Source organism: Lolium rigidum, chromosome 3 (genome assembly GCF_022539505.1).
Source record: "Lolium rigidum isolate FL_2022 chromosome 3, APGP_CSIRO_Lrig_0.1, whole genome shotgun sequence".
In the NCBI taxonomy this organism is placed as follows: domain Eukaryota; kingdom Viridiplantae; phylum Streptophyta; class Magnoliopsida; order Poales; family Poaceae; genus Lolium; species Lolium rigidum.
Window position 1 is genome coordinate 108902642 of NC_061510.1, and position 64946 is coordinate 108967587.

The 64946-nt window shown below is 45.1% G+C and overlaps 4 protein-coding genes and 1 pseudogene across 4 annotated transcripts; 2 read left to right on the forward strand and 3 right to left on the reverse strand.

Annotated features, from left to right (window-relative positions):
- The first annotated feature begins 37716 nt into the window (after window positions 1-37716).
- LOC124697974 (protein MODIFIER OF SNC1 11-like) lies at window positions 37717-40655 on the forward strand. Its single transcript, XM_047230502.1, has 6 exons — window positions 37717-37967; window positions 39673-39735; window positions 39828-39965; window positions 40057-40114; window positions 40255-40307; window positions 40404-40655. Exons 1-5 carry the CDS (start codon window positions 37732-37734, stop codon window positions 40282-40284), a joined length of 525 nt encoding a protein of 174 aa, XP_047086458.1. The 5' UTR covers window positions 37717-37731; the 3' UTR covers window positions 40285-40307; window positions 40404-40655.
- Window positions 40656-41077: 422 nt separating this feature from the next.
- On the reverse strand, window positions 41078-43806 carry LOC124697975. The gene is made up of 4 exons (XM_047230503.1): window positions 43550-43806; window positions 43203-43332; window positions 42578-43071; window positions 41078-41622 (listed from the first exon to the last, which is right to left on the reverse strand). Exons 1-4 carry the CDS (start codon window positions 43573-43575, stop codon window positions 41238-41240), a joined length of 1035 nt encoding a protein of 344 aa, XP_047086459.1. The 5' UTR covers window positions 43576-43806; the 3' UTR covers window positions 41078-41237.
- Window positions 43807-48583: 4777 nt separating this feature from the next.
- LOC124695329 lies at window positions 48584-50310 on the reverse strand (annotated as a pseudogene).
- A 2330-nt stretch (window positions 50311-52640) lies between these two features.
- On the reverse strand, window positions 52641-55864 carry LOC124697976 (pentatricopeptide repeat-containing protein At2g37310-like). Its single transcript, XM_047230504.1, has one exon. The coding sequence runs from the start codon at window positions 55862-55864 to the stop codon at window positions 54074-54076; it is 1791 nt and encodes a 596-aa protein (XP_047086460.1). The 3' UTR covers window positions 52641-54073.
- A 3233-nt stretch (window positions 55865-59097) lies between these two features.
- Window positions 59098-59753, forward strand: LOC124698577. The gene is made up of 2 exons (XM_047231062.1): window positions 59098-59401; window positions 59485-59753. Exons 1-2 carry the CDS (start codon window positions 59204-59206, stop codon window positions 59647-59649), a joined length of 363 nt encoding a protein of 120 aa, XP_047087018.1. The 5' UTR covers window positions 59098-59203; the 3' UTR covers window positions 59650-59753.
- Window positions 59754-64946: the final 5193 nt, after the last annotated feature.

Consider the following 64946-nt stretch of genomic DNA (forward strand, 5'->3'; position numbering starts at 1 on the left):
GTAGCGATGTGTACCACCCGAAAGCCGATCCCGTGAGGGACTCGCGAGAAGAACCTCACGCGCAACTCATCTCGACGCCGAGATCGTGCCCGACTGTGCCAAATATCGGCTCACATGCTCGATGGAGCTGGACCCGTCCGATCCACCGAACTTTGTGAAGTCGGGGAGCCGATATTTAGGTGGCAGCGGGATCGGTTCGTAGCTGTTGGGGTACGGCTTGGTGTAGCCGAACGCCTTCCTTTTCGGCATCATGCCGAACCGATCTTTCAGAATTGCACAAATCTGATCCGCCGAGATGGCTGAAGGTGTCGAACCCTCGAAGATTCGCCGGGTGGCATACTTGACCAGCCATGCTTGTTTTTCCGGTTCTAAGCCAACCTGCAGGAGCTGGGCTGCGGAGGTTTGTCGGGGCGGCGTACTTAGCCAGCCACGGCCGCTTCTCGGATCGGCTCTCGACGTTCCTCCTCGCCGTTCCGCAGGCCGCCGTATTGCAGCCTGGTTCGAGAGCGCCAAGGCGTTGTCGTCCGGCACGTATGCGCACGCGTATCCGTGCGGGACCTCCTTAGGTGGCTCAGGCAGGAATTGGTAGTCACTAGGATCACCACCAATCTTGTAGACGACGTATGCCGATGAGTTCGGCAGTTCCGGTGCTGCCCATGCGAACGGCTGGGGCTGGAGCGGCATCTCTCCTTTGAAAGTCCCCAGAGCCGGTCCCGACGGGGAGTACCGGTGACTCATGATTTCCTGAACGACGCGCGGAGCGACGCGCTCCAAGGTGTTCACCGGGCTCTCGGAGTGGCGGTGCGGCGAATGAGCCACCATGTAGTTGATCTCCCGCCGCAGCCGACCTGGTGCGTTCTTCCGACGGGGCGGACAGGTCCACTCCATCGAGCGCGCTTCAGGTGTGAAACCCTTCCACCCGACGCCATGGGAGCGGGTTCGGTGGAAGGAGCCGATGAGTTCGGCTTCGAGGGTTGCCTTGATCTCGTCATGCTTCTTCTTGAGCTCATCGAAGCGGATCCGCGTACGTGACCGGAGTGTCTTCCGCCATCTTGGATGTAGATGGCGATGTCGTGGATGTCGTCGATCGTCCCACCGGGCGTGCCGAGAATGTGTTGACGTCGAAACCCACCGGCGGGTAGAGACGGGCAACACCGTAGAGCCGGGAACAACTAGGGCTGCGGCTGGCCCTAGTCCCTCCGAGCGACGGCCCGCAAAGCCTTACGGTCGCACGCACCGATGTTTATCACAGGGCGTGCCACACTGACCTATACTCGGTCGGGAAGGTGTGGATGATGCCTCGCTTAGTTTCCTGCAGTGGTCGTTGACCGCCAAAACCCACCGGCGGGCAGCGGCCTTGTCAACACCGTAGAGCCGGGAAGAGCCTAGAGCTGCGGCTGGCCGAGACCCCTCCGAGCGACGGCCCGCAATGCTCTTCCGGTCACACGCGGCGATGCGAAGTGCAAGGGCGTGCCACCCGACCTATACCCGGTCGGGAAGGTGATGAGGATGCCTCGCTTAGTTTCTGCAGGGCATACATGTAAACGTTAAATACGAGCCTCGATCGGCTCTCAGGTTATCCCGTGAATCGGCTCAAAGAGCCGATCCACCCATGATCCGTACGGGGTGCACGAATACTTGGTGGTCCTCGCTTGATCAAGATGAAGCTAATGAGATCTACGACGATTTAGGGTTTTCACCGCATAATCGGATCATCCTACTCCAGGTTGGGCCTCGCGGCCACGCACGGTGCTCGTAAGCCGATCCTAAACAAGGCCTAAAAACCAACATGAAGTTGATCCTCGGAACATCCCGTTTAGGACCTGCGAACGCCACCCTACGTGCCACCGGATCCTCCCCTTTGTAAGGCCTAACTATTGCAGATATTAAACTAATCCTTGTAGAACAAGGAGCAATCGTAACGGATCAGATCTACTAAATAATGATCAAGCGGGTGCCGCCCCACACCCGAGACAGGCGTGAGGGCGGCTAGATATGCAAGGGTTGCACTACGTAAGCATGCTTAAACGAAGAACAATGCTAACCCTAACACATCTAATGATAACTACGTTGCTCGCCATCAAAAGCGCTTCAAGTACGAGCAACGCATGAACAACGTGGGCTTGTGCTGCCTAGATCGCAAGATGCGATCTAGGCAGCATGTCGCTTACCTGATAGAAACCCTCGAGACGAAGGAGTTGGCGATGCGCCGAGATTGGTTTGTTTTGGGGTTGAACGTGAGTTGTTGTTTATTCCATAAACCCTAGGTACATATTTATAGTCCAGGGGACTTTCTATCAGGTAAGATTCTATCTCTAAACTAAAATGCGATCTAATATGTTACGTATACACGGGCAATTAAGCCCAACTTGGTATAAAAGGCCGATTCATGTAATTCTCCACGTATATTTCCTTAAGCCCATCTTGATCGCGGCCCACCTCCGACTTGGTCAAATCTTGGTGATAACACATGCCCCCCGGTTTTGGAATTGGTAATTCCAAAATCACTCGCTTTCCTTCGTCGGGTCATGTCGTGGCAGTAACCGTCGCTGAGTATCCCTCATGATGATGCCTTGCCTTCTCAACTTCTCCGCGTGACTCGGCGGTTTTTTTTCTTTTTTAGGCACCACTTCCTCGGAAACTGCTGTGGCATTGAATTTCCACTATATCCTCCTTCGATTTAACCGCTCTGAACAGTTCTTCTTTGTATCTCCTCCGCACTAGCACTCCAAAAACCCTCCCAGCCACCATGTCTTCCGTTTCAGCTGAACTAGCCCCACAGATTGGAAATCCTGGATTTGGTGGAGGCTTGATAATCATCGCACAACTAGAGTCGATGGCTACGCATCGGCTGTTTCTTGATTCTGAAGTCGATGTCTGCTGCATCGGCTGTGCTCGAAAATTTTCGAATTTTCACTTTTTATCTATTTTTTTGTTTTTTACGGCCGACCTGTGCATCGGCCCCCATATTCCAATACCCATCAACAGAAGATGAGATGCTTCCGTTGCATATCCTCGTATTTTTATCTACCTGGGTGCCCCCCGAGCCGATTCTGTCAAGAGAATTGATGGTATCGGCTCATGTTGGATAACATGTTGAACCCGAGCGTGAATGGTGGGTGAGGATAATTTTGGCCGATTGCTGGAATCGGCCTCCACGTTGCTTGCTCGTTGAAGGTTTTGTAAGTTCCCTTCATAAGTTTTTTGGGGCCGATCACAAGGATCAGCCTCTCTCGGTTTGCTCATTGGTTTGATCTTGCTACTTGGTCGGCTGGATAAAACCAACCCGACCTCCGACTTGATGCGCTTGTCGTCGTCCACCTTGAGTGCTCCGTAGAGTCGTGGAGCGCTACGCTCCGTCGGCAAGACGAGTACCATGTTTGTGCCAGCCGATGTCTCATCATCGGCTTTCCTCCGTTTGGGGCGCCACTCCATTTTCCGTGGACGACCTTCTTCATCCAGGGTTCGCCGAACCTTTGCGTGCCAGATCAGGCCGTGCCTTCCTTAGCGTATGCGGTACAACCTCTCGGCTTCCTCCAGGCCGCGCAATCGCTGAACCCTGCGCTTTTGGGAACGGCTGAGTCCGTCAGGGCACCACCTCGGCCGGTGGTACCTGTCTTCTTCCACTTCTCCCTCGTCTTCTGAATCCTCCAGATCTGCCCAACGAGGTGACTCAGCGCGTTTGCTTTGTGGCGGGAGAGGTCCTAGGCGCTCGAACACAGACACGTTGGCTGCCTCCTTCTTCTTCTTGTTGCATTCTGGGCAATTGCCGATTGTGGGCAATCGGCTCATTCCCGAATCCCAGCAGATGTACCGAAGAAGGGCAGTCCCGATGTCCGGCGTTGTCATCTTGCTCCCTTGATGCTTCCGTGGCACAGCGCTCGTGCTCCTCCTCATCGCGATCCTGCCGACGATATCTTCTGGCTTCTCTAGCCAGACGATCTCCTCTATCATCGCAATTGGACCGTCGGCGTTGGTCATACTGACTCACGTATTTGTTGAGGAGGTGATCAGAGAGGGGTCGCTGATATCTTATATTCTTCACCTCTCCCTCTGTGACATAGCGCTTGCCATCATGACGGAGCCGATCGCGTGGAGCGGCCTCCTCTGTATCCTTGCTATGAGAGCAGCTGCCCTCATCTCCATCTTTGCCGAGTGGTTCCCGGGTCCTACCATGTTGATGTCGAACGAGGGACCCGGCTGGCAACCTTCGAGGTAGGTAATTTCTACCATATTAACGGCGGGGAAGGGTTGGGTGTCGACCTTCATGGCGTACTGGTTGAAAATTAGCCGCCCCTTCTCTATCGCCGCTTGGATGTGCTGACGCCACACCCGGCAGTCGTTGGTGGCATGGGAAAGCGAGTTGTGGAATTTGCGATACGGCTTTCCGTTTAGCTCTTTCGCCGTGGGGAACTTGAGACCTTCGAGAACCGTCAAGCTGTTTCTCCTTGAGCAGGAGGTCGAAGATTTGTTCGGTCTTGGTTACGTCAAAATCAAATCCCACGGGCGGCCCCGGTGGCTTTACCCATTTGCGAGGCTACGGGGTTCCTCCCCGAGTCCACTCAGCCACTGCTATTTCTTGGTCTCCCGCGAGCACTTCATCTTCCTCTCGTATCGACCATAACTACCGCACGCTTGAACTTGTCTTGGTACAGGTCGGGGTGGCGCTGTTCATATGCTGATAGTTTCGAACCATGTGCGCCGGCGAGGGATAATCCGCTTGGGAGGCCATGTCCTTGAGCTGTGTTGCAAGGCCTGCTACCGCCAACTCGACTGCTTCCTTTTCAGTTATACGAACCGAATAACATCGGTTCCTAAGATTCCTGAAGCGCTGGATGTATTCTGTCACCGTTTCCCCGCGCTTCTGACGTAGTTGTGCTAGATCGGCAATGCCAGACTCGGAAGCTTCGGATGGTATTGCATATGGAACTGTTCTTCCAATTGCTTCCAAGACTCGGATGGAGTTTGCTGGCAAAGAGGTGTACCATCCAAAAGCCGATCCCGTGAGGGACTGTGAAAAGAGCCTCACGCGTAGCTGATCCGACACTGAAGCCGGTCCTAATTGAGCCAAATATCGGCTGACGTGCTCGATGGAGCTGGAGCCATCCGATCCACCGAATTTGGAGAAGTCGGGGAGCCGATATTTAGGTGGCAGCGGGATCATCTCGTAATCGTCGGGGTACGGCTTGGAATAGCCGACTCGCCCTTCTTTTCGGCATCATGCCGAACTGGTCTCTCGGTATGGTACCGATCTGATCCACTGTGCTGGCCGTAGGAGTTGCACTCGGAGATTCGCCGGGGTGGCGTACTTGGCCTGCCATGTTTGCTTTTCCAGCTCGAGCCATCGCGGAGAGCTGGGCTCGGGAGTTTCGTCGGTGTGGCGTATTTAGTTAGCCACGTCTGCTCTGTCGCCGACGTTCCTCCTGTCTTCGCCGGAGTCCCCGATGTTATGGCCTGGTTAGTGAGTGCCCAGTCACCACAATCCGGCACATACATGCACGCGTATCCATGAGGGATCTCCTTAGGCGCCTTCATTAAGAACTGGTAGTCACTAGGGTCGCCACCAATCTCGTAGACGAGGAATGCCGGTGTAGTCGGCACTTCAGCAGAGTGCTGCCAACGCATATGGCAGCGGTGGACGGGACCGGAATGGCAACTCTCCTTGATGAGTCCCGAGAGCTGGTCCCGACGGCGAGTACCGGTGGCTCATGATCTCCTGGATCACGCGCGAGCGACACGCTCCAACACGTTGACCAAGTTCTCGAGTGGCGGTGTAGCGAGTGAGCCACCGGTAGTTGATCTCTCGCCGCGGACCCTGGTGCGTTCCTCCGACGGGGTAGAGAGGTCTATCCCATCGAGCGCACCTTGCGGTGAGAATCCCTTCCATCCGATGCCATGGGAACGGGTTCTTCGAAAAGAGCCGATGAGGTCGGCTTCGAGGGTGGCCTTGATCTCGTTGTATTGCTTCTTGAGGTCGTCGGGCGGATCCCCGTAGGTGACCGGCGTGCCGTCCGCCATCTCAGATGTAGATGGCGATGTGGTTGATGTAGACGATTGTCCCACCAGGCGTGCCGAATGTGTTGACCGCCAAAACCCACCGGCGGGCAGCGGCCTTGTCAACACCGTAGAGCCGGGAAGAGCCTAGAGCTGCGGCTGGCCGAGACCCCTCCGAGCGACGGCCCGCAATGCTCTTCCGGTCACACGCGGCGATGCGAAGTGCAAGGGCGTGCCACCTGACCTATACCGGTCGGGAAGGTGATGAGGATGCCTCGCTTAGTTTCTGCGGGGCATACATGTAAACGTTAAATACGAGCCTCGATCGGCTCTCGGGTTATCCCGTGAATCGGCTCAAAGAGCCGATCCACCCATGATCCGTACGGGGTGCACGAATACTTGGTGGTCCTGCTTGATCAAGATGAAGCTAATGAGATCTACGACGATTTAGGGTTTTCACCGCATAATCGGATCATCCTACTCCGGGTTGGGCCTCGCGGCCACGCACGGTGCTCGTAAGCCGATCCTAAACAAGGCCTAAAAACCAACATGAAGTTGATCCTCGGAACATCCCGTTTAGGACCTGCGAACGCCACCCTACGTGCCACTGGATCCTCCCCCCCTTTGTAAGGCCTAACTATTGCAGATATTAAACTAATCCTTGTAGAACAAGGAGCAATCGTAACGGATCAGATCTACTAAATAATGATCAAGCGGGGTGCCGCCCCACACCTGAGACAGGCGTGAGGGCGGCTAGATATGCAAGGGTTGCACTACGTAAGCATGCTTAAACGAAGAACAATGCTAACCCTAACACATCTAATGATAACTACGTTGCTCGCCATCAAAAGCGCTTCGATACGAGCAACGCATGAACAACGTGGGGCTTGTGCTTGCCTAGATCGCAAGATGCGATCTAGGCGACATGTCGCTTACCCGATAGAAACCCTCGAGACGAAGGAGTTGGCGATGCGCCGAGATTGGTTTGTTTTGGGGTTGAACGTGAGTTGTTGTTTATTCCATAAACCCTAGGTACATATTTATAGTCCAGGGGACTTTCTATCAGGTAAGATTCTATCTCTAAACTAAAATGCGATCTAATATGTTACAGATACACGGGCAATTAAGCCCAACTTGGTATAAAAGGCCGATTCATGTAATTCTCCACGTATATTTCCTTAAGCCCATCTTGACTGCGGCCCACCTCCGACTTGGTCAAATCTTGGTGATAACAAGGGCACACACGTAAACGTTAAATACGAGCCTCGATCGGCTCTCAGGTTATCCTGTGAATCGGCTCAAAGAGCCGATCCACCCATGATTCAGACGAGGTGTCCGAATATATGGTGGTCCTGCTTGATCAAGGTAAAGCTGATGAGATCTACGACGATGTGGGGTTTTCACCGCATAATCGGATCGTCCTACTCCAGGTTGGGCCTCGCGGCCACGCACAGGTGATCGTAAGCCGATCCTAAACAAGGCCTAAAAACCAACACGAGGTTGATCCTCGGAACATCCTGCTTAGGGCCAACGAACGACACCCTACGTGCCGCTGGATCCTCCCCCCCCTTCGTAAGGCCTAACTATTGCAGATATTAAACTAATCCTTGTAGAACAAGGAGCAATCGTAACAGATCAGATCTACCAAACTATGATCAAGCGGGGTGCCGCCCCTACGCCTAAGATAGGCGTAAGGGCGGCTAGACATGCAAGGGTTGCATTACGAAAGCATGCAGCATGAAGAACAATGCTAACCCTAACATGTCTAAGATAACTACGTTGCTCGCCATCAAAAAGGCTTGAGTACGAGCAACGCGTGAACAACGTAGGCAGGCTTGTGCTGCCTAGATCGCAAGATGCGATCTAGGCGAGCATGATGCTTACCGGTAGAAACCCTCGAGACGAAGGGGTTGGCGATGCGCCGAGATTTGTTTGTGGTTGAACGTTGGTTGTTGTTTATTCCATAAACCCTAGGTACATATTTATAGTCCAGCGGACTTTCTAATGTGGGCGTGCACTAAACCATGCACGAGTAAGATTCTATCTCTAAACTAAGATGCGATCTAATATGTTATAGATACACAGGCAATTAAGCCCAACTTGGTATAAAAGGCCGATCCACATACTTCTTCTATATATATATTTCTTCCCGTCCATCTTGATCGCGGCCCACCTCTGACTCGGTCAAATTCTGGTGATAACAGAGGGGCACCAGGGCGCCCTCCCCATAGGCCGGCGCGCCCAGGGGCCTGCCCGCGTGGCCCTGTGGTGTGGGGGCCCTGGGCCTCCTCTCCGTCTCCCCTTCGGTGTTCTGGTCCGTCTCGGTGAATTAAGATGTTTGGTCTTTGTTTCGTCGAATTCCGAGAATATTGCCCGAACAGCCTTTCTGGAACCAAAAACAGCAGAAAACAGGAACTGGCACTTCGGCATCTTGTTAATAGGTTAGTTCCGGAAAATGCATCAAAACGATATAAAGTATGAATAAAACATGTAGGTATTGTCATAAAACTAGCATGGAACATAAGAAATTATAGATACGTTGGAGACGTATCAAGCATCCCCAAGCTTAGTTCCTACTCGCCCTCGAGTAGGTAAACGATAACAAAGATAATTTCTGAAGTGACATGCTATCATAATCTTGATCAATACTATTGTAAAGCATATGAGATGAATGCAGCGATTCGAAGCAATGGTGAAGACAATGAGTAAACAACTGAATCATATAGCAAAGACTGTTCATGAAAAATACTTTCAAGACAAGCATCAATAAGACTTGCATAAGAGTTACTCATAAAGCAATAAATTCTTAGTAGAAAGCTTTGAAACAACACAAAGGAAGATATAAGTTTCAGCAGTTGCTTTCAACTTCAACATATATATCTCATGGATAATTGTCAACACAAAGTAATATAACAAGTGCAATAGGTAAACATGTAAGAATCAATGCACACAGTTTACACAAGTGTTGGCTTCTGAGATAGAAAGAAGTAGGTAAACTGACTCAACAATAAAGTAGAAGATAGGCCCTTCGCAGAGGGAAGCATGGATTACTATTTTTGTGCTAGAGCTTTTCATTTTGAAAAGATAGAAACAATTTTGTAAGGGTAGTAATAAATCATATGTGTTATGTATAAGATATCCTATAAGTTGCAAGCCTCATGCATAGTATACCAATAGTGCTCGCACATTTTCCTAATTAGCTTGGATTAACATGGATTATCATTGCATAGCATATGTTTCAACCAAGTGTCACAAAGGGGTACCTCTATGCCGCTCGTACAAAGGTCTAAGGAGAAAGTTCGCATTGGATTTCTCGCTTTTGATTATTCTCAACTTAGACATCCATACCGGGACAACATAGACAACAGATAATGGACTCCTCTTTAATGCATAAGCATTCAACAACAGATAAAATTCTCATAAGAGATTGAGGATTAATTTTCCAAACTGAAACTTCCACCATGGATCATGGCTTTAGTTAGCGGCCCAATGTTCTTCTCTAACAATATGCATACTCAAACCATTTGATCATGAAAATCGCCCTTACTTCAGACAAGACGAACATGCATAGCAACTCACATGATATTCAACAAAGGTAATAGTTGATGGCATCCCCAGAAGCATGGTTACCGCTCAACAAGCAACTTATAAAGAAATAAGATACATAAGTACATATTCTTCACCACAATAGTTTTTAAGGCTATTTTCCCATGAGCTATATATTGCAAAGACAAAGGATAGAATATTAAAGGTAGCACTCAAGTAATTTACTTTGGAATGGCAGAGAAATACCATGTAGTAGGTAGGTATGGTGGACACAAATGGCATAGTTTTTGGCTCAAGGATTTGGATGCACGAGAAGTAATCCCTCTCAATTCAAGGCTAGGCTAGCAAGGTTGTTTGAAGCAAACTCAAGTATAAAACGGTGCAGCAAGACTCACATATGAACATATTGTAAGCATTATAAGACTTTACATCGTCTTCTTGTTGTTCAAACACCTTAACCAGAAAATATCTAGACTCTAGAGACCAATCATGCAAACCAAATTTTAACAAGCTCTATGTAGTTTTTCATTAATAGGTGCAAAGTACATGATGCAAGAGCTTAAACATGATCTATATGAGCACAACAATTGCCAAGTATCAAATTATTCAAGACATTATACCAATTACCACATGCAGCATTTTCTGTTTCCAACCATATAACAATGAACGAAGTAGTTCAACCTTCGCCATGAACATTAAGAATAAAGCTAAGAACATATGTGTTCATACGAAACAGCGGAGCGTGTCTCTCTCCCAAACAAAGAATGCTAGGATCCGATTTTATTCAAACAAAACAAAAATAAAAACAAACAGACGCTCCAAGTAAAGCACACAAGATGTGACGGAATAAAAATATAGTTTCACTAGAGGTGACCTGATAAGTTGTCGATGAAGAAGGGATGCCTTGGGCATCCCCAAGCTTAGATGCTTGAGTCTTCTTAAAATATGCAGGGATGAACCACGGGGGCATCCCCAAGCTTAGACTTTTCACTCTTCTTGATCATATTGTATCATCCTCCTCTCTTGATCCTTGAAAACTTCCTCCACACCAAACTCAAAACAAACTCATTAGAGGGAGGGTTAGTGCATAATCAAAAATTCACATGTTCAGAGGTAACACAATCATTCTTAACACTTCTGGACATTGCACAAAGCTACTGAAAGTTAATGAAACAAAGAAATCCATCAAACATAGCAAAACAGGCAATGCGAAATAAAAGGCAGAATCTGTCAAAACAGAACAGTCCATAAAGACGAATTTTTCTGGGGAACTTAACTTGTTCAGATGAAAAAGCTCAAATTGAATGAAAGTTGCGTACATATCTGAGGATCACGCACGTAAATTTGCAGAATTTTCTGAGTTACCTATAGACGGGGCTGCTAAATTTCGTGACAGTAAGAAATCTGTTTCTGCGCAGTAATCCAAATCTAGTATCAACCTTACTATCAAAGACTTTACTTGGCACAAAAATGCAATAATATAAAGATAAGGAGAGGTTGCTACAGTAGTAACAACTTCCAAGACACAACAAAACAGTAGCAAAATAAACACATGGGTTATCTCCCAAGAAGTTCTTTCTTTATAGCCATTAAGATGGGCTCAGTAATTTTAATGATGCTCACATAAGGATGAGAGTTGAAGCAAAGAGAGCATCAAGAAGCAAATTCAAAACGCATTTAAACCTAACCCACTTCCTATGAAAAGGAATCTTGTACACAAATAAATTCATGAAGAGCAAAGTGACAAGCATAGGAAGATAAAACAAGAGTAACTTCAAGATTCTCAACACAAAGAGGGAAAACTTAATATTATTAAGATGCATATAACCATGTTTCCCTCTCTCATAATAACTTTCAGTAGCATCATGAACAAACTCAACAATATAACTATCACATGAAACATTCTTATCATGAGCTACATGCATAAAATTATTACTCTCCACATAAGCATAATCAATTTTATTAGTAATAGTGGGAGTAAAACTACCATAACCATCATTGTAATCATCATAAATTGCAGGCATGGTATAATCATAATAACCTTTATCCTCCATAGTAGGTGGCACCAAAATACTACTATCATTATAATCATCATAAATAGGAGGTAAAGTATCATCAAAGTAAATTTTCTCCTCAAAACTTGGGGGACTAAAAATATCATGCTCATCAAAACCAGCTTCCCCAAGCTTAGAATTTTCCATAGCATTAGCAACAATGGTGTTCAAAGCATTCATACTAATAACATTCCCATTAGCATGCATATAAAGGTCCATGGGTTTTTTAATTCTCTCTTCAAACACATCATGTCCTAATTCAAGATAAAGTTCATAAAGATCTCTCATTTTTTGGTTGTTTTCCATTAAGCCTAACAAGTGAAAACAAGAAACTAAAAGATATAATTGCAGGATCTAAAGGAAATATCTTCGAGCACTCACACACCGGCAACAGTGCTAGGAAATAGCTTAGTAGTCGGAGGATGTGAATACCTTTTACCTTACCTCCCCGGCAACGGCGCCGTGAAAATAGCTTGATGTCTACGCACGCTTCTATTCCTGTAGACAGTGTTGGAACTCCAAGAGCAGAGGTTTGTAGAACAGCAGCAAGTTTCCCTTAAGTGAATCACCCAAGGTTTATCGAACTCAGGGAGGTAGAGGTCAAAGATATTCCTCTCAAGCAACCCTGCAATTAAGATACAAGAAGTCTCTTGTGTCCCCAACACACCTAATACACTTGTCAGATGTATAGGCGCACTAGTTCGGCGAAGAGATATTAAAACGCAGATGATATAGATGTTGGTAGATGGTAATTGCGATATGAAGTAAATATTGCAGCAAGTAAACATGCAGTAGAACAGTAAGTAAGCGGTGTTTGCAGTATTGGAAACAAGGCCTAGGGATCCAACTTTCACTAGTGGACACTCTCAACATTGATCACATAATAAATAACTTCTCCTCACTTGTGCTACATATCCTCTTGTTTGATAACAAACACCATTCATTGTGTAGGGCTACAAGAGCTCCCTCAAGCCGGAGTTAACAAGCGCCACAACATTCGGTGTTCATATTTAAGTAACCTTTAGAGCATAGTAATAGTTAACTTCACAATCTACAAGAGATCACGATCATAACCTACGCCAAGTACTACATGATGCACACACTGTCCACATTACATCATGAAGGAGGAATAGACTACTTTAATAACATCACTAGAGTAGCACATAGATTAATAGTGATACAAAGCTCATCATATGGATCTCAATTATGCAAGGCAATTCATGAGATCATTGTATTGGGGTACATGAGAGAGAGATTAACCACATAGCTACCGGTAGAGCCCTCAGCCCCGGGGGAGAACTACTCCCTCCTCATCATGGGAGACAGCGATGGCGATGGAGATGGCGGTGGTGTCGATGGAGATGACTCCGGGGGCAATTCCCCGTCCCGGCGGCGTGCCGGAACAGAGACTTCTGTCCCCCGAAACGGAGTTTCGCGATGGCGGCGGCGTCCCTGGAGTCTTTCTGGAGTTTCGTCAATCGGTATCGCGTTTTTAGGTCGAAAGGGCTTATATAAGAGAAGAGGCGGCGCAGGAGGGGCACCAGGGCGCCCTCCCCATAGGCCGGCGCGCCTAGGGGCCTGCCCGCGCGACCCTATGGTGTGGGGGCCCTGGGCCTCCTCTCCATCTCCCCTTCGGTGTTCTGGTCCGTCTCGGTGAATTAAGATGTTTGGTCTTTGTTTCGTCGAATTCCGAGAATATTGCCCGAACAGCCTTTCTGGAACCAAAAACAGCAGAAAACAGGAACTGGCACTTCGGCATCTTGTTAATATGTTAGTTCCGGAAAATGCATCAAAACGATATAAAGTATGAATAAAACATGTAGGTATTGTCATAAAACTAGCATGGAACATAATAAATTATAGATACGTTGGAGACGTATCAGCAATGTTTCTACTTCTACTACAAAGTGTGCAAAACTGTCTGAAACTGTTTGTGATAAAAGGGCTGAAATTTTTTAAAGTGTTGGGGACAATGGTCCCATTGCTTTAGATCATAATGGTTTTGATTTTGATAATTGTCATATTTCTGAAGTTATTAAGTTTTTGCAAAAACTTGCTAGAAGTCCTAATGCTAGTGCTATAAACTTGGCCTTTACAAAACATATTACAAATGCTCTCATTAAAGCTAGGGAAGAGGAATTAAAACTTGAAGCTTCTATCCCTAGGAAGTTGGAAGATGGTTGGGAGCCCATCATTAAGATTAAGGTCAATGATTTTGATTGTAATGCTTTATGTGATCTTGGTGCAAGTATTTCTGTTATGCCTAAGAAACTTTATGATATGCTTGACTTGCCACCTTTAGAATATTGTTATTTGGATGTTAATCTTGCTGATAATACTATAAAGAAACCTTTGGGGAGAATTTATAATGTTCACATTACGGTTAACAATAACCTTGTCCCCGTTGATTTTGTTGTTTTGGATGTTGAATGCAATGCATCTTGTCCTATTGTTTTGGGAAGACCCTTTCTTCGAACCGTTGGTGCTATTATTGATATGAAAGAAGGAAATATTAAGTATCAATTCCCTCTTAAGAAAGGTATGGAACACTTCCCTAGAAAGAGAATGAATATGACTTTTGATTCTATTGTTAGAACAAATTATGATGTTGATGCTTCTTCTCTTGATAATACTTGATTTGCACTTTCTGCGCCTAGCTGAAAGGCGTTAAAGAAAAGCGCTTATGGGAGACAACCCATTATTTTATTTCTGCAATTTTTGTTTTATATTTGAGTCAAGGTTCTTGTTACTACTGTAGCAATACCTTTGTATCTTTATTTTATTGCATTGTTGTGCCAAGTAAAGTCTTTGATAGAAAAGTTGATACTAGATTTGGATTTCTGCGCAGAAACAGATTTTTAGCTGTCACGAATTTGAGTTGATCTCTCTGTAGGAAACTTGTAAAATGCTGAAAAAATTCATGTGTGATCCTCAGATATGTGCGCAACTTTCGTTAAACTGGAGCTTTTCCATCTGAGCATGTTAAGTGCCTCGAAAAAATTCGTCTTTACAGACTGTTCTGTTTTGATAGATTCTGCCTTTTATTTCGCATTGCCTCTTTTACTGTGTTTGAGTGGATTTCTTTGCTCCATTAAATTTCAGCAGCCTTGGGTAATGTCCTGGAGTGTTGGGAATGATTGTGTCCTTGCTGAACATGTGAATTTTTGATTATGCACTAACCCTCTAATGAGATTGTTTTGAGTTTGGTGTGAAGGAAGTTTTCAAGGATCAAGAGAGGAGAATGATATAATATGATCAAGAAGAGTGAAAAGTCTAAGCTTGGGGATGCCCCCGTGGTTCATCCCTGCATATTTCAAGAAGACTCAAGCATCTAAGCTTGGGGATGCCCAAGGCATCCCCTTCTTCATCAACAACTTATCTGGTCACCTCTAGTGAAACTATATTTTAATTCCGTCACATCTTATGTACTTTATTTGGAGCGTCTGTTTGCTTTTATTTTTTGTTTATGTTTGAATAAAATCGGATCCTAGCAATCCTTGTGTTGGAGAGAGACACGCTCCGCTTTTTCATTTGAACACTTGTGTTCTTCGTTTTATTTTTCATATTCATGGCGAAAGCTGAAAGCCGCATCATTTATACTTATTGCTATTTGGTTGGAAACAGAAAATGCTTCATATTGTCTTCAATAATTTGATACTTGGCAATTGTTTTGAGATCTCAAGTAGATCATGTTTAAGCTCTTGCATCATGTAGTTTAAATCTATTAGTGGAGAACTACTGTAGAGCTTGTTAAAGTTTGGATTGCATGATTGGTCTCTCTAAGGTCTAGATATTTTCTGGTAAAAGTGTTTGAACAACAAGGAAGACAGTGTAGAGTCTTATAATGCTTGCAATATGTTCTTATGTAAGTTTTGTTGTACCGGTTTATACTTGTGTTTGCTTCAAACAACCTTGCTAGCCAAAGCCTTGTACTGAGAGGGAATGCTTGTCGTGCATCCAAAACCTTGAGCCAAAACCTATGCCATTTGTGTCCACCATAACTACCTATTATGTGGTATTTTTCTACCATTCCAAAGTAAATTGCTTGCGTGCTACCTTTAAAAAAAATGATTCCTTGTCTTTGCAATACATAGCTCATGGGAAAGTAGCCTAAAAACTATTGTGGTAATGAATATGTCGCTTATGTATCTTAGTTCTTATAAGTTGCCTGTTGAGCGGTAACCATGTTTCTGGGGACGCCATCAACCTGTCACACCTTTGTTGAATATCATGTGAGTTGCTATGCATGTTCGTCTTGTCTGAAGTAAGGGAGATTTCTCATGAGTTAAATGGTTTGAGTATGCATATTGTTAGAGAAGAACATTGGGCCGCCAACCAAAGCCATGTATCATGGTGGAAGTTTCAGCTTGGACATTAATCCTCAAAATCTCTTATGAGAATATTATCTGTTGTTGAATGCTTAAAGCATAAAAGAGGAGTCCATTATCTGTTTTCTATGTTGTCCCGGTATGGATGTCCTCAAGTTGAGATCTATCAAAATAGAGAAATCAAATGCGATTTATCTCCTTGGACCTTTGTACATGTGGCATAGAGGTACCTCTTTGTGATACTTGGTTGAAACATATGTAATGCAATGATAATCCATGGAAATCCGAGCTAATTAGGACAAGATGCGGGCACTATTAGTATTCGATGCATGAGGCTTGCAACTTATAGGAAGTTTTATGCATAACACATATGAATTATTACTACCGTTGACACAATTGTTTCCATGTTTTCAAAATAAAAAGCTCTAGCACATGGGCCTTTCTTTTACTTTATATTGAGTCAGTTTACCTACTTCTTTCTATCTTAGAAGCAAACACTTGTGTCAACTGTGTGCACTGATTCTTACATGTTTACTTATTGCACTTATTATATTACTTTGTGTTGACAATTATCCATGAGATATGCATGTTGAAAGTTGAAAGCAATTGCTGAAACTTAAATCTTCCTTTGTGTTGCTTCAAAACCTCTTATTAAGAATCTATTGTTTTATGAGTTAACTCTTATGCAAGACTTTTTGATGCTTGTCTTGAAAGTACTATTCATGAAAAGTTTTTGCTATATGATTCAGTTGTTTAGTCATTATCTTTTTGTTATCAAACTATAGACCATTGCTTTTGGTCACTTCATTCATCTCATATGCTTTACAAATAGTATTGATCAAAATTATGTTGGTAGCATGTCACTTAAGAAATTATTCTTTTTATCGTTTACCTACTCGAGGGCGAGTAGGAACTAAGCTTGGGGATGCTTGATACGTCTCCAACATATCTATAATTTCTTATGTTCCATGCTTGTTTTATGACAATACCTACATGTTTTAGTCATACTTTATATCATTTTTATGCATTTTCCGGGACTAACCTATTAACAAGATGCCGCAGTGCCAGTTCCAGTTTTCTGTTGTTTTTGATTTCAGAAAAGTTAGTTTACGGATATTCTCGAAATTGGACGAAACAAAAGCTCATGGTCTTATTTTCCACGGAGTCTTCTAGAACACCGAAGAGGAGACGAAGAGGGGCCACGAGGCAGCCACACCATAGGAGGGCGCGGCCCCACCCCTGACCGCGCCGCCATATGGGGTGGGCCCCTCGGGCGTCCCCCGACTCTGCCCCTTTGCCTATATAATCCTTCCGTCGCGAAAACCCTATCACCGAGAGCCACGATACGAGAATAGTTCCAGAGACATCGTCGCCGTCAACCCTACCTCGGGGGGGTTCAGAAGATCGCCTCGGGCACCCTGCCGGAGAGGAGAATCATCACCGGAGGGCTCTACATCACCATGCCCGCCTCCGGACTGATGCGTGAGTAGTTCATCCTTGGACTACGGGTCCATAGCAGTAGCTAGATGGTTGTCTTCTCCTCTTGTGCTATCATGTTTAGATCTTGTGAGCTGCCTATCATGATCAAGATCATCTATTTGTAATGCTACATGTTGTGTTTGTTGGGATCCGATGAATATGGAATACTATGTCAAGTTGATTATTGATCTATCATATATGTGTTGTTTATGATCTTGCATGCTCTCCGTTGCTAGTAGAGGCTCCGGCCAAGTTGATACTTGTGACTCCAAGAGGGAGTATTTATGCTAGATAGTGGGTTCATGTCTCCATTGAATGCGGGGAGTGACAAGCAACCCCTAAGGTTGTGGATGTCGTTGTTGCCACTAGGGATAAAACATCAATGCTTTATCTAAGGATATTTGTATTGTTTACATTACACACAGTACTTAATGCAATTGTCCGTTGTTTGCAACTTAATACTGGAAGGGGTGCGGATGCTAACCTGAAGGTGGACTTTTTAGGCATAGATGCATGTTGGATGGCGGTCTATGTTCTTTGTCGTAATGCCCTAAGTAAATCTCATAGTAGTCATCATGATATGTATATGCTTCTCTATTTGTCAATTGCCCAACCGTAATTTGTTCACCCAACATGCTATTTATCTTATTGGAGAGACACCACTAGTGAACTGTGGACCCCGGTCCATTCTTTTACATCTGAAATACAACCTACTGCAATCATTGTTCTCTTTTGTTTTCCGCAAGCAAACATAATTCTCCACACCATACGTTTAATCCTTTGTTTTCAGCAAGCCGGTGAGATTAACAACCTCACTGTTAAGTTGGGGCAAAGTAGTTTGATTGTGCTGTGTAGGTTCCACGTTGGCGCCGGAATCACTGGTGTTGCGCCGCACTACACTCCTTCACCAACAACCTTCACGTGGCCTTCATCTCCTACTAGTTCGATAAACCTTGGTTTCTTACTGAGGGAAAACTTGTTGTTGTGCTCATCATACCTTCCTCTTGGGGTTCCCAACGGACGTGTGCTTTACCGTCACAAGGAGCTACCACTGGCGCTGTTACACCCCAGGGATTTCTAACTCCCACACGCCAGCACACCTCTGCTGAGATTTAGGGGAAAAGAGAGGCCTGCAACCACCGGATTATTGGAGAAGACGATGCAGCTCCCAGCTTCTCCTCCCTCCAGCCATCGGAGCAGAGGAAGAAGCAGCAGCAGCCCTAGGTTGGCCCGGATCTGGCGGTGGAGATCCCGGCCATCGCCTCCACTACGGGGTAGACGCCCAGACGGTGGAATACGCCACAAAACCAACAACTACCCTAAGATCTACCCCTAAACTACCCCGACATCTACCTAGACCGACTCCAGCCAGCTATTCTGGCGGAGTGGTCGTCGGCGGCCCGACCAAGTAGGAAGAAGAAGCAAGCTACTGTAGACGCTTGAGAGGAGATGGGGGAATGAGCGGTATCGATATCTACAATACTAAATGTAGATCATATTAAAATATACTAGATGTGATGAGGACATCCCTACCTCACTACCACCTCCATCATTACAAGTTGAAGACGATCTTGCTGTGAAGCTCAAGTCCAATGAAGTTAGGATTGGACCAATGACACGAGCTCGTGCGAAGCTACTTAAACAACATGTGAACTTGTTCCTAAGTGATACTTTGATCGATGAGAACTTTATACTGCCTAAGTCCTATTACTTATGTATGATCAGGTATGAAGAATGAGCAAGCTAGCATCGCACGAGGAGGAGAGTAGCAGCTGGACAAGAAGCTGGACATGAAGACATCCCATGGACGCGCGAGGGAGGAGCGGGAGGCATGCACGAGAGGAGGAGATGTTCAGGCCGGTGCCCAGTCCGGTCAACCGGCCGTGACGCCGGGCCACCCGGTCCCAGGCCCGGTCCGACCGGCTCCCACGCCGGACCAGCCCGGTCCAAACCGGCTCCCACGCCTGTGCCAGCCGGGGCGTGTCCAGTAGCCTGGACGCTCCGCCGGGTCGCCATCCGGTCTCTAGCCCGGTCCAGACCGGACCGGCCGGTCCCAGGCCCGGTCGACCGGCCCCCAGGCCGGCCGAGTCCGAGTCTGTCTCGACCAGATCTATTCTGGGTCGGTTATTTTCGTACTTTTTCAACCTGAGGTCGTCCTGAACCCCTATATAAGTGCCTAGGACGCCCGCAAAGTAGCTTTAGACAACGTTTAAGATAAACCCTAGTTCATAGTTGATTGCTTTGCAACTCTATTGAATCTCTACACCCGATTGCATTGATTTGGTGTGGAACCTCTGAAAGTCTTGTGTGATCTGCTGTTCCATTGAGAATTAGAAGGTTGCAACTTACCGCTTCGTGGTCGGCGGCTACGTGCGCAAGTGTGTGGAGTTGCGAATATCTTGCAGGGTTGAGAGCTGTTGCATTGGCGACAGGGACCAATCGAGATATCTCGTTGCGTCATACAAGTTATCATCCACTACATCGTTGTGTTCCTCCACTGTGTTCATCCCGTGATCATCATCACCACCGTTGCTTACTGAGAATATCGGACCACCCCTTATCAAGATGTTAATATTTTTTTTGTACAAACTTAATCAAAGTTCACACTGTTTGACTTCCAAAAAAACCTTATAAGCACTATATCTTGCTAAAGAGGGAGTATTTCACAATTACCATTTTTATTTATATTTGTAAGAAAAATCATTATTAACAAGCACGTCAAAATTTTGGTGCGGCGTGTCCTTTGCTAAAATCCTGGGTCTGCCACTGCGGACCAGTAAGGTTGGCGTCACTTCTTCGTCGTCCTCGGTGTTTCCTATTTTGCGAAACTTGTTCTGCACATTCGAGTTCTCTGTTGTGGCTTCCCTTGTGGTGCTTAGAGAATCTCCTGCGGGCCGATCCAAATCGGCGACCCAAACCATCTGTTTTTATTCGTTCGGGTCGGTCCGCGGACTAGATGCGTCTCGCGGTCCGGCTGGCTCGGACAGAGCGCCCAGCAGCACCACCCCGCCACCACCCATTCGATTTGGGCTGGTGCATTTTGACGATGTGGAACACGGGCAGAAACTGAAAATTTCATTCAAAATTCGTTATATCTACATGTTTGAATGAAAGCAACTAAAAACCCTACTGGCCCTCTGTTGGCGGTCGCGATGGCCCAGCTTCACCGTCGTTCTCCGCGGTGGTCGACTACGCAGAGGCGGCCCGCTGGATCAACGCGAACTGCCGCCTCATGGTATACTTGGCGTTGAGGGTGAGCCACGCATCTTCGCGGCGGCGTTCCTCGGCCAGCGTCCGAGCGTTTAGCTCAAGGATCCTATGTCCCTCGGCCTCCATGAGGAGCCGGCCAGCCTCCTCGGTAGCCAACCGCTCGCGGGAGACCACCACGGCGCGACGGAGAAGCTGTTGGTCCACCTGCTCTAGGATGCGGGTGGCATTCCTCTTGTTGTGCGCCAACCGATAAGACTCCAGTATCGCCACCTGTTACGGGTCGATGACTGGCTCCTGCTGCTCCTCTTCGGCTTCCTGTTTCGCATCGATATCTTGCGGCGCGTTCAGGAGGACGGACTCCGATATGTCGGCTTCGTTGAGGCCTGCGTCGAAGATGTCCGACGGGCTCCAACTTTGCACCGGCTGCGGAGGCGGAGACGGAGGGAGAGGGGGAGGTGGAGGCATCGTGCACCTGTTGTGGCCCAACATGGAGTAGGTGGTGGCAATATGTCTAAAATATTACCACACACGTACATTTTGTTGCAATACCTGCTTTATATAGCAACAAAAAAAGTTTATCTCAACGAAACTAAATGGTTGCAATATGTTTTGAATATTGCCACGAGCTAGCATTTTATTGCACTAACTACCCTCTATTGCAATGAAAGTCTAGGTTCCCGCAACACAGTAAAATTGTGGCAATACATGACCCCCTATTACCACAAAAGGGATTTCCACGGTAATATTGTGATTTATTGCAACAAAAAAGGGCTGTTGCCATAAAATTCGTTGCAATAAAATGTAATCTTTGTAGTGAGACCGACAGTTAGTTGCAGTCTCAACGGACATCAAAATAGGACAATGGTTCGACCGTGAGAAAGCAATGTGCCTCAAACGTTGATCTGGAAACATGAGAGACCATGCTGTAGAAGCAACAGCACGGTCAAGTCCGACTCTGACATTGCGATCCCCCTTCTGCTTGTTATCAAAAGTCCAGGGGTTACCCACAAAGCCGATGTCATACAGGTCACAGTGAGATAGAACTTCTCTGAAATCCATCATAAGTCTCTCGGAGCGAGGAGTGCGCGAGAAGTGTTTCTCCTGCCACATAGCTTCATTAAAGTCGCCCATCATAAGCCAGTGTTTATTGGACTTGTCTTTGATCTGTCGCAGTTTAGTCCACATAAGATGACGATCCACTGGTTTCGGTTCACCGTACACAAATGTAGCTCTCCACATGTAATCATAAGGGCCATCGCTAACATGAACGTCAATATGGCGTTTACTGAAAGATAGAAGATCAACAATAACATCTTCTGTCGAATATAGGGAAATATCGCCTCCCTTACCATCCCCAGAAACCTGATAGCAGTGTTTCATACCAATCCTATATCGCAGATTCTCCACTCTTTCCTTACTCTGCCTTGTCTCACAAATAAAAACAAGGCTGGGCTTGTAGGTCTGCACTAGGCAGACGAGTTCTTGAACGGTCGCAGCTTGCCCGACGCCATGGCCGTTCCATCCTAGGGTCGTCACTGGGCCCGGCGGTCCTCCCCGAGAGAGGCCGCCGATTTTGCCAATTCATTTTTAGAGATATCAGTCTTTCGTTGCTTAGTGCGATCACGGGGATTGACATAGCCTGGGGGTGGAGGTGGAGTAGTTTGGTTATCCCCCGAGTTAGAGCCAGGGACAATGGTTTCCGAGCTAGCCTCCTCCGAAGCCCCCATGTCCAGTTGCCTCCTAACTGCTGCATTTTCGTGAGCATCCTTATATTCATCCATAGGAGCCGTTTTTTCAGGGCTTGTAGCCGAATCCTCCAAATCATTAGTGTTGTCTAAAGCAGCGTCTTGAGACGAGCGCTTTTTTACCGAGGTATTAAAACCCCCACGGCCAGGAAAACCCCCACGGCTAGGCTCGCGGGGAGTAAAGCGCCGCTGATCCATGTTTTGAAGATTACTTCTCCGAGTAGCTAGCATCCAGCTTCCATATTGGAGATCCTTGGCCTCCCATGCCCCATCTCCGCACTCCTCATAGTCATGGCCAAGCAGGCCACAACGTTTACAGAAATATGGAATTTTTTCGTACTTAACCGGGAGCCTCTTCCTTCCTTCTCCTTCAATTATGAGCGAGACAAAACGCATCAGGGGTTTACCAACATCAATTAAAACCCGCAGTCGCACATAATTCCCTTAACAAAAACAGCTTTGGATTCATCTGAACCTCCTTAGTCTTGCCAATCCTGCGGGCAAGATCATCTAGAACATTAGTTTTTCGATAAAGCTCTAGAATACCATGAATTTGCACCCATATGTGTAAGCGATTGAAGATTATTTTCTCAGGATCCTCCTTGCCATCGTAACCCTCAATCAACACGGCCCAGCCACGGAAGGTCCATGGCCCTTGGTGGACAACTTTTTTCCAATCTCCAAGGCAATGCATCTGAAAGATGAACAAATTTTCCCCTGCCTCCCTGCAGGTTGGATCCTTGGAGAGATTCCAAATCGCTCTCATCTTGCCAAACAAAGCTTCTGAACTAAACGAGCGAGTAGTGTGCACTTTACCGATCGCCAACCATCGAGCATCCTTCTGGAATTCCTTCACAGCGTCAACCGCGATCACAACATCATCCAACTCATCTTCCCGGAGCTCAAGGTGAACCAGCATGTCGTCTAACTCACGTTCCTTCCCCGTCATCGCTGGCGGCGAGGAGGAAGCCAGCAGATCCGTCATCACCGAAAACCCTAGACGTTCCGTCCAAGGAAACCCACAAGAGGCGGGGGAGCGCAGGTACACAGGTTGGCGGACGTGGAGGGTGAGAGGGAGGCGCGAGGGATTGGTGGAGAACAACGTCGATCTCACGGAGGCGATAGAAAATCGCCCGCCGGAGCACTAAACCCTAACGAGAGGGTGAGAGGAAGGCGCATATCCTAGAATACAGCCAGAGCCAGCACATGAAAATATTCATCGGTACTAATGGACCAAAAAGCTCAAATGTTCATCGGTACAACTAGACAATATTGAAATTCGAACCCTTGACTCCAAAAGCTTGTCCATACGACATGTGCAAACTACAAATGCACCCAAAAGATCACACAATAAAGTAAATTTGGGTTACGAAATTATAAGATGGTACCCCTCAGTAACACCGTTGCCTCTCGTTCCCCCTTGCGGTTGCCGCCCGCGGGCTGCGCGGCACCAGGCGAGTCGTGATGCCCGGGAGGCTGGCCGTCGTTCCCAGAAGCCATCTTCGGAGCTTCGGGCGGCGCCGGTTCGTGGCCTCGCTGGCTCGTCGGAACCAGAATGGCACTCGAGTTCAGAGAACGAGGGTTTCACAGAGAGAGGAAGACCAGCCGATTGGGGATTTTTTGGAATCGATCTTTTTTGTTTGTTCACTCGATCAACTAGCGTAATTTTTTTTTTTGATAATACGGTGACCTTTTTATTCCTCCATAATGTTCATGGGAATACAAAACCCATCAGGAGGCTGTAGAAGCCATACCTGACGTCCAATATCCATGGAAACACCACTACGGGCCACCTTATGTGCTTCAGATTTGAAACTCTACTTTCATGCTTAAAAGAAATACTACGAAAATGAAGTGACTTTAAATTTATTTCCTGGACGACCATGCCGTAGCTCCCAGCAAACGGACGCCTCATATTATTGATGACTTCTAAGCAGTCTGAAGCCACCACCAGATTTTGTAGCTGTAAATCCTCCGCTAGAGCAAGGGCCTCCCTGCATGCTAGCGCCTCGAGACTCGCTGGATCTGAAATTCCTTGAATGGCTAGGACCGATGCTCCTAGGAACGAGCCGTCTGCCCCTCTACACACTGCTCCCAGAGCACCTCCATTGCTTGTCTTTGACAGTGCAGCATCAACATTGATTTTAGCATGTCCAGGCGGTGGAGGTATCCACCGTGGCTGATTTGGTTTGCTTCTCGCCATATCCCTAGAACCTCTGGTATTCGTAATCGAGAGATCACGCAGATAACTTTCTATGAACATATGAGTTGACAAAGGGCTTTGAAACTCATTATCGTAAATAACTTTCCTCCTGGCAAACCAGATAGCCCACATTGTAACTGCGATCTTTGCAAAATCATCTCTTGACAAAGACTCCATAAGCATAAACAGCCATTGCTTTGCCGAAGGCTCCTCAGATCGGAAAACATGTTCCGCACTCTCTTCATCTGCTAGGGCCCAAACACACCTTGCCAGCGTACAATTTATAAGTGAGTGTCTCAACGAGTCTGCCTCCCCACATATAGAGCATACATCTGATTCAGCCATGTGACGATGATGACGAACATCACCCGTCGGTAGCGACTGTTGGGCAAGGCGCCATAGGAAAACTCGAAGCTTCGAGGGAACTTGAACCTTCCATAATCGCTGCCACAACCTCCCTTCTCTCACCGTATAAGACCCAGCTGATCGGCCCTCAAGCCAATCCTCGCGGCGCTTTTTAGTCTGTACAAGCATTCGATAGACTGACCTAACCGAGAGGATGCCACTCCTCTCGTAGTGCCAAGCCCATATATCATCCATACGCCGGGTGCTCAGTGGAATAGAGCGAATCGCCTCGATGTCCATTGGGAGAAAAAACTCCTCCAGGAGCTCTGTTTTCCACGATGCGGATGTCCAATCGATGAACGCTGCAACATGTAGTGGAGGGTCTTCTTTATGACATACCAAGGGCCGAAGCATATAGTCACGAGGCAACCAGTTCTGGTTCCAAGCATGTGTATTCTCCCCTGTACCGATTCGCCTTATGAGACCCTGTTTCATAGCGTAAATGACTAGGACCAGGATAAACCTTGGACAGTTGGGCTGGCGTGGTGAATAACTCGGTGGGCTACCCTGGGCAATGCACTCAAACTAGTCGATTTGTCTTTCTCTCAAAAAAAAATCTAGTCGATTTGTCTAAAAAAAACTCAATTTAGGTGATACTGTCCCTATATGAATCGTTATTCTTCAGCTGCCCGTGGAAGAGAAGTCTGGGCAACCGCCCACGCAACAGGGACGGTAGGTCCGTCGTATAAGTGTATGACTGGTACAAGGAGAAGTTGTACACATCGTAGAACCAATACTCCTATCGATTATCGCACTTATACGTGTACTATGTAGCTTAGAAGAACGCATAAATAGGTGTTCGACGAAACAACGGCCACTCGAAATCTTAAGAGCGTACTCTAGGCTTACAGAGCGAAGCAAGAAAACTAAGCAAAACTACTCCACTCTTACAAATTAAAGCTAGAACTTACAGATGCAAGCATAAACTTAGCAAAAGTACTATACAAGTACATATCGAAAAAACAAACTAAGACAAACAATTTTAGGTCTTACAGATCCAAACAAGAAGTAAGCAAAACTATAAGATCGAACCAAGAACTCTCTATCTGTACAGATACCAGCAACCTTACTGTATATGTAAGCTAGGGTTGGGAGGTACTCACAGTCATCCGGCAGTCGGACCCAGTGGAGGAACACGACGACATGTTGACCAGGCGTAAGAGGATGAACTGCCGAGGCGGAGGTCCACCATCTTGAGAAGAGACCGGCTCTTACCTTGGTGGCCAACGAACATCTATGGATGGAGAGATCGAAAGGGGGAAAATGGTGGCGCGGCTTTGGACGGTGAGGTAAAGAGGTGTAAATGGGGGGGGGGGGGGGGGGGTTCAGCGGGAGGTGAGAGAATTTCTCCCACAATTTTCTCCGGTGCGCGCGGGCTCCCGCCATCGCTCCCTCGCATCAGCGCAGCGCATTTTTGCCCAACAAACACGAGACAGGGCTGCATCGCAAGAAACGATGGAATCAAGCGTCCTCCTATGTAAATATTTTCGGATGCTTTAGGGCTCGTTTGGTAGCCTGTGAGCTCCTTGGCTCGCATCGGGCCAGCAATTTTCGATCCGTTTGGATGCCTGGGCCGAGCCGCGTTCTTGCATGAACCGGGTTTTAAAGCACCCCGGGACAGGCCCTAGAGGAACGCCTGGTTCGACAGTTTCTCCAGACAGACCCGTTCTCGAGCTTCCTTGGCTCCACTGATGCAACGCCTGCACGTACTCTGGGTTAAGCTCACTCTCTCTTACACTACTTCTAACACCCTACCTTCTAATAAAGGCAAGATACCTGTGTATAGTGCTATTCCCGGGATCACTGATAGCACACACATTACAAAATATAGTAATCATTGCAATAGTATCAAATTACTACATCGTTGATCCAGAGGGTACAATAAAACCTTACAAATTGCATAGTCACATGGACTAGCTAAGAATAAACACAGCGGAAAGTAAATCAGCAATGAGCCTTCATCATCTTCATGTGCCACAAGCAGTCATGTTGGAATGTAGACTCGAGATCCTACCACGTACTTCTCCTCATAAAATCCTGCACGTTTGAATATGCAGCCCCACGAATGGAGGTCAGTACAATGATGTACTGGCAAATGACACTTATATGGTGGCAGTTTTGGGCATGACTATCTACATGATATTTGGCAAGTGGAGTTTAGGCAAATTTGCATAAAGCCAATTTTATCCTACATTTTATTTAAAACAAAACATTTTACAAAACTCATAATGATATCATAAACAGTATCATGGTTACATCTCCCATGTACTATCCGACATTTGCTACTCCAATTTTAACTTATTCATAAAAGGTGATGAGATTCTTCCGTACATTCCCTGCCTAGAAAGCTCAAATTGTCCGTAACCGGGGACACGGCTAAGATCTTAGGTTTACTCTCGAGAGGTTGTGCACTTTCACCTTACGACCCACCCTTCCCAAGAGAAGAAATGAGACAAGACCTTTCAGAGGGAGGCTTCAACCATAACCAGCTAGACCCGTTCCCGTTTGGTAGCTAGCCACATCATCATGTCTAGCAACAAGTTTGGCCTCACAACTTACTTAATCCCGGCAGAGCCCATAATACCATAAGGCTGCACTGGAAGCTATCTAAACATGGACGACATATTAATCTCTTTAATCCTGAGTGGCCATCCACAAGTGCACATCTCAGGCGACGACAACCACATGACAAGTACTAGACAGGAGTCATGTGGCCACTGAGTAGCCACTCAACTTATGCGCACCCTCGGGCGAAGACAACCACGATATGGCCACTGAGTAGCCACGTACCCTCGAGCGACGACAACCACAAAGTGGCCACTGAGTAGTCACGTACCCTCGGGCGACGACAACCACACCGTGGCCACTGAGTAGCCGCCCACCATTCAACCAATCCACCCAGGTGTTTCATTAAGGTTGTTAATTTTAATTTCCAATACTCACAATCCAGAATGATCAAACAGCAGTGGCATTTTGTTATTGCTAGGCAACTAAGAATGCTAGCAAGGGTTCATAGTGGCTACACACTACTGGGATTGATAAGCATAGCATAACTTTCGAAAACAAATTCCTACCATGCATACTAGTTTGAAAAACACTAATGCATATATAAAATAGGTAGGATTTGAATGTCACTTGCCTTTTTGGTAGTCGAAGCGCGTTTACTTCTCTTAATCAAAATACGTTCCTCTCCGTACAAACTATAACATAGAATATAGCACAACATAAACATACCATTCAACAACAACATCAAAATCAAACAAGACAACAACGAGTAGTTATTCATTGTGTTTTAATCATCGGATAAAGAAGATATGGCATGAGGTATGGCTTGCAAGAATTTGAGATATTGAATGGATGGGTCAAATACTTGGAAAGGAAAATGATTATCTAAGTCAAGTGCTCCGAAGGAAAATGATTGATAAGAACCTATGGTCAATGGTTGTTTGATACTCAAGGATGGATAATTGGAATGATCCATGTGATAAAATCACATGAGTCTCAATGGCACAACTCAAAATACTATTAATTAGAGTGTGACAACACTTACTAAGGTAGTATGAGTTACACATTGGCTTGCGTTTGGATTTGTGATATATATTGAATTACTCAATTTTGTAAATTGAATAGTTCAATATAAGGTAATAAGATTAAGTGGGTATAAGGTTGAATATGTATGAATGATATTTAGGATATGATGGTGGTTGCGTCAAAGATGTTAATGAATATCAAAGGTTCAAAAACATGTGCTATGTAGTAGAGTGAATCAACATAACAATTGCACATAGGAAAAATCTATAGCTAAGATTTGTTTCCAATTACTCAAATAACTCAATTGTTATTTGAATAATATGAACTAGACAACTAGAGGTAGGCTATGCATTATCTGTGAACATGATAAAGAATTATAACTTGTCCTGAAAGATGGGTATGATCATAAGGATCATTTTGGATAAATGAACTATGTTTAAACCAGTTATAGGACTACACTTTTCGCGAAAAGTTATTAGAAGAAGTTCTCCGGATGGAAGAACTTTCAACACGGGAATTGTAGAGAATTCCATTAAAAGCGTATCGCCAAAAGAATCTCTCACAAAAAGTTTGTAGGATTTATTTTATAGACGATGTTGCGGATCAAAGGGATACCGCGAAAATAAAGTGGGCGAAATTGCCAAGCAACATGTCTAAGATAATCTACGTGACTTGCTGATTCCAACGGTATAAAGTTTGTCGAAATCCGACTTGTAGAACTCAAGATATGAATTTTACAAAACTAGACATAAGTGGTCACAGTTCTAATGGTGTATGAAAAGTTGACCGAACAAATTGCTCGGATGGAAAAACTTCCTACATGAAAGTTGTAGAAGATCTAATTACAAACTTAAAGGAAGAACCACTATTCTAAACGGATGTGTAGATCTAAAGAAATAAAATTATGAAATTGCGTACGACAATCTACGAAAAAAAGAGCGAAAACAGGAATTATTACCAAGAGCGAAAACAGGAATTATTACCGGGTAAGGGATACGTCGGGTCGCGCCGTTTCCCCAAATAACGTTGCGGATGTTGCGTCGCGATAGGCTGTAGGCTGCTCGCAAGGAAGAACAGCAGCGTCGCTTGCGAGGCAAACTTGCGTCGCAGAACAACTCGCGCGAGGCAGAAAAGGCGAGAAGGAGAGAGAGAGAGGCGTGGCTGCCTGCGGTGTGCTGAGGGGCTCCCAGGGGCTGCTATTTATAGGCTAAGAATTGGAGCAAATTTGTTTAAAGAGGCGAGGTGGTACTAAAAAGAAAAGCAAAAGCAAAGGAGGGCAGGCGCGAGCGCGTGCGTGCTGTACTGGGCCGTCGCGTGCAGCGCACGTATGGATGCTGGGGCCTGGGGGTGGAGTGGGCGCTGGGGCAAGCTGGGCGTGCGCTGGGCCGAGTGGGCTGGGCGGCGGGAGGTCTCGTGGCGCGCGCGGCGAACTGGGCCGTTCGGCCACGTGGGCCGTTCGGCCTGGCCGCTACTTTTTTTTTTATATTTATTGAAATTTGGAAATACACTTTGAGGCTTCAAATAAAATCGGAAAAATACAAATGAGATACCGTTGGATTCGTTATGAAAAATACTTCAATATAAAACTAAATTTGGAACAAAAACTTAAAGTTTATAAAACCAAAATTTGACATACATGCCTATGTGGCTATATTGCCCTTTTAGAGTTTAATGTTTTGTCAAATAAAGTATTTTATAAGTTTCTAAACCTCCGAACAAAATAGAGTACTGTTAGAAAATCTTTTTAAAGTAAGGTTTATGAAACCTACTATATTTTTGCAACAACCATTTTAATATCCATTTGTGAAAATAAAAGAATTATTATATACATTTGGCCTATATGTTTGATTTTGAAAATACTTGAAACCAAAAGTATTTGAAACCAATAGTTTGGAAAATACGTTTAAATAACTCCAAAAAGTTTTAATTCTTTGTGGATTTTCAATCAAGTTCAAACAATCAAGCATTAATTTTATTTTTATTTCACGTTCCAAAATTTAGAAAATTTCGGGATGTGACAGACTACCACCCTTAAAAGAAATCTCGTCCTCGAGATTTGAGAATGGCTAGAGAGAAAGGGTTTTGAGCTCAGGTCTTCTAATAGGTTCATACTCACTATTGCTTCTTTTTCGAACATCTCCGAGGAGATTTCGGAAGTTAACTTTGGGCTTTGAAAACTTTGACACTAAATCGTATGCGGTCATATAATCAACTGTATCCATCCTTAGGAGGGTACTCATCCCATGGGTATTATATTGTACTTGAGTATACTCAGGGAAAACTCCTTGTGATAACTTCTCCAAGTACCATCTCATGCGGTATCTGGTGTAAATTCATAATCCAAGGGTATGGCTTCTACCACCCTTAAAAAGGAACTTTTGTAGACTGTATTGGGTCTTGGGTTTAGGCTAAGCTCTTCTTGGGTATGGCTTGGCAAATCCGAGGATATGGCTTGAGAACATGTCATCTTTGGAAAAACATCTATGGCTTATGGGTTAATATCCAATAGGCGAATGTTTATTCACATATAGTGAATAACATGTCTCTTCGAGGTGAGTCGAATAGGTTTCCTTCATAGTACGGCTTCTAATCCATACGGGATGGTGGTTGAACTAATTTTAACACTGATGGGTCACTCTTTAGGTCAATCCGGAGGCCAAGATAGTGAAAACATCATGACATCCTTCATCTTTTGCTTCTTGGTGTCTTCGACAGCTTTCCACCACTCTTCATCTAGTGGCTAGATCTTCAACTAAGTGTAGTCCTACGCTTGGCAGCACTTGCCTACTATAAGGGTATAATATTTATCCACCTTAAGGTTTAGGCTTATTCGTCGACATATCTTTTGTAGGTATGTCTCTCTAGATTCGCAAAGTCAATATTACGAAAGCGAATAATAAGAGTAGTAGGAATGGTGATCAATCCATCCTGCACTCAAATCATTACTCCGTATTTGATTTATTGAATCTCGTACTCTAACACTTGGTCATCCTCACAAACTTGATAAACATTTCATGGAGAATTGAATCAATGTTTCAATCCCCATTATTAAATTGTTTTGAAAACACCTCTCTACGATCCCTAGCTAGGGTTTTGCGGAACTCTTACTCTACTCTTCTTCATCTTGATAGGAAATATCAATGTTGGTTATACTAATGTTGTCTTCATGGCGAGTTGCCAAGAAGACATTCTCTGGGCTGGGTATAGATGAGAATAGATAGAAAGATTCTAAAGAAGATTTCCTACCCAACACATTAGATAAAAGCAAAACATCTTACAAACAACATCTAACAAGCATCTACCAACATGGTTAAACACAAACAAACTAGCATGGTCATACCTCAATTTGGTATGATCAATATTTTGTTACTTTATCGTTGGTTCGCTAAAAGAAAACTAATGGTGGTCTAGTCTATTTCTATATTAGATGCATCAAGTTTCTATTCTAGTCCTTCGGTGTATCTTCGTGTGTTGTGCAGTCTGCACCGAAGTCTTTCTTCAATTTCTTCATTGGTCTTCCACGAAACACTTCTTGCAAAGTCGACGAATGTCACCTAAAGCAGCAGTCCCTCACTTCAGGTACAAGGTCATCATCTCTACTTCCTTTAAGGTTTCATGAAGTGGGTCATCTAAGGCAAGAGGAAAACATTTTTGAAGATGGAATAGATGAGAATAATAGAAGTTCACAAAGAAACCATCTTTTTAATTGAAATAGGATTAGACAAATTTTTTATCCTAGGGTCTTCCTATTTCTAATCCAAACCTATGGTCTCGATCCTACAGGCAACCTGGCTCTGATACCATTCTCTAACACCCTACCTTCTAATAAAGGCAAGATACCTGTGTATAGTGCTATTCCCGGGATCACTGATAGCACACACATTACAAAATATAGTAATCATTGCAATAGTATCAAATTACTACATCGTTGATCCGAAGGGTACAATAAAACCTTACAAATTGCATAGTCACATGGACTAGCTCGGAATAAACACGGCGGAAAGTAAATCAGCAATGAGCCTTCATCATCTTCATGTGCCACGAGCTGATCATGTTGGAATGTAGACTCGAGATCCTACCACGTACTTCTCCTCATAAAATCCTGCACGTTTGAATATGCAGCCCACGAATGGAGGTCGATACAATGATGTACTGGCAAATGACACTTATATGGTGGCAGTTTTGGGCATGACTATCTACATGATATTTGGCAAGTGGAGTTTAGGCAAATTTGCATAAAGCCAATTTTATCCTACATTTTATTTAAAACAAAACATTTTACAAAACTCATAATGATATCATAAACAGTATCATGGTTACATCTCCCATGTACTATCCGACATTTGCTACTCCAATTTTAACTTATTCATAAAAGGTGATGAGATTCTTCCGTACATTCCCTGCCTAGAAAGCTCAAATTGTCCGTAACGGGGACACGGCTAAGATCTTAGGTTTACTCTCGAGAGGTTGTGCACTTTCACCTTACGACCCACCCTTCCCAAGAGAAGAAATGAGACAAGACCTTTCGAGAGGAGGCTTCAACCATAACCGACTAGACCCGTTCCCGTTTGGTAGCTAGCCACATCATCATGTCTAGCAACAAGTTTGGCCTCACAACTTACTTAATCCCGGCAGAGCCCATAATACCATAAGGCTGCACTGGAAGCTATCTAAACATGGACGACATATTAATCTCTTTAATCCTGAGTGGCCATCCACAAGTGCACATCTCAGGCGACGACAACCACATGACAAGTACTAGACAGGAGTCATGTGGCCCTGAGTAGCCACTCAACTTATGCGCACCCTCAGGCGAAGACAACCACGATATGGCCACGAGTAGCCACGTGCCCTCGAGCGACGACAACCACAAAGTGGCCACTGAGTAGTCACGTACCCTCGGGCGACGACAACCACTACCGTGGCCCCGAGTAGCCGCCCACCATTCAACCAATCCACCCAGGTGTTTCATTAAGGTTGTTAATTTTAATTTCCAATACTCACAATCCAGAATGATCAAACAGCAGTGGCATTTTGTTATTGCTAGGCAACTAAGAATGCTAGCAAGGGTTCATAGTGGCTACACACTACTGGGATTGATAAGCATAGCATAACTTTCGAAAACAAATTCCTACCATGCATACTAGTTTGAAAAACACTAATGCATATATAAAATAGGTAGGATTTGAATGTCACTTGCCTTTTGGTAGTCGAAGCGCGTTCACTTCTCTTAATCAAAATACGTTCCTCTCCGTACAAACTATAACATAGAATATAGCACAACATAAACATACCATTCAACAACAACATCAAAATCAAACAAGACAACAACGAGTAGTTATTCATTGTGTTTTAATCATCGGATAAAGAAGATATGGCATGAGGTATGGCTTGCAAGAATTTGAGATATTGAATGGATGGGTCAAATACTTGGAAAGGAAAATGATTATCTAAGTCAAGTGCTCCGAAGGAAAATGATTGATAAGAACCTATGGTCAATGGTTGTTTGATACTCAAGGATGGATAATTGGAATGATCCATGTGATAAAATCACATGAGTCTCAATGGCACAACTCAAAATACTATTAAGTAGAGTGTGACAACACTTACTAAGGTAGTATGAGTTACACATTGGCTTGCGTTTGGATTTGTGATATATATTGAATTACTCAATTTTGTAAATTGAATAGTTCAATATAAGGTAATAAGATTAAGTGGGTATAAGGTTGAATATGTATGAATGATATTTAGGATATGATGGTGGTTGCGTCAAAGATGTTAATGAATATCAAAGGTTCAAAAACATGTGCTATGTAGTAGAGTGAATCAACATAACAATTGCACATAGGAAAAATCTATAGCTAAGATTTGTTTCCAATTACTCAAATAACTCAATTGTTATTTGAATAATATGAACTAGACAACTAGAGGTAGGCTATGCATTATCCGTGAACAAGATAAAGAATTATAGCTTGTCCTGAAAGATGGGTATGATCATAAGGATCATTTTGGATAAATGAACTATGTTTAAACCAGTTATAGGACTACACTTTTCGCGAAAAGTTATTACAAGTTCTCCGGATGGAAGAACTTTCAACACGGGAATTGTAGAGAATTCCATTAAAAGCATATCGCCAAAAGAATCTCTCACAAAAAAGTTTGTAGGATCTATTTTATAGACGATGCTGCGGATCAAAGGGATACCACGAAAATAAAGTGGGCGAAATTGCCAAGCAACATGTCTAAGATAATCTACGTGACTTGCTGATTCCAACGGTATAAAGTTTGTCGAAATCCGACTTGTAGAACTCAAGATATGAATTTTACAAAACTAGACATAAGTGGTCACAGTTCTAATGGTGTATGAAAAGTTGACCGAACAAATTGCTCGGATGGAAAAACTTCCTACATGAAAGTTGTAGAAGATCTAATTACAAACTTAAAGGAAGAACCACTATTCTAAACGGATGTGTAGATCTAAAGAAATAAAATTATGAAATTGCGTACGACAATCTACGAAAAAAGAGCGAAAACAGGAATTATTACCAAGAGCGAAAACAGGAATTATTACCGGGTAAGGGATACGTCGGGTCGCGCCGTTTCCCCAAATAACGTTGCGGATGTTGCGTCGCGATAGGCTGTAGGCTGCTCGCAAGGAAGAACAGCAGCGTCGCTTGCGAGGCAAACTTGCGTCGCAGAACAACTCGCGCGAGGCAGAAAAGGCGAGAAGGAGAGAGAGAGAGGCGTGGCTGCCTGCGGTGTGCTGAGGGGCTCCCAGGGGCTGCTATTTATAGGCTAAGAATTGGAGCAAATTTGTTTAAAGAGGCGAGGTGGTACTAAAAAGAAAAGCAAAAGCAAAGGAGGGCAGGCGCGAGCGCGTGCGTGCTGTACTGGGCCGTCGCGTGCAGCGCACGTATGGATGCTGGGGCCTGGGGGTGGAGTGGGCGCTGGGGCAAGCTGGGCGTGCGCTGGGCCGAGTGGGCTGGGCGGCGGGAGGTCTCGTGGCGCGCGCGGCGAACTGGGCCGTTCGGCCACGTGGGCCGTTCGGCCTGGCCGCTACTTTTTTTTTTATATTTATTGAAATTTGGAAATACACTTTGAGGCTTCAAATAAAATCGGAAAAATACAAATGAGATACCGTTGGATTCGTTATGAAAAATACTTCAATATAAAACTAAATTTGGAACAAAAACTTAAAGTTTATAAAACCAAAATTTGACATACATGCCTATGTGGCTATATTGCCCTTTTAGAGTTTAATGTTTTGTCAAATAAAGTATTTTATAAGTTTCTAAACCTCCGAACAAAATAGAGTACTGTTAGAAAATCTTTTTAAAGTAAGGTTTATGAAACCTACTATATTTTTGCAACAACCATTTTAATATCCATTTGTGAAAATAAAAGAATTATTATATACATTTGGCCTATATGTTTGATTTTGAAAATACTTGAAACCAAAAGTATTTGAAACCAATAGTTTGGAAAATACGTTTAAATAACTCCAAAAAGTTTTAATTCTTTGTGGATTTTCAATCAAGTTCAAACAATCAAGCATTAATTTTATTTTTATTTCACGTTCCAAAATTTAGAAAATTTCGGGATGTGACACTACTCCACACACCCTCTCCTTAAATCAACACAAACATAGTCTGAATCGAAATAAATTGTACATGAAAAAGATGCGTGTTGATGATAGGAATCAATTCCCACAATCGGTTTCGAGTTTCGTCGGTCGTAAATCGTCAATTTCGTGTATGAAGTTTTCAGCGAATTTTGCCAAATTCGTCGCACACGCTCAACCATTTGAAATTTCCTTTGAGGGGTGGGTTCACCTCACCCTTCCGCATGATTTTCATGTTGAAAGTTTTTTGTTTTGGTGGACATAGACGGATAAATAAATGACTCACTAGTATACTGTAATGTGTACATATGTGTGAGTATAGTTTCATTACTTTTGACCATGTGCGATGGCTCGAATCCATAGTCAATCCTATTTTTGATAGGACCGGTTGACAATTGAATCTAATTTTTCCCATTATTTGACTATCCATAATAGTGCGGAAAGAAAGCCCGGAGGAAGAGTGGCCTTGAGATTCGCTTGTCATATTCATAGACGGCGACGTGGTGATGATATGTGAGAAGTAGGTGATAATCCATGGTGGTGGCAGCATGGTGATGTTCATCTTCGTGGTCCACGATGTGGTGGTGCTTGTGACCGGCGTGACCGACGGTGTCATGGTGGTATTTAGCTTCGTCATCGGCGACATGGTTATGCTTGTGACGGGCGTGAACGGTGGTGTCATGGTGGTGTTTGTATTCGTGGTCGGCGACGTGGTGATGCTTCTGACCGGCGTGACCGGCGGTGTCATGGTGGTCTCGTCTTCGTGGTCGATGCTGATGCTTGTGGCCGGCGTCACCAACTGCGTCATGGTTGTCTTCGTCCTCGTGGTCGGCGAGGTGGTGATGCTTTTGGCCGGCGTGAACGACGGTGCTATGGTGGTCTTCATCTTCGTGGTCGGCGACGTGCCCATGCTTCTGACCGGCGTGACCGACGGTGTCATGGTGCTTTTCGTCTTCGTGGTTGGCGACGTGGTGACGGTTTTGACCGGCGTGATCGACGGTACCATGGTGATGTCTGTCTTCGTGGTCGCCGACGTGCCGAAACTTGTGAACGGCGACGTGAGGCTTTGTGATAGGTGAGGTGGTGAGAGGTAAAGTCACCATGTGGATAAGTGGTGAGGCTTTTACTGGGCTGTATGAAACCAAACAAACTGAGCCATTTGTTTCTGCTGGGCCAAAAAAAATTTACACAGCCCGTCGAACAACAGTCCAAAATTACACCGTGGTCCGTTCGCGACGCGCAGGAGCTCACATCTCGCTTGCGCAGCCATGCGGCCCAGCCAACCAAACTCGCCCTTGAAGTTCATGCGATACAGCCAAACTTCCATTTTCCATCTCAACGTATACGAGGAAATCCTTGTTACCAACCAAGCAGGCCCTAGATCCGGGCAGGACCCGCCGGTGCGCTCAACGGCTCAAGTCTCGTTCCCTCTAGACACGCACCCAAACGCTGTTTGGACACCTACCCGCACAAAGCCCGTATATTTGTCTCGGAACTGAAACTGTGGCCCATTCGCGAAGCATAGAGGCGAACTCGAGCAGCAGAAACGCAGCAGCAGAAGAAAAAAAAACTCCTGCCGCACTCCTCCCAGACGCTCCCAGGCGAGCGCTCTCCGATGGCATCTGAGGATTCCAAGCCCGCGCAGGCCGCGGCCACCGCCGAGCCGACGTCCCCGGCGACCGCTGCCGCGGGGGAGGCGCCTCCGAACCCCACGACGGCCCAAAACCCTAGCGCCGCCGCGGCGGCGGGCGGCGCGGCCACGGATCTGGAGAAGAAGATGCGCCGCGCGGAGCGGTTCGGGACGCAGGTGGTGATGTCCGAGGACGAGAAGCGAAGCAGTCGCGCCGAGAGGTGATTCTTCTGGCAAACCCCTCCTGCTAGGGTTTAGAGATTTTTTTTCCTTTACGGATCCGACAGATTTGGCGGCGTCTGGCTCTCTAGGGTAGCCGTGCTAGAAATTTTGCTGTACTTTTTCCACTTGCCGTACTTTTTAGGCATTAGCCCTAATATACATGTTTATTGTTGGCCACGGGCTAATCTCAAATGGTGGTATTGCAGATCTAATAGTGTAACCACTTCGTAGATTTTAGTTAAGTTGTTTCTATTAGGCATGGATTTGAAGCGGATTTGCACGGGTATAAAAACTAACCATCACACCGTTTAGCTGCTTCTCGATGTTTAGGAGTGGTCAATACAAAAGACTATTGCGATGGCTGATAATCTAAGCATCAAAGCTTTCATTGTAATCTACAAATGCTCTGAAGGCTGCCCTTCTGCCAAAGAACAAGTGACTTAGTCAGTATACCTCCAATGGATTATCCCGAAGATAGTAAGGGTGTTAATGTTACTTCCATGTGCACTATCCTCAGGGGCTGTGCAATTATAGCTGCATTAGTTGGGATAGCAATGCCTAGATATCCTCAAGACAAGCTTGTTTCGCATTCTCATGTACTTGCTATGGCAAGAACTTTACCTCCTGTAGTCGTAGCACTTCATGCTCTGCGTAATACTACTGCAGTACAGTGATGATCTTTTTATTGGTCCTATGGTCTTGACTTCAAAGATTTATTACACTGACTGCCATAATGTTAGGCTAGATTCACCATACATCCCATTTCTGTCATGATATATTGACAAATTCTCTTCCATGACATTTACTTAATTTTGGAAGGCGACGTATCTGAATGCTATAAAATATACCTGCTAACCGGTGAAATATTGGACACACAGATCTGTAATTAAGCAGACACATTTTGAATATAACTGTTCAAAAAAAAAAGAGTAAAAATGATGCTGTAACTTTAACAGTTAAGTTTAGTTATGTCCATTGGTTTTGTTGTTTAGGTTGTTAAGAATAAGATCAGGATGATGAAATGATGTTATTATTGAACACATTTAATAAGATCTGTATGGTGAAAGAACGTTATCATTGAGCAGTTCTTACTCCAAAAGCTCTGTATATCATAGAAATTGTGCTCATCTTATGCATACAGCTTAAATGGCTGAAGCGGTTTTTATAGACATGAACTCATTAGCAACATAAAAATAAAACTGGCCATTAGTACATGAACTTGTTTTTTTCAAAAGTATGCCAAAGGTGCACCGTATCTTTATAGAAGGATAGAAAAGTTTTTACAAGAAACCGTTAAACCAGCTGCGAAGAACTGGAACGGCAAACTCCCCAACTCACACCTAAGCCCACTCTCGCGGTATGGTAGACTCCCTCCAACTTGTGAGTACATGAACTTGTTAGTACATGCTGGATTATTAGAACTGATTGATAGTGCATGTTGCAACATCATTATTAAATACAAATTTTGTGCTATAGTGCTGCTTAATATTTTATTTAGAAAACTCAGCTTCAGTCTACTTAAGTTAATATGTATTTCCATTTTAGTTTCCTGTCTTAATTTGCTCAAACTTGGACGGAGTGCTTCCATGCTAAGTCATTCTCTGTCTTCTCTGTCACTCCTGTGGTTTCTATCTGGTCGATCTGTTGCACTCATGATATATTTCGAATACTAAGAAATACGGCATTTGATATCTTGTTTATAAGGTTTGGGACTGTATCTTCAAATGAAAAGATGGAGGAGCAGAAGAAGAAATCCAGGGCTGAGAGGTGTGTAATACACTTTGTTACCTATGATGCAGTTCTTTGTTTTTTGACTCCCCCATATTGTCAACTGATACAGACTTCCATTAATTTGCTAGGTTTGGCCTTCCCTCACCTGCCTCTGATGATACCGAGGCTAAGAAAAAGGCCCGCTTAGAACGATTTGGTCAGAGCACAGGTCAGAGTACAGAGGCTGGCAAGGCGGAAGAAGAGAAGCGGAAGGCACGAGCCCTCAGGTAGATGAATGCGGCAGCGTTATGCCATTCTTTTCAATAGAACCCTAACCTAACAACCAGCTATCTGACATGTCTTTCATGACTTTACCAGGTTTGCAGGAACACCTAGTGGAGGATCTAAAGGAAATGACAAGGACGCCTCCAAGCCGGTATGACCACCACACCATGGTTTTAGTGGACCTTTTTTTTACTTCCAATTTAGTACATGGTTTTGTGTGGAATTCCTGCTTTTTTTTTATCGCTGTTCTAACTAGTCGTTTTCATCATTTCCTACGCATGGGCAACTCAGGATGCAGCCACTGTGGCAGGCACAGCGTGATGAAGCTCCCTGTTTTTGTTGAGGTTAGACATCATATAACAATTATGCTCTCTTGTGCCGAGGTCTTGTTTGCTCTTGTATCCCAATAATAACATGGAAACCAACACCGTTTGTTGCAGGTTCTCAGGTATGTCCCGAGAGGCTTTGGTGAAGCCCGTAGCCTGTACACCACTAACGACACCAATGGCGTCATGTTGTCCGAGCCATATTGAGTGCTGTGTACTGTGTAGCACCTACCTAATGACTTCCTTACTGTACTTGCCGGGCAGCGTATCGTCTGTTTGCTGCTTGGTTCGGGGATAATCGTGTACTTCAGTCATACTCATGTGTCTGCAGTGAGGACATTTCTTCGTAGCCATTTTACCTGTGTCTGCAGTTCTATCCTTGGATTGTATGTTTCAGACCCTTTGTGCAACTTAAGGGATGCGACGGGGATCTGAAAATCATGATATGACGCGTGGAAGTGCGGTGCACATCCAGTGTATTCAACTTGCGGGTGATCGACATTGGCTAGTTTCATATAAGTAGTAAATCTGTAGAATGTTTTCCTTTGCTCAAAAATAAAATGATGTAAACGTTGACCAAAATTTTAGTAAAAAATGCCAGCATTGATGATACCAAATCAATGTTTTTAGATAGTGCATTATCTCATACATTTCATAGTATCATAGTTCTCGGTACATATTTGATATTTCTATGAGTTTTGTCAAACTACTTGAGAAATAATTTACACACCTTTAGGAAATGGAGTTAGAAGTAATCAGCAGAGAAACTTTGCTTTATAAATAGGACAACAGAGAAATTTTCCTTTATAAATACGACCTCCATGTCTCACGATACAGGCACAACTGCACAAGACTGAAACCTTATTCCGTTTCCTACATATACTCGTAGCTCCGTAGATACACACCACTGCAATTCGACAGCTTCAACTGCTCGACATCTTGCACGGATCAGTGGCCATACAGCTCCCGGTGCGCGACGAGCCCCTCTGACCTTCGCTCGATGGTGTACCGCAGGTGCTCCTTGACCTGCCGCAGCGCTAGGAGCACCGACTGCACGTCGTTGCTGCCGTCGCTGATGCTCATCACCGGCGGCGCATCACGCTGTGGCTGTGGATCGGCCAGGACCATGGCGAGCCTGTTGCTCTCTGCCTCCGGCTCCCTACTGTCGCTGGTCTCGGCGCCGTCCTCTGTTCTCGGTCGACCTGATTCTGCGGTGTGATAGTGCGGGTTCTCTACCAGCACCAGCGCTAGCCTGTCGTCCTCCTCGCCGCGGTAGCTTGCTTCCGATTTCGATGAGCCGCTGCCGCTGGATGCCGGGGGTTGCTCCGATTCCCTGCAAGCAAGTGCAGAGAAAATTTCCATTAGATTTACACAAATCTGTACATTGTTGCAGAGATAGCATCAGACGAGAATGACACAAGCGCATCAAGAATCAATGTGGTGGGAGCATAACTGCAGCTGCTACAATTACAGCAGCATTAGCACAATCTGTTTGGCGGCGACCGCTGGGTTCCTAGCGAAAAGGTGATGCTCTGAAATTTTTTCAGGTGGTTCTGCTGTGGTTTCTGTGGCGTACATCGCCGACAGTCCGTCCATCTCTTTTTGCTATCCTAAAACGCAATCATTCTGCTCGTTGAGGCAAAGAGAAGAATGTTTTACCTATATACTCCCTCCGTTCCTTTCTATAGTGCAAATATATTTTTAGCATTTGTTTCAGAATATAAGGTTGTACTTGGCTTCTTTCCTTTTTTTTTTGAAACATACTTGGCTTTTCTTTCCATTATCCCTTCTTCCGTTCAGCTCCCACACAATATACGTGAGAAAAAATCCATACAAAATCGAAAACAATTAATTGAGATTCCTAATGCATGGCCCAACGATTTCTTAAAATTAGGCAGCAATATTTTACTTTCCTTAATTGAACTTGGCTACACATATATGGAGAATCAACAAGAGAGATTTGTGGGATTTGTTATGGTAAGTTAGAAAGATGTGGATTTCCCAAATTTTACATTGATATCAAATTGTTCAGCTAGGGGGTCTTATATAAAAAATACTATTGCACTAATTTCCGTACCAAAAAATTATAGACACTACACTAACATGGTGAAAACATTCTCCATTTGGAACTAGCAGCTAGACGTAATTAAACAGGATCAAAGTATATGTCATAATTCCTATGCGAAAAAGGCTAATAGTGATCCCTAGAGCAATCAATCGATTGCTTTTTTTTTTCTTTACTTTTAACCTGTAAGCAGGCACTCATTGTTAACCTGCACGATGCGTACCTCTGTGAATCATGACCGGCGTCACCAGCAGCACTGCCACCGGAACCACCGCCGCAGCTCTTGGCACCGTCAGTATCCATGACCACGCGAGCCTCCTCCTTGCAGCAGAGACCAGACCCGGATTGCTCGGACACCACCGAGAACCAGCTCCCGTCGTGGGAGGAGTTCGCCTGGGTGGTGCAGGAACCCGCCGACGAGCCCTTGGCGCTGTCGCCGTCCCATCCCTTGTCCTCGCCGCCATTCGCGCGAGGGCCGGACCGCACGGAATCGACGGTGCTCGTCAGCGAGCCTGCAGTGTGGTTCGTCTCCGGCGGCTCCTGGCCGGAGCAGCCAGTGGAGTTGGAAGAGAGCGACCCAATGGAGGTCTCTGACGGCGAGAGCTGCACGTCGAGGATCTTGAGAGACTCCAGCCTCTTGATGGCCCTCCTGAGCCGCCTCTCCGCCTTGTTCCTGATGTTCACCTCCTCGGCGAGCTGCTTCTCAAGCTCGTCCAACTGTGACCAGCCATCGAATTAAGTCAACAGAAGAAAAATTCCAAGTAAGAATGTAAGAGATGCAATGAACCAATAGCCACTGAAGGAGCTGGCGCATGAGTACGGGATGTGTATAATAGAAGGTAGCATACCCTGCTGGCGAGCTGGTCGGCTTCCTCCTTGGCCGCCTTGGACGCCACCCTCTCGGCTTGCAGCCTCCCTCTGAGGCACTCCACCGTCCTCATGCCGCCGCCACCACCCTCGCCGCCGCCCACATTTCCCCTGCACAATCAACAAAAAATGCAGAACAAAAAAGGATTCAGGGTTAACCCTCCTAGGATCCCCGTTAACACGTACGCCATCAAACACGCAGTTCAAGAACGCATGCAGCACCCGGACCAAGAAGGCATCCAGGGATAAAGAATCCAAGAATCTTTCCTGGAAACCGAGAAAGCATCGAAGAAGGCAAATTAAGCAGTAATCCTAGCCGTCGACCAACCTGCATTGCGTGGCCGGTTCAGACATTCCTCCTGGCTCCTGGCCTGGACACGACGATCTCGTATCGTTGCCGAGCTTGGCAATGGCAGGGAAAAGGGAAGAGAAGAGTTGCGCTTGTGTTAGCTTGCCGCAACACGCGGCATGTGGCGGCGGTGGCTTTAGGCTGCACTAGTGCATGCACGCTGCTTTTGAGGCAGCTCGGCAGGGTGCGGCGGTTGCTGAATTCAGAGGAGGGGGAGGCTTGAAGCAGAAGGTGTCGTGGGCGCGAGGCGAGGCAGGGAAGGGAAGCTAGAGCCTAGAAGGAGGAGGCAGGGATTTGACGGAGGATTTGATGACCACAGTGACGCCCGGGCGGCTCTGTCCGTGACTGCCGCCCGTGAGCCGCGTTACTAGAAACCAAACCACCTCTTTCACTTCAGTGCAGTGGTACATTCTTCAGCTTCTTCTTTTCTTCAAGTTCAAGGACATACACATCACGTTCACAATTTCACCATGCTAATTCTCAAAAACAATTTCACCATGCTCAGATCAAAATTCAGCTAGCATGTGCAAGCAACCCAACTCAACAAGTCAATTCTATAGCTCTGCAGACAAAGATAACACTTGATGAACTGGTAAACCGGATTAACAAATTGATGGTCGCAGAGGGGGAGCATGTGGGGTCTTGGCCCTGGGCCTCGTAATCTGCAATGTGGTAAGATTGATAACAGAGAGTGCAGAAAGGATGCCACGTGACGGGCAGCACTGCTCGTTCAATTAACCCGCTTGTTGTTTGCGCGGCCCCATCATCGCGTCCTCTTCCTCGGTTATCTTTTGCCCGTGGGTTTTAGCAGCCACCGACTTCTCTATTTCTTATTGTATCAAAATAGGCACAAAGACAAAATAAACACTTGCAGCGTCGTTGTCGCGGCGCCTCACGAGCGGCCTGTGCCCCTGGCGCGTCCCAGCTGAACTGAATCGGAGAGATAACCGACGATGGCCCTCGCTAGTGTTAACAATGACACTCGAGCTGTCCTCGGCATGTGTATCAGAAAGATAAGTGCTAACAGCAATAAGCATGAGAGGAAGCATGCCCAGTTAGGTGAATAATCATAAACTAAACCGGCTTGCCATGTTAGATTTCGACTGAACTGACGCTCGCTCGATCTTGGAGATGTACTCGAGCGAACGAGCGGTTCGTGGAGATGTACCTTTTGATTCTGCTCTTGCTCCTGCTGTAGTGCTGTTCTTCTTGGTAGTACAGAGATTCCTCGCCCAGGAGCTGAACTGACATGAATGTACCCAGGTCTACAAAAAAAAAAAAACAGTCATGTATGTACCCGAATAATGTGCAGGAGCCGAGCTGGGACATTATTCATGGCGGGATCCGTACATCGTGCTTTAGTACGCGCTGAACTTTATACGGAGTACTTTGATTGATACTACTTACAACGGTTAGGCTAGAGATTTATCCAGTCAAACAACATATGCTTTGGAAAGCAAGTAGCAGTTAAAGTATAAAGAGATCGATCACAGGATGGAGACTGTACAGTCTGTACCTGTATTCTTCTAGAGCCGCTCCAAGAGCCTTTTGCCGGCATGGCAGCGCCTCTCGATCCCATCATTCCCGATCTGGGGGTGGAGCTTTTGTGCTGATGAACGGTGATGATGCTGGGTTTCTCCGGCACGGCAAGTGAATGCAGACACACGTAGCCCGTGTCCCATGTCATGTTCAACACTGCCAAATTCTTGTTCAAAAAAAAAAAAAAAAACACCGCCAAATGCACGAAGAGATATAAGGCCTTCTCTTACAGCTGGTCATTACCGTGACCTACTGACATGGGAGTTGGGAGGTGCATCACGTGCACAAGATCAAATCAGTGTGCATGCATAATAACACCAAACAATTCAAACCATTTTGAAATTCTAGATTTAGATCAAGACACATGAAAGGACAACCGACACGCAGATTAATTAACCCGCGACCACCGGCCAAGTTTCGGTCTCAAAAGATCCAAAGAAATGGTAGGGACATGTATAATGCCAAGAGGAAATGAAGTGAGAAAGGTCCCTCCTGATTTGTCTTGCTGCTTGCTGTTCTTGTGTGGTAATTTAATCATAATGAAGTGCTTCCACGGTTTCTATCTACAACCTACCTGCATAGTCTTTGAGCTTCACATGTGTTCAGATGAGTGTGCGCAGCACTATAATTTAACTGATGGCGTGAGTGTACTCATTTTAGCTTCACTTGAACTGCAAGACTCCAGGGTGCGCTGGACCACCACACATCAGGATTGTAATCAACTTGTTACATTCACCTCATCAAGTCGCCAGAGATGGTAGTTCACCGGATTCCGGCGATTCAGGCAGAGCGGAAGGGCGGCGAGAAGAGCTGAAACTACCTTCCCTTGCCAATCGTTTTCTCCTTTGCAGTTTACCGTATGTTGGGTCCGTGAAACTGGAAATATGAGGACTGAGACTCCGAGAGCCTCGTTTGCCAGCTTACCGCAAAATATTTTACGAGCCAGTCCGGTTTGCGGGATCTGTTAAACCGCAAAATGGTATGGCCATTTTTTTCGTCCAAAACCGCAGAATGGCAGTCATTTTGCAGTTCTGCCTCTTTTACGGAATCTGCCAGAGATGCTCTAACATTATCTGCTTTCCTCGTTTGGGATGCGTTCAGTGCATGTGGAGATGGCTGCAACCTCAGGGCTGCGAAGTTTTAGCATGTGAGGAGCAATGTGGGCAACAAGAGCCATGCCTTTCCAGGTAGTGACACCTTAATAAGTTGGGTAACAAACCTGGGAGCTGCTTGCGTGCTTTTCTTCTCTCGGAGTTCATTCATGAGCTGCATGGGAAGAGGAGAAGTGGAATGATCCAAGCATGTGAACCATGATCCAGGCAAAAAGACAGATCTTGTTGGATTATCTCTTCGCAGCTCTAGTTCTGGCTGTGGTATTTCCAAATAATACGGGCGTTTTCGTCGGTGAAGTTTCAACTGGTATTTTGGCAGTTCAGATACCAAATCCACACACAGTTAATATACCAAGGAAAACCAATTATTTTTTTGGGTCTATGGTATGCAATCAATCAATCAACTACAGTATATGTTTATCAAATGGATAATCTTCTGCACCTTGATCTTTTATTATTATTGTTTCATCCGGGATTAAGGTACAGGTCATGCTTGCACATCGTGATCATGAAATTACCTGTTGCTTCGGTAATTGTTGACATTGAAATCATATAGTACAGAAGGTTCAGACAAGAATGTCATGGAAACAATGCTCTCGTTGGCTCTAGCTTCTGTTCTCTGTCGTACCAGAATTTGGTGCTCAATCAAATCAATATGATTGACCATTGGATGCGGAATACAGATACAATGGTCCAGGTAATTCCAAAAGGCTGATATGCTATCAGGCTTGATAATCACGTCTCAACTATTAGATCTATTGATTGAATATGTCATCACTATAAATTGTCTTCATTGCATTCCTGAAATATGATTTGTCTTCATTCAACTGATGCCAGGATCTTGTCTATATACCTCAACCCAATTAATCTACAAACAACCAAATTAAGTCTCCTGTCTCCTCCGGTGTAATGGTGGTACCTCTGAACCCAGTTTGCTGTCTCCTGGTTTCCGAAAACTCGCTTCCGCGTGGAATGATGGATGGCGCTTCCTGATTTTTGCAGTGCAATGGTCAAGTGGAAACTGATCGTGTCCGTTCAGGATGGATTAGCAGCGATCTCTATCTATTGCACGATCTATTGTTTCCGTGTCCAGCTAAAAAAAAATTGTTTCCTTGTCGGTGAGCAGCTTAATTACTGCAAAACAGCAAAAGTGAACTCACTTGCATAAATTTTGTCTTCCATTTAGTGGATTTTGTGCAGATAACGTATGATTCCTTCTAATGGTACGCGGCCCAGATGTTTGATTTCAAGGCACACGACATAAATTCAGTTAATAAGTATCGTAATTCAGGGAGCTTCGACTGGTTTATGTACATTACGACCGTTCATAGGCCTTTTCAGTTCAGTCATGTGTGAAGTGCCGAATTCTTTGTGCCTCTCCAGTTCGGATGTCAGTTTGCGCCCATCATCTGCTCAAATCACATGTGCAGTTGCCATCGGGCGATTTAAGAACTCACTGTGTAGCGTACATGCTTTGGTCTGACACAGGCTGATCAGCAGCTTGTGAGTTATTCTAGTTTAGATGGCCTTAAGGACACAGGATTATAGTGATATTTTTTATTGCTTATGTGCGACAATAAAAGCCATCGAAAGGGCGGTATCCATGCCCTAGATACAAGCAATGCGATTATCTCAAAGCATAATGAGGTTCTTACCTTGGCTTTGTGAAATGCAAGTTAATCTTTCATAAACGAAAACCATCTTTCTGCTAGTACAGACAAACCAGCCCAGCGACACTTGTCATTGTAAATGAAACCGACGGTTTATATCCATGTTCTCAGCGTATTCTTCTATCAGAATAAGTTATGTGAGCATGTTTTTATGCTTTCTTTACTAGATTTGTTAGTCGCTGCAGCCTGCATGCTGATTTGGAGACAATAAGCAGTCACTGACAATAAGTGTTGTAGGCGTGCATGGCTATATAACTTTAGCATTGCTCTGCACTAAGATGCATTTCTGTACTCTGGACTCTGAATTTCATCTTTTAAGTAGCCATTTTCCATCATTCTTCTGAATTTTCCTATCCTTGACTTTACCATGTCACCCACACAACTGAAAATGACCAAACAAATGAGAAAAATATATGCATGCTGCCGGAGTAGGAACAGCAATACATTTCAGTTTATAGTACGTCTTGTGAAGCAGAGTTGCCTACTCTGCTCGCTATAGACGAAATTCATTTCAGTGCATGTACTTACCATTCTTCCTATGTATGACAGTCAGGGTACAACTACACCTATGTGGTTTTCTTTTTCTTTTGCCTATGCAGCTGTCTTGAGTACAGTTATTGCAATTTTCTTTTCTCCTTTTGAGTTAGTAGGCATGAGTCGATCCGAGGAATACACTTGTTCAGGCCCAGAGAAGAACCACCATGGCACCATGGAGTTCTTCAATGAGGGCAACCTGTTTTTCAACTTCGAAGGTACATGGCCATGAGGTACAACTTCACTGAATAATAAAAAAAAAATCGGCTAGGAAGTTCTTTTGTTGCAACACTAAACATACTTCCAAAGTACAAATGTGATAGGATACAAAAGCCGAAGTGTACACTTCGAATTTCTTGTGTTCATTAACCACATGTTTCACCTTGGGCCAGATAATATGGATGCTTGAGATGGAACTGAATATGTCGATGGATTATCTTGAATGTACAAGAGAAAATTTGCATCAAAAGTTACACGTACCACACCTTCCAATACCTTGATCACAGTTTACATGGAAGGCCTTTGAATGTTATCATGTTGCAGGCACCATATTGCGAGCTTCATCATTTGAAACACTTCCTCTTGGTGTGAGACCATATCATCACTATGAGTGTCAATCAGATCAACCAATTGGTTGTTTTGAGATTTTTCTCGTAATTGATTTATGAGCTGAACATTCTCCTTAGGCTGAGAGTTGTCAATATTTTTTTCTTCCACTTACTATTTCCATGATGACAACTCCAAAGCTGTAGAGTGTAGACATCAACTTTTTCAGTGATCCACGACGTCAACCATTCAGGTGCCAGATATCCAGGCGTTCCTCTCATCATAGTCACTACCTTGCTTTGATCCCTATTTATTAACTTGCATAGTCCGAAATCAGCCACTTTGGCATTGAAGTTATCATCCAAGAGAATGTTCTGTGGTTTGATATCCAAATGTGCAATTTTCTGCCTGCACTCCTCATGAAGAGAGCATAGGCCCTTGGCAACATCCAGAATGATCCTACACGGTCGCACCAATCAAGAGGGACATTATTGTAGTGGTAATATAGATCCACCTATCAAGCTGCCCTCTTGGCATATATTCATATACCAAAAGCCTCTCAAACTTCTCTGCACAAAAGCCAATTAGCTTGACAAGATTGATGTGTTCAATGCTGCAGATGGTCTCGACTTCTGCCAAAAAATCCTTCTTCCCTTGCCTGGCACTTTCCAAACATTTCACTGCAACTCTCTCTTCACCTAATTTCCCTTCAAAAAACCGATCCAAATTCACCTTCTCTGAGCTTCTTAGTGAACCCTTCTGTGCATTCGCTCAACGTTCCAAAAGAATGCTTCGTTGGCATTCCAGGCAATGGATCAAAATCAAAATCTCATCCTTTGTAGATAAAGAGCGACAACAATGACAAGTAATACAAGAGTAGTAGCAACTCCAACTGTAGCACCTAACACCACATTCATATTGTTTTCATTGGAGGGGTTAAGCTGCACCTTCGCTGTTTTCATTAGAGGGGCTAAGTTGCACCTTAAGGTAAGCATAGGAGTCGTCAATCGTCACCCATAAATCGAGGTCCTATTGCTTGTAAGGAGAAGACCTTCGTCACTGACACACAAGTTCTAAATCTGGAGAAAACAGCCATGCAGGAGCAGTTTTTCAGGCATGCTTGCTTGCAGTCATGGATGCTTGTTGCATTCACAGCCTTGTAACTGGACTCAAAGAACGTAGTGTAGGGAATAGTCAAGAGCCGATGGTGTCGTATTTCTTGACAAGAGATTGGAGTTATTGGTGCACAACCGAGACTTGGCGCACGTTCATTTACATACTTGAAGTACCTTGAACTTGAATTACTCTCAAGTGGACAAACGCATTGCCCCGTGCGCATCGCCGTACTCGCCACAAAATGTTGGGTAATCATGATCACCAATCCCAACTGGCTTCACGAACTTCATTACATCATACAGATATGGTGTAGTAGTCCATGTATCATCAGACCATCCATATAGCGTCAGGTGTCCATCATACTCTAATCTGATGAACTGGGCGGATTTAGCTGCTGGCAATGAGATATTAATATCAGGATCTGGCCATCTTGGCTGCCCAGACATGGTGAGGCTTCCATTCATGAATGTGACCTTTGCTGGATAATTTCCTGTCTTGTTTTGTCCCATGAGGTTGAACTAGCACTGCGGTGGTGTGGATTCAACAAAAGCAGATAATCTATGTGGGAGTACAGTGATCTAGAACTTATACTTGGTCGTAGAACTATCTGATGTGAGCCTCATACCTTCCGCAAGTGACTGCCCAAGGACCAATGTATCAGTAGGATGATCAAATGACTGCCACAGAATTGCATTCCTGTGATCAAACAGCACCAGATTGCCCATCTCTGTGATGCACATGCCAGATACAGATTGGCCTGAGCTGTTGCTTGACCAGCTTGGCTACTATCAGCATCACAGAGGACCAAGTTCCTGTCCGAGGTAAACTCAAGAGTGGCATTCTCACTGACAGGACGAGCCTGGTTGGCAGACCAGACAACCTGCTGATGGTTATTGGTGATAGATCTGCCACCGTTAACACTGACTACGCCAAAGAGGAACTTGTCGCCTGGCGTGGAGTAGTCACACAAGAACCCTACAGCAAAGACTAGGCCGATAGAGTTAGTGGCATCTGGTTGTAGTGGACAGGTGAGAATGGGGCGGCGCATGGAAGGGTTGCCGTCAAGGTAGGCTCTACTATTCCATATCTTTGAAGGGTTTGCGGTGGGATGGTTCAAGTGGGAAGGCTGCACTGCAGAGAGCAACAGTGGCTCAGTTGCAATCACGAAGAAGAAGAGAAAGGTAGGACCCATGGCCCATCAGAAGAAACTGGCACTGCAATCAGTAAGACTTAGTTAATTCTTTTCTTGTGAGGAGCCAGCAAGAAACTTAAGAACGAAGTAGCAGAGTAGCAAAAACAAGATCACGCCAGCGCACCTGATGATACTGAGCCGCTGCGGAAGATGAATGTGAGCGCTGGAGAGATCTCGCCAGCTTCGGACTGCAAGACAGTGTAATGGGGTTTTCAGAGATGGATCTTACTAGCTCCAGAGCAACTGTCGACTGACTGGCTGTGCCGGCCCTAAGGCATCCTGCATCCTAGTATGGTACGAGTTGTTGCTGGATAGTGAAGTGTATGTCAACAAACAAACTAATCTCCCTGGACAGTGGAGTCTACGCCAACACGTTTCCCAGTTATGACAGGAAAGCCGGATGTGCTCCATGCCTCCCCCTAAGGCATCCTGCATCCTAGTATGGTACGAGTTGTTGCTGGATAGTGAAGTGTATGTCAACAAACAAACTAATCTCCCTGGACAGTGGAGTCTACGCCAACACGTTTCCCAGTTATGACAGGAAAGCCGGATGTGCTCCATGCCTCCATCCAACAAAATCATTTATGAGAGCGACCCAGACATTTGGGACCTGGAGGTAATAGATGAACCGGAAATCTGGATGGCAACGGGCCACTTCAGTGATGTGTGCAAAAAGGAGGATTTATGGAATACCTGATCGAATGCGATTTTCAATGCTCCTTGTCAGCCTGGGACCGTTTGATCTGAACCTGGGGGTGAAGGAGAGTACCTGTGTAGGACAGAGCAGGGACAGACAAGGGCTGGTGGTGCATCAAATTACTCCCTCCGTTTATATTATATATATAAGTGTATATAAAAATTTAGCCAAAAGTCCCATTTTAACGATAAAAAATAAACATCAACCATACCAAATCAATATCAATATATTCGCAATAAGATATACACTTGTACCAGTGTTTTTATTAAATATTGTGAATGTTACTAGTATATTCTTTTATGTTCAATCAAACTTAGTAAGCTTCGCCTTTTGACTAAATTTATAGGCCTTGTTTTTTTTGGAACGAAGGTGGTAGCCTATTAAGAAGTCTAGACCACTAGTACAAATGTACAATGATGTTTGTCATTTTTCTTGTATTTTGTAAAATTGATTAGTATCTCCTTTGTGATGGTACTGATGTTAATATAATTTATCTGTTTTGTAAGATTACATTTGGATAAACCTCAAAAAGAAATGCAAACTTTTTTAATCTTTGAGGTAAGTTATACAGATTTTTAATAGACCCTGGAATTCAATCAATTTTCGCAGGCATGTCTTAAGTTGCATTTAAGTTAGAATATGAAAAATAATTGAAGTACCTAGTTGAATATTTCAGTATCCAAAATAAAGTTACAATCCGTGATGATGGAATGGTGCTCAACAGACAATGCGGACCGAAAACCTCAGGAGAAACCCAGGACGGAGATGACCAAACAATATCCCACCAGAACATATGATTGACAATTGGGTGCAGATTACAGTGGTCAGGTAACTCCAAAATGCTGGTACACTATGAGGCTTGATAATCACATCTCAACTGTTAGATCTATTGAATGTCATCATTAAACTGCTAGGTTGATGCCAGACTCTGGTATATAAACTCAACCCCGAATTTAAGTTTATGCTGCCCGCTTTGCCAACAATGTATCTGCGGCAACTAATCCTAGCAGACTCCTTATCGGAAAAAAAAATCCTAGCAGACCATAGATCTACTCAATTCCATCTACAAGCAGGAACTTTCTCCAATCCAATTCCCCACAGCATGCTCCTTATGATTTAAGCTTATTCCCATTTTCCCGCATTTGAGTATAGATTAGCCAACAATATAGTTACCTGTGTTCTTAGGCTCAATTACGAAGAGTCGATCAAACACAAACCGACCAAGCTCAAAATCAACAGCTGCTGCTGCTGCTCCACTAAACAAGGCACCCCGACCCTTGCATTTGGCTCAACAGGCATCTTGTTTACAAGCTCAAGTGCATCCTTAAGCATACCAGCACGGCTGAGCACAGAAACCATGTAAGTGTACTGCGCCATCACAGGACTGATACCAAACACGGTTTGCATGGAGTGAAAAAAATCATGAGCTTCGGCTACCTTGCCCACATGAGAACATGCATTAAGCACAACAGTGAAAGTTACAATATCAGGCCTAGCGCCTTGTACTGACCATCTGATTGAACAGGGCCAGAGCCTCTGTAATATCTCCATGAGCTGCAACAGCCGATACAATAGATGTCCAGGCAAATGTGTATTCTCATTCAGTTCAAACACCTTCCTGGATATATCAAGAAATTCAGCATTTGAGTAAGCATCGATCAGTGCGCTCGTGACATTGTTGCTCTAATCATAATCATTTCTGATCATAACCATGAGCTTGCTTTGCTCCCAGTAGTGTTGAGAACAGCAGAACTGAAGGCACTATGATCGAGAGTGTAAGTGCATTTGGGAGTATACTAACACCCATCATCACATAAATCCAGAACGGAGATGACGAAACAAAATCTCACCAGAACATATGATTGACAATTGGGTGCAGACTGCTGTAGTCAGGTAACTCCAAAAGGCTGCTGTGCTATCAAGCTTGATAATCACATCTCAACTGTTAGATCTGTTGAACGTTATCACTATAAATTGTCTTCATTAGACTGCTGTACTCAAACCAATTAATCTACCAACAACTGAATTTAAGTTTATGCTGTCCGCTTTGCTAACAATGTATCTGCAGCAACTAATCCTAGCAGACCGTAGATCCCCTCAGTTCCAGCTACACCCAGGAACTTTTTCCAATCCAACTCCCCACAGCATGCTCCTTATGATTTCAGCTTCTTCCCATTTGCCAGCATTTGAGTACAGATTAGCCATCACAACATAGTTACCTGTGTTCTTAGGCTCAATTATGAACAGCCGATCAAACACAAACCGACCAAGCTCAACGTCACCAGCTGCTGCTGCTCCACTAAACAATGCACCCCAGACCTTTGCATTTGGCTCAAAAGGAATCTTGTTTACAAGCTCAAGCGCATCCTTAAGCATACCAGCACGGCTGAGCACAGAAACCATGCAAGCGTACTGCTCCATCACCGGACTGATGCCAAACACAGCTTGCATGGAGTGAAAAAGTTCACGAGCTTCGGCTACCATGCCTGCATGAGCACATGCATTAAGCACAACGGTGAAAGTTACAGTATCAGGCCTAGTGCCCGCACTGACCATCTGATTGAACAGGGCCAAAGCTTCGGTAACATCTCCATGAGCTGCTACAGCCGATATGATCGACGTCCAGGCAAATGTGGTTCTATTCTCATTCAATTCAAACACCTTCCTGGCTATATCAAGAAATCCAGCTTTTGAGTAACTATCGATCAGTGCACTCACAACATGGTTGCTCTGATCATAATCATTTCTGATCACATAACCATGAGCTTGCTTTGCTCCCAGTAGCGTTGAGAACAGCGGAAGTGAAGGCATGATGATCGAGAGTGTAGCTGCATTTGGGAGTATGCTAGCACCCATCATCTCATGCAGCAATCCTAGAACATCACACTGTCGTCCATTTTGAATCAATCCAGAAATCAATGCGTTCCAAGTGTTGATGCCTTTAGCATCTGCTTGCCGGAAAAGATCCATTCCCTCATCAACATGCCCACTGTTCATGTAACCGGTAATCATGGCGCTGTAGCTGACTGCATCTTTCTTAGGCATCCTTTCAAGCAACTGCCGTGCATGCTGCAACCGCCCACATTTGGCGTAAAACCCTACTACCGAGTTCCACGCTGCAGCATCCATATCAAGCCTGATCCCATTAGCAATCTGGAGCACGTCAACCCCGAAATCAAAGGCCTTGAGCTGGGCGCAAGCATGCAGCGCGCTTGTCACCGTGACGCTGTTTGGCTGAACGCCGCCACCAGCACGAGCCTGTACCAACCCATGGAACAACTCCAGGCACTCTCGGTACCAGCCTCCACGACTGTACGCAGATATAAGCGAGTTCCAGGACACGACATCTCTGTGTGGCATTTCATCAAACACCGCCCGAGCAGCACGCATGTCCCCAGCGTTAGCGTACGCCGTGATGAGCCCATTGGACACGAACTGGTCCGCGCCGAGTCCACGCAGGAACGCGAGGGCGTGGATCTCCCCGGCGACGAGCGGGGGTAGTCCCGGACCGGATGCGGCGAGGGACTTGAGGAGCGCGGAGACTGTGACCTCGTCGGGGGATACGCCGGAGCCCGCGAAGAGGCGCAGCGCCGCGGAGGGATCGGGCGAGTGGAGGGAGAGCGCGATGAGGATGGCGTTCCAGGCGAAGAGGCTGGGCTGTGGGATGGCGTCGAACACCCTGCGGGCGTCGTGAAGGCGTCCGGCCCTGGAGTAGAGGGAGATGAGCTTGGATGCGAGGAAGTTGGAGGGGATCACGGAGAGGGTGACGAGGCGGGCGTGCAGCTGCCGGCCGGCGGCGAGGTGGCCGGAGTCGGCGCAGAGCTGAATGAGGTTGCCGTACACGCGAGGGTCCGGCGGCACGGCGGTGAGCCACGACGGGAGCTTCATCCCCTCTTCATGATTCAGGAGGCTAGCTTTTTTTGCCTTGTTTCCTCTCCAGCAATCGGCGATATGAATTGGAGTTACTAACTACTAAGTAATTTTTTTTGAGGACATGGACTAATAAGTGTCTGAATTGTTATGCATTGGGATTTGGGAGGAAGTATAATTATTTCAGGCCCACGGGCCAACTTCTCCTTTTGAAGTTTTTGAGCATAATAGTACCTTTTTTGTTGGGTCTTTTCATGCATAGAAGAACACCAACGTTTATGGTATCAATCTTCATCACATGACATATTACAAACGGACTGAGATCTGGTGCCTTGCTGTAGGCGAGGCACGCAGCGCCTTGAGGCATCCCATCTGCCACTCAATACACATTCAACGGGCAGCAGCCGAAAGAGCTGGTCAGAACGTAGTCAACAGCTGAAAGGTCTCTGTCCCCTTCATCTCCTCACGCGCGCGCAAGGGAAAGTAGCGCCGCGGGAAAAAGGACGAGCGCGGGCGGCTCTTCCCGGGCTGAGCGCCGCCGCCGCCCGTCGCTGCCCGCCGCCGCTGCCCGTTGCTGCCGGCCGCCGCTGCCCGCCGCGACTGCCCAGCCCTTACCTCCCTCTGCTCGCTCCGGCTCAGCTGGCCTTCCACCCCATCCGGCTCGGTCTGCCCTTCCGCCGGCCGCCGGCCGCCGGCCCATCGACGGGCTTGCTTTGCTCCTCCGCCGTCCTCAGACTCCGCGTCGCTGGTGGGTTCATCGCTGGGCGCCATCAAAATCGTCCGATTGCAGCGAGTATATAGCATAAAACTACCACTTACTATGCAAAATTTCGGAAAACTACTACTTTTTGTTCCAATCGCATAGAACTACCATATTTGACGGAGGTTGTCTCAGATAGCACTAATCCTGAATTGAACACGAATTGATAGCCGTTCCGACAACGCTGGCCCACTGGCAGGCATTATGTGGCATCCTAGAGTCCGTCGTTTTGTAGATAGGTCCTTAAGTTTTGAAGGCAAATTACGCAGGGTCCCTCGTGTCTCGCTCCTTTTCAAATAATCACATATTTATTTTTGAAACCTTCATATCTTTTAAATACTAATTCAAATCGAAAAACTTTTAATATGAAAAGTGCTCAGAAATGTTTGAATATTTCAAATATAACTTTTTGAAACCTTCATATCTTTTGAATACTAATTCAAATGGGAAAACTTATAATACGAAAAGTGCACGGAAATGTTTGAATATTTCAAATATAAACTTTTTGAAACCTTCATATCTTTTAAATACTAATTCAAATGGAAAAAAAATTAACATAAAAAGTTCTCAGAAATGTTTGAATATTTCAAATATAATTTTTTAAATCTTCATATCTTTTGAATACTAATTCAAATGGAAAAACTTATAATACGACAAGTGCTCAGAAATGTTTGAATATTCCAAATTTAAACTTTTTGAAACCTTCATATATTTTAAATACTAATTAAAATGGAAAATTTTATAACATGAAAAGGGCTCAAAAATGTTTGAATATTTCAAATATATAAATTCAGTTCACTATTTCAGATAATTAAAATTTACAAACAAATAAATTAGTTCTATTCATAATGTAAACTTTGGAAATTCATAACTTCAATTCTATAACTCCAAATAATATAAATAATATGTCTTTGACGGGTCAGGCGGTGGCGCAGCGGCCACCCGGCGAGGGCGGTTGTGTGTTGCCGGATCCGCCGGCAATAATGCTCTTCCACTTGTCATTGATGGGGAACCACAATTGCGACAGGGACCGACGTACTTCAGGTAACTGACGTGTAGCAAAGACGCAGGCGCACGAGAAGCACAATCTGAGGTTATGGATGTTAGAAATAGATTCCTTGGATTTTTCTAATAAATTTAGACATATTATTTATATTATTTGGAGTTATAAAATTGAAGTTATGAATTTCCAAAGTTTACATTATTAATAGAAGTAATTTATTTGTTTGTAAATTTTAATTATCTGAAATAGTAAACTGAATTTATATATTTGAAATATTCAAATATTTCTGAGCACTTTTCATGTTATAAGTTTTTCCATTTGAATTGGTATTCAAAAGTTATGAAGGTTTTAAAAAGTTTAAATTTTAAATATTCAAACATTTTTTAGCACTTTTCGTATTATAAGTTTTTCCATTTGAATTAGTATTCAAAAGATATGAAGGTTTCAAAAAGTTATATTTGAAATATTCAAACATTTCTGAGCACTTTTCATATTAAAAGTTTTTCGATTTGAATTAGTATTTAGAAGATATGACGGTTTCAAAAAGTTTATATTTGAAATATTCAAACATTTCTGAGCACTTTTCATATTATAAGTTTTTTCATTTGAATTAGTATTCAAAAGATATGAAGGTTTCAAATAGTCATATTTGAAATATTCAAACGTTTCTGAGCACTTTTCATATTAAAAGTTTTTCGATTTAAATTAGTATTTAAAAGATATGAAGGTTTCAAAAATAAATATGTGATTATTTGAAGACTGCGAGACACGAGGGACCCCTGCGTAATTTGCTTCAAAACTTAAGGACCTATCTACAAAACGACGTACTCTAGGGTGCCACATCATGCCTGCCAGTGGGCCGGCGTTGTCGGAACGGCTATCAATTCGTGTTTAATTCAGGATTAGTGCTATCTGAGACAACCTCCATCAAATGTGGTAGTTCTATGCGATTGGAACGAAAAGTAGTAGTTTTCCAAAATTTTGCATAGAAAGTGGTAGTTTTATGCTATATACTCGATTGCAACAGTATTTCCGTATCCTTACATGTATACTTAAGGATTGTTCCCGTTAGTATTTGCTAGTTTCAGTTTGGTTGCAGCTGACTGCATTGTTTAGTATGTACTATTTGACTGAACTCTTGCTGATTGAAGTGTTGTGGTATGCAGCTGTGAGTGTTTTGTATTTGCAAGTGTTGTGCAATGGGAGAAATTAACAAGAGGATGCCTCAAGTTGGTATGAGATTTAGAAATCCAGGTGAAGCTTGGGCGTTTTGGGTTGCATATGGAGGTCGTGCATGATTTGATGTGAGGAAGAGAAACAAGCATACAAGCAAGATGGATGGTCAAGTGACCTCATACACATTTGTTTGCGCCAATGAAGGCATACGGAAAAAAGGGATAACAATGGATCATGTGCCAAAGCGGATCATGTGCCAAAGTTGGAAGCTCAACTCCGATACAAGAATTTATCTCACAAATTTCATAGTTTGGCATGTAAAGTAGCCAACTCCTAGGAGTGTTGTTTGATGTTAGAAAATTCACTTGATTGTGTTGGTCCACAAATAGAAGATAAACTTAATTGAACTACCGGTGCTATGGATAAGCCATTCAATGATCAAGAAAATAATGATCCAAATGTGCAACAAACAAATGAGTTTTTTAGTGCCGCAAAGCTCAAGAAAAAAGAGGTTCCGTCAAAGAATTTGAGGAGAAAGAAAAATTGGCTTGACAAGTTATTCAAGGGGAAGCGCAAGCCAACTAAAGTTTCCGCTTCCAAAAACAAAGGAGCAAAGGTACATAGAGCTTACTATATGTTGTTACCATGATATATTGTTACCATTCATTCTGAAACTGCTTACTATAATTTTCATTGCAGCAAGAAAAGAAACATGATGGTGTAGAGTCTCAAGTAGGAGCGGAGAAGAAAGATGGCAGCGGTAAAGGAGCAAATGTGGAGCTTCATCATTGTAACCCGATTATGAGTTTCACGGAACTCTTGACAACTCCCTCCTATGGTGTTTATGGTGAAGATATGTTCTAGCTTGTTCAAGTTCGCTAGATAGTGTATTGAACATGGATGACCATAGTATAGTATTTTGGACAGGGTTGACTATAGTATTTTGGATTTCGGGGCTAACTATAGTCTTTTGTTGCCTAAGTGTACAAGTAGCACCGGTAGAAAAAGAGGCTTCCGTCCAGCCTCATTAGTCGCGAAAGTATAGGAACCGCGACTAATGGAGTCTTTAGTCGCGGTTCGCCTCCCGAGCCACGACCAAAGGCACGGGCCCGGGCGCTCGGTGGCCAGGTCGGTGCACGTGAGGCGCTTTAGTCGCGGTTAGCTAGGCCAACCGCGACTAAAGGTTCCCGAAGGCCTTTAGTCGCGGTTGGCCAGGCCAACCGCGACTAAAGCCCCACCCCTACATATACCGTTCAGCCCACAGCACTTAGCCATTTGGTGCCACTTCTCTTCACAAACTTCACAAGGGGGTGTAGGTTTGCTTTTGGCTCCTCTTATGCACACAAAGTGTTTGATGAAATGCCCCAAGAGCATGAAACAAACATGATATGAAGTGTCGGAGCCACACTTGAGCTTCCTCATTTATTTTTTCCTCCTCGATCGCGGTTAGCAACTTGAACCTTTCATATATATGTGTCATTGATAAAATATGCATGTGTGTAGTTCATTGTTTAATTTCTATTGTTTGTAGCTAGTTAGTTTAACAAATGCATGATGGTTAATTATATATTTTATATTATAATAATGCGAGATGAATCGGCAATGGATGTACGGTAACCGACTCTCCGGCGAGTTCACTACGGGTTTGAAAGATTTCCTCGTAGTGGCTAATGCGAACAAGAAGAAGGGTTTTGTTATCTGTCCATGTGTTGATTGTAAGAATCGGAAGGGTTACTCTTCCTCAAGAGAAGTTCACTGCACTGCTCGGCACGGTTTCATGCCAAGCTATAATTGTTCGACCAAGCATGGAGAAAGAGGGGTTATAATGGAAGAAGATGAAGAAGGGGATGATTTCATCGATGAAAACTATCTTGATCATTTCGGTGATACTTTCATGGAGGATGCTTTGAAGGTGAAGGGGAAGGTGAAGAAGAGGCACGTGATGAGCCCGCTGATGATCTTGGTCGGACCATTGCTGATGCACGGAGAAGCTGCGAAGCCGAAAAGGAGAGGGAGAATTTGGATCGCATGTTAGAGGATCACAAAAAGTCGCTGTACCCCGGATGCGATAATGGTCCGAAAAAGCTGGGCTGCACTACTGGATTTGTCTGAAATGGAAGGCACGAGCAGGTGTAGCTGACTCGGCATTTGAAAACTTGCTGAAAATGTTGAAGAATATGTTTCCAAAGAATAACGAGTTGCCCGCCGGTACGTACGAAGCAAAGAAGGTTGTCCGCCCTCTAGGTTTAGAGGTTACGAAGATACATGCATGCATCAACGACTGCATCCTCTACCGCGGTGAATACGAGAATCTGAATGAATGTCCGGTATGCACTGCATTGCGTTATAAGATCAGAGGCGATGACCCTGGTGACGATGTTGAGGGCGAGAAAACCAGGAAGAGGGTTCCCGCCAAGGTGATGTGGTATGCTCCTATAATACCACGGTTGAAACGTCCGTTCGGGAACAAAGAGCATGCCAAGTTGTTGCGATGGCACAAAGAGGACCGTAAGTCGGACGGGGAGTTGAGACACCCCGCGGATGGAACGCAATGGAGAAAGATCGACAGAGAGTTCAAAGATTTTGCAGCTGACGCAAGGAACATAAGATTTGGTCTAAGTACATATGGCATGAATCCTTTTGGCGAGCAGAGCTCCAGCCATAACACCTAGCCCGTGACTCTATGCATCTACAACCTTCCTCCTTGGTTGTGCATGAAGCGGAAGTTCATTATGATGCCAGTGCTCATCCAAGGTCCGAAGCAACCCGGCAACGACATCGATGTGTACCTACGGCCATTAGTTGATGAACTTTTACAGTTGTGGGGTAGACCTGGTGTCCGTGTGTGGGATGAGCACAAAGAAGAGGAATTTGACCTACGAGCGTTGCTTTTCGTAACCATCAACGATTGGCATGCTCTTAGTAACCTTTCGGGACTGTCAAATAAGGGATACAATGCATGCACGCACTGCTACATGAGGCGAAAGTGTACATTTGCCAAATTGTAAGAAGAACGTGTACCTTGGGCATCGTCGATTTCTTCCGAAAATTCATCCGAGTAAGAAAGAAAGGCAAGCATTAAAACGGCAAGGCGGATCACCGGCCGAAGCACTGCGGAAGCATGCTTGGTGCTGAGGTATTTGATATGGTCAAGGATTTGAAAGTCATCTTTGGAAAGGGTCCCGGCGGACAATCGGTTCCGAAGGAGAGCTGACGAGCACGCAACCATGTGGAAGAAGAAATCTATATTACGGGAGCTAGAATATTGGAAAGTCCTAGATGTCCGCTCCGCAATCGACGTGATGCATGTTACGAAGAATATTTGCGTGAACCTCCTAAGCTTCTTGGGCGTGTATGGGAAGACAAATGATACAAAGGAAGCACGGCGGGACCGAGCAACGTTTGAAAGACCCGATGACCGGCATCCGGAATGGTTTCAAGGTCGTGCCGGCCTACGCTACGACCAAAGAAGAGAAGGTCATCTTTTTTGAATTCTCGAGCGGTACGAAGGTCCCGTCCGGATTCTCGTCCAATATAAAGGGAATAATAAACATGGCGGAGAAAAAGTTCCAAAACCTGAAGTCTCACGACTGCCACGTGATTATGACGCAATTGCTTCCGATTGCTTTGAGGGGCTCCTGTCAGGAAAATGTTCGAGTAGCCATTGTGAAGCTATGTGCATTCCTCAATGCAATCTCTCGAGAAGGTAATCAATCCGGAAGTTCTACCACGGTTACGGAACGATGTGGTCCAATGTCTTGTCGGTTTCGAGTTGGTGTTCCCGCCATCCTTCTTCAATATTATGACGCACCTCCTGGTTCACCTAGTCGAAGAGATTTCCATTCTCGGTCCTGTATTTCTACACAATATGTTCCCCTTCGAGAGGTTCATGGGAGTATTAAAGAAATATGCTCGTAACCGTGCTAGGCCAGAAGGAAGCATCGCCAAGGGCTATGGAAATGAGGAGGTAATTGAGTTTTGTGTTGACTTTGTTCCTGACCTTAAGCCGATTGGTCTTCCTCGATCGCGGCACGAGGGGAGACTAAGTGGAAAAGGCACGATCGGAAGGAAATCAACGATATGTATGGACGGCCATTCTCCGACTGAAGCACACCACACGGTTCGACCAATTCCAACTTGGTGGGTCCGTACTTTGAGAAACACAAGAATATTTTACGCTCGGACAACCCGGGGAAGCCTGAATCCTGGATTAGGAAGGCCCACATGGAGACTTTCGGCAGTTGGTTGAGAAAACATTTAATGAATGACAATAATGTTGTAGATCAGCTGTACATGTTGTCCAAGACACCATCTTCGACTATAACGACTTTCCAAGGGTAAGAGATAAATGGGATTACATTTTACACGATCGCCCAAGATAAAAAGAGCACCAACCAAAACAGTGGTGTCCGCTTTGATGCAGCAACCGAGAATGGGCAAAAGGTCACATATTATGGTTACATAGAAGAGATATGGGAACTTGACTATGGACCCTCCTTTAAGGTCCCTTTGTTCCGGTGCAAATGGTTCAAGCTAACGGGAGGTGGGGTAAAGGTGGACCAGCAATACGGAATGACAATGGTGGATTTCAACAATCTTGGTTACCTTGACGAACCATTCGTCCTAGCGAAAGATGTCGCTCAGGTTTTCTATGTCAATGACATGAGTAGCAAACCGAGGAAACGGAAAGATAAGAAAACGATCAGTACATTATGCGATGATCCAAAGCGCCACATTGTTCTTTCAGGGAAAAGAAACATCGTGGGAGTGGAGGACAAGACGGACATGTCGGAAGATTATAATATGTTTGGTGAAATTCCGCCCTTCAAAGTGAACACCGACCCAAGCATTAAGTTAAATGATGAGGATGCTCCATGGATACGGCACAATCGTAAGCAAGCAGGGACACAAGGGAAGAAATGATGTGTAATAATTTATTATACCAAACTTTATTGAATGGATCATGTGAATTATATTAACCGTGATGTGTTTGGTGTCCATTTTCGAATGATTCGATTGATTCGAGAAACCACACTGATGATACATGAAATTTGGAGTGATTTATTCATACTCCTGCCTAGGCGTATAATATGCATACTCGTAGTCTTCATAGCCGCCGCCGTTGTCATCGGTAGTCGTCGCCTTCTAAGTTGCCGCCGTCGTCGTCGCTGCTGTCGTCGCTGTCGTCGGGCGGCGCTCGTGGCTCGAACTGAGGGTAGCGCGGGCGGGGGATATCGCCGGCCGTGATGTAGTCCATGACGCTCTGCAGAGTCCGGCCGTACCACCATAGCCGACGGCCGGCCTCGTGGAAGTTCCCGGGAGGCGGACCGTCCTCCTCATACCCGGCGAGCGCCCTCTCACGCCGATTGATGAAGAAGGCGTCCCAAGTATGCTGGTTATCGGGATGCCGGCGGGGATTCATCCGGCTGCTCCGGCGTGAGGTCGAGGTAGTAGTGGTTCGTGATGGCCGCCCGACGCGCGGTACCCGAGGGACGGGAGGGACCGGCACGCCGCCGGCACTTAGGCTCCGGCGGGCGGGGACGCGGTAGCCCGGTGGGCAAGGGTAGTTCGAGGCGCAAAGCTCCTCCACCTTGCCGGTAGGTTAGAGTGAGTGCGGTGGAAGCCATGAGAGAGTGATGAGAGATTGTAGAGATGTGATAATGCTGGCCAAGCCGGGCTACATATATGTAGTGAGAAATGGCGGGAAAAATGGGAGCGGGAAGACAGGAGGCGGGAAGAAAGTGGCGGGAAGAAAGAGGCGGGAAGAAATTGGCGGGAAGAAAGAGGCGGGAAGAAGAGGAATCCAGAGCTGGTCATCTAATCTTTAGTCCCGGCTGGTGGGTGCAACCGGGACTAAAGGTGGTTTTGTATCATCTAATAAAACTATCGGTGGGATAAGGACGTCTGGGTAAGCTTTAGTCCCGGCTGGTGGGTGCAACCGGGACTAAAGGTGGTTTTTGTGTCATCTATGAAAACTGTCGGTGGGATAAGGATGTTTGGGTAAGCTTTAGTCCCGGCTGGAGGGTGCAACCGTGACTAAAGCTATCGGCAGGATAAGAACGCGTGGGTCGACGCACTGCTCGATGAGATAAAGCATGTAGCGCACGACACCCTGTCGGAGGAACAAGCCAAAGCCGAAGCGGCGCCGTGCCTATAAAAGG

Excerpts from the sequence above, each read along its gene's own strand:
- LOC124697974 (XM_047230502.1), top strand. The coding sequence starts at position 37,732 with ATGGCATCTGAGGATTCCAAGCCCGCGCAGGCCGCGGCCACCGCCGAG. Across the intron at positions 39,736-39,827 it reads AAGAAATCCAGGGCTGAGAG|GTTTGGCCTTCCCTCACCTG; the intron begins GTGTGTAATACA and ends TTAATTTGCTAG. Across the intron at positions 39,966-40,056 it reads CGGAAGGCACGAGCCCTCAG|GTTTGCAGGAACACCTAGTG; the intron begins GTAGATGAATGC and ends TGACTTTACCAG.
- LOC124697976 (XM_047230504.1), bottom strand. The coding sequence starts at position 55,864 with ATGAAGCTCCCGTCGTGGCTCACCGCCGTGCCGCCGGACCCTCGCGTG.
- LOC124698577 (XM_047231062.1), top strand. The coding sequence starts at position 59,204 with ATGGATAAGCCATTCAATGATCAAGAAAATAATGATCCAAATGTGCAA. Across the intron at positions 59,402-59,484 it reads CCAAAAACAAAGGAGCAAAG|CAAGAAAAGAAACATGATGG; the intron begins GTACATAGAGCT and ends TTTTCATTGCAG.
- LOC124697975 (XM_047230503.1), bottom strand. The coding sequence starts at position 43,575 with ATGTCTGAACCGGCCACGCAATGCAG. Across the intron at positions 43,333-43,549 it reads GAACCGGCCACGCAATGCAG|GGGAAATGTGGGCGGCGGCG; the intron begins GTTGGTCGACGG and ends TTGATTGTGCAG. Across the intron at positions 43,072-43,202 it reads CCGACCAGCTCGCCAGCAGG|TTGGACGAGCTTGAGAAGCA; the intron begins GTATGCTACCTT and ends GGCTGGTCACAG.